Source organism: Gossypium arboreum, chromosome 13 (genome assembly GCF_025698485.1).
Source record: "Gossypium arboreum isolate Shixiya-1 chromosome 13, ASM2569848v2, whole genome shotgun sequence".
In the NCBI taxonomy this organism is placed as follows: Eukaryota; Viridiplantae; Streptophyta; class Magnoliopsida; order Malvales; family Malvaceae; genus Gossypium; species Gossypium arboreum.
The window spans coordinates 64,831,046-64,903,134 of NC_069082.1; the positions used below are offsets into that span (position 1 = coordinate 64,831,046).

The 72,089-nt window shown below is 34.7% G+C and overlaps 2 protein-coding genes across 3 annotated transcripts; one reads left to right on the forward strand and one right to left on the reverse strand.

The window, feature by feature from the left end:
- Positions 1–47,268: 47,268 nt before the first annotated feature.
- Positions 47,269–51,352, forward strand: LOC108463990 (syntaxin-132-like). Of its 2 annotated transcripts, none has more exons than XM_017764034.2 (13): positions 47,269–47,461; positions 48,044–48,165; positions 48,460–48,516; positions 48,792–48,840; positions 49,136–49,224; positions 49,326–49,399; positions 49,484–49,526; positions 50,022–50,082; positions 50,169–50,194; positions 50,279–50,356; positions 50,584–50,664; positions 50,743–50,808; positions 50,911–51,352. In XM_017764034.2, the coding sequence occupies exons 2-13, from the start codon at positions 48,106–48,108 to the stop codon at positions 51,073–51,075; spliced, it is 849 nt and encodes a 282-aa protein (XP_017619523.1). In that variant the 5' UTR covers positions 47,269–47,461; positions 48,044–48,105; the 3' UTR covers positions 51,076–51,352. The 2 variants fall into 2 exon arrangements, with proteins under 2 accessions (XP_017619523.1, XP_017619522.1); XM_017764033.2 differs by having other exon boundaries at positions 47,289–47,461; positions 48,064–48,165.
- Positions 51,353–51,681: 329 nt separating this feature from the next.
- On the reverse strand, positions 51,682–54,449 carry LOC108463989 (isocitrate lyase). Its single transcript, XM_017764031.2, has 3 exons — positions 54,258–54,449; positions 52,144–53,746; positions 51,682–52,036 (listed from the first exon to the last, which is right to left on the reverse strand). Exons 1-3 carry the CDS (start codon positions 54,285–54,287, stop codon positions 51,939–51,941), a joined length of 1,731 nt encoding a protein of 576 aa, XP_017619520.1. The 5' UTR covers positions 54,288–54,449; the 3' UTR covers positions 51,682–51,938.
- Between the last annotated feature and the right edge of the window lie 17,640 nt (positions 54,450–72,089).

Consider the following 72,089-nt stretch of genomic DNA (forward strand, 5'->3'; position numbering starts at 1 on the left):
CCTTGTACCTTTCGTATTAAAAGACCTCTTTGTAACAACCCGATTTAGACCCTAATCGTAACGGTGGTTTCGGGACCACGAATCTAAGTCAGAAAAATATTTTAAATTTATTTTCTGTGTTTATTATGTGTGAATTTATATCTATGAAATTTGTGTTTCAATTTTATCGTTTGAGTGTCCGATTAAATAAAATGACTTAATCGCGTAAAATGAAAATTTGATGGTTAATTATAAAAGAGCCAAGATGAATGTGTCATTATAAGAGGCAGTTCTTATGTCGCAATTAAGCAATTTACTTTATGTTGGGACGGCATTAGACATATAATATATGGTTTTATCATAAAACCATTAAGGTTAAATAAGTAAATTAAACATTAAGTTAATATATGTTATAATTTAGCATAAAACATAAAAAAAAATTAAAGCCATTTTGTTGTTCATATTGTTCTTGTTGAATGCAAAAGAAAAGAAAAATAAAATAAAAGGGTTTTAGGGTTCGGCTATTCTCCAACTTGATTCAAGGTGAGTTTTAGCTAGGTTTTTGATAATTTTTACATTTTTGAAATCGTTGCTAAGTTATCTACAAGACCCATGCTTGAATTTTTTATTTTGATGAATATTTTGAGTTGTGCCATTTTTGAAAGCTTGTGATTTTTGTTGTTTGATGATGAACTATGAAAGATATGTTTTGGGTTAACATGTTTTGGATGATTTTGAGTAATTAGGACTAAATTGTAAAAATAATAAATTGAGGGACTAAAATATGAAATAAATGAAATATATGGACTTGTATGGACACTAGGAACATTCGGCCTAACATAGGTGTGTTGAAATTTTGCATATTTTTTATTTTGTGCAATAGGGACTAAATTGTGAAAAATGTGAAATGTCAGGGGAAAAAGTGTAATTTGCTCATTTATGTGTTTTTGGATGAATTTGATTGAATATTTGATTAAATAAGTTTAATTTATATTAATTTAGATCAAGAAAGGAGAAAATCAGATTTGGATCGGGGGAAAACTAAAGTTGTCGACAAGCCGTCCCGTTCCGTTTTTCATCGTCCAAGGTAAGTTTATGAGCAAATAGGCGTTGTTTATTTTAGTTATATGTGAACTATATATGCTGAAATGAAATATGTGAATATATATTTGTAATAGCCGAATGTATACAAGCTTGGCAACTATGTTTGTGAATTCATTACGACCAAGTTACGACGTCCGAAAGTCCCATATGAACCTTAGGAATAGCTAGGATACATATGCCATGACATAGGATTCCGTTATGTGATGTGCGAGTAAGACCACGTTTTCTATGTTGGCATCGATATGTGACTCCGATATATGTGTGTGAGTAAGACCCTGTCTGGGACAGTGGCATCGATATGTGATTACATGTAAGACCACGTCTGGGACGTTGGCATTGTACGATATATGTGATTATCTGAGTGTCCTATCCAATTCCGAATGGTTCATCGGGCAACGATAGGTTGTGATCGAATGTGCAAACTAAGCTAAAATGAACAGGTATGAATTGGTTTATTACCTACTTGAGATAAGGTAAGTGAGTTACTAATGTGAACATGTGTGCTATGTGAAGTATATTCGGCCATTGCTATGTATATGTATATGTATATGATATCATATTTTGACTCAAGAGTATATGTATATGTGTTAACATAATGATAATTAGCTTTGAAATCGAAAGATATTTTGTTAACATTTATATATGTGTATTCGGCCTTTAGTAAACTTATTTGTAAAAGTATATGTTATAAATGAAACCAAAAGATTCTAGGTTTAATATGATTATGTTAGTATAATTAGATTTATTTTAAATGAATTGTTCATATCATTGAATAGTTTATTTGCTTATGACTTACTAAGCTATAAAAGCTTACTCTATGTGTGTATGTTTGTATTTGTTTTATAGATTTTGGATCAAGTGACGAGCTCGGGGATCGTTAGCAAAGTCTACCACACTATCGACTGTCTTCAGTATCTTTATATGTGAAGTTTCAAATCTATGGCATGTATAGGCTGGATTATGTTTTGAAATGTCAGATTTTGGTTATGTATAATCTAAGCCATACGAAAATGGCTTAACTTTTATGTTTGAATTCGGTTATGTTGAGTATGGTTTATGTTCATCTTGTTTATGAAGTTACATGTTATGAATGTTTAGTATGTGTGGTAAGTATTATATGCCTTGAAAATGGTTGATAGTTTAGGATGCACATGTGGTTGGTTTCGTTAAGGTTGTGAATGGATAAAAGCATATGTGAATTTGGTTGTTATGTTTGATCTAGGTGTTAAAATGTGTGAATTGGCATTGAAGGATACATTGTTATGTTCGAACATGGTAGGAGTTTATTATAATATGTTTTGTTTTATGGATGGTTTAGTAATTAGGCTTAGTAATGGAATAAAATATTGATGATATATATATGTGTGTGTGTATTCAAATGAGTATTGGTCAATTTGTTTGGTTTGTAATGGAAATGTATATGCATATATTATGTTTGAATGGTTGATAAAATAGGTATGATTGATGAAGATAAATAGATAGTTAATAAGTGACAAGTATATATTTGTATTCAAAATGCAAATGGTAAATTTCTAACTTAATATTGAATGGTGGAATTAGTATGACTTTAATGATTAACTTTGATAGCCGAATAGGTAAGTAAATGAATTGAATGTGTATTTGTAATTTTGTTATGAAGTTAGCTTATTGATTTTGATATGTTTGATTTGATTACATGATAGTTAAACATATTATTTAGTTTGTATATTAAGTGATGTTATCATGTTTAAATTTGGTCTTGACACTTTATAGCATTAGACAAGAGTATGTTATGTGAACTAGGCGGATATGTTTCATTATTAATTTATGAAAATGGTACAAATTTAATGTGGTTAAATACATAAAGATTTTAATGTTTAACGAAATTTATTTGATCATTTTGTGAAATTGATAATGTCACATATGCTAATGGACAAAATGCCATGTGATATGTTTTATTTAGTTAAACATGCGCATGTATAGTATTAAGAAGTAAAATGTTTGATTTTTATTTAGGTATTTGATTATCATTAAAATGATGAACATATGATTCGTATATGCAATATAATTTATAATGTATGTTAAATATTTAATTAGTTATATGCTTTATATATATGAATATGACTTGTGTTAATATGAGAATGTTCGGAACTATGCTTTTGTTCAATAATGCCTCGTAACCCCATTCCAGTGACGCATACGGGTTAGGGGTGTTACACTCTTAGTCATTTCCCTTCCAAGCAAGATTCACATTGTGGAAGACTTAACTTCCTTAAGCATACTTAAGGGACCATCTTTCACGAGTCTAGTGATTTTTACTTGGTTAATATGACTAAGTTTTAAGTGCCATAGGTACCCCTCATTAGAGTGAGAAATTTTAAGCTTTTTATTCACTATTTCAGTTTGAAGCACTGAGTAGTTATTTGGTTTGATAAAGTAAAGATTGTTTTCCATCCATCTATTACAAGTTAAAGAACAATTTCTTGAATAGTAATCCTTTTATTGAATGTCACGGTATAACCATCATAAAATAAACATGCTACATGAATTAAATTCCTCTTAAAATGAGGTACATAAAACACATTCTTTAAAACAAATCTTCCCAAAATTATCAAAGTGTAAAATAACTTCTCGCACTACTTCAGTTGAAACATAGCTCCCATATTCGATCCGCAATGAGAGGCTTCTATCACTCAGACTTCTTGTTTTGTTGAACCCCTATAAAGAAACACACATATGGTTAGTGGCTTCAAAACCAACAACCCAGTTATCAATTGATTCTTCCACTAAGGAAGCTTTTACCATAAAGAGTTCCTCACCTTCACCCTTTTTGGCTAGGTAATCCAAATACTCCTTACAATTTGATTTGAAATGCCCTTTCCTGTTGTAGAAGAAACATTGATCTCTTTAGGATATTTTGACTTCTTAGCTTTCTTCCTATCCACACGAGGTGGAACTAAAGACTTATTCAGTTTCTTCTTTCGCTTAGCTTTTTACTTCCATTAGAAGACGAGGTGTTAGGAAATGTGCTCATACTATAGTAAACATGCAATTATTTTCTATATATTTGAACGATGAATAAATCAATTTCACATTTCATTTTTATGTCTTTTGTATTTCTATCTTTCATATTTTGCATGCATAGCAAAATTGTGACAAGCAAATATTAGCTTATTGATTGTTTAAATTCAAATTGATGATAATGGCACTGTAAGAACGCTTACATTGCAAGAAAGATAACTTACTTCAATAATAATCTAAACAAGCCCGTAATCCCATAAAAGAATCAAATTGAGCATTTGATTAAAATACTGAAAAGGATTATTATGTCGTCTACAATTCCAATTGAGTAGATGACTAGTCTTGGCTATCGAAGTAGATGACTCCATGGGTAGAGACATAGATGTATTCATTGGCAGAATGATATATTGGACTGGACCCAAAATGAATTAATTCTAAATCCATTTGTGAATTAATTCACTAATGACATTCATGATGTGATTTACCTAAATCCTAAGTTAGGCATTGACCATGTGTATGTAACTCATGTGCTTTGATATAAGTGGAGGTTTATGCGCTATAGATATTTCAGCCGATAGCCGTCATGTTGGATACATGACTTGTGTATGGCATGACTTTACTAGTACTAGTGGAATTCATAACTTAATTAAAGAGTTAACTATATTTCTTGTAACAGTCCATTTTTGGAGTCAAATCAAAACAGTGGTTTCGGGACAACAAATCCGAGGTCAAAATATTTATTTTATTATTTTATTAAACTTTACTGTTTGAACGCTTAATTCGGTAAAAAGGACTAAATCGCGTAAAGTGTAAAATTTGAGTTCTAATAGTTAAAAGTATTAGATAGATATGAAATTGAATTGTGAGAGCCCTTATGTTGAAATTAGACCATGATTAAGGTTAGTGGACATTTATGTCCATGATTTATGTGTTATATTAAGGTTTTATTGAAGGTTAATTTAGTAATATGTTTAATAAGGTTATATTAAATAAAACCAAAATCATTTTTATTCATCTTCTTTCATCCTTGTTGCCAAAATTGAGAAAGAAAATAAAACTATTCTTTAGGTTTTCATTCGGTCACTTTGGAAGCAAGATTAAGGTATGGTTTTAGTTCTGTTTTTAATGATTTCTACGTTTTTGATATCATTGCTAAGTATTCTAGCTAGCCCGTAGCTTAGATTTTGAAATTGCTAAAGATTTAACATGTTTCCATTGTTGAATGCTTGAGTAATTTGATGGTTAATGATAGATTATGAAGGTTTTAATACTTAAACTAGTTTTGTAAAGTGATTTTTGACAAAAATGTCAAAAAGGGATGAAATTGAGAAATTGTAAAATTAGGTGGGTAAAAGTGTGAATAATAAAAGATATGGGCTGCTAGGGACTCCATTAAAATTTGGCTAAGCATGGGTTGTACTAAATTGCATAAATTTGCAATTTTATGTGATAAGGACTAAATTGTAAATATGTAAAAGTTTAGGGGTAAATGTGTAAATTTTCCAAAATATGAATTATGGGCTAAATTGAATAGATTGAATACTGAATGTTCTGAATTTGATAATATATAGATCAAGATAAGTTGAGATCGAAATTAGATCGGGGAAAAAGAAAAGTGGACGAATAGTCGATATTTACTATTCGAGCTATACGAGGTAAGTTCGTATAATTAGAATCAAACTTTTAAATACTTGTAATTATTTGAAATGTATGTATATAGTTGATTAATTGATATACTTGGAATATGAATTCCTTATTGATATAGACTGTTAGTTACCGAGCCCTATTTGAACCGTGTGAATTTGTAGGATACGAGTGACATGTCACTAGGGTTACCATTTTGGTCGAGATCTTGCATGTGTTGCAGAATCACCACAGCTCGAATGAGCTTACCAATATATTAGCTCGTAAGAGCTTACTGTTTTCAGCTTATTGGAGCTTACTGTTTCATCTCATAAGAGCTTACTGTTTTCATCTCGTCAGAGCTTATCGATTCAGCTCAACTGTCCATCAGCTCAGAAGAAGCTTACTATTCATAGCTCGAAAGAGCGAAAAATAATAATGAATTGACGGATTATTGATTTATACCTAATGTATATCACCCAAGTATCCCTCGATATTTTGATAGGTTCAACGGGCATAAATATTGTTTATATGGATGAGTTACTGTTTGCAAATGGATTATTGTTTACATGATTGAGAATGAAATTTTAATAATGTTGTACATGATTTATGAATTTGGAATAATGCAATGTATTGAGTATTGAATTGAAATAATGGATGGTTACATGTACTTATATGGCTAACTTGTTGATGAATGTTTGTGTTTAGGCATTTGGTAATTGAGTTGAGTATACTTTATTTATTGCCTTAATTGTATAAATGGTAAGTTTAATTTTGAATTATATGGGCTTACTAAGCTATAAAACTTACTTTATTTCTTTTTCCATGTTTTATAGAGGTTCAATAGCTCACTCGTTTCGGACAAGTCGGAGTTACGCATCACACTATCCTGTTGCTGATTGGTACTGTTGAACTTGTGGATATATGTAAATATGGCATGTATAGGCTAGATATAAAGATAATAGTTATGTTCACTTGAGATGGTGATTTTGGTTCATGTTGTGATAAGTCTAAGCCATGTGATTTGGCTAAACTTGATATTATGTTTTGGTATGTTTTGGTAAGTATTATAAGGAATGGAATTTTGCAAATGTGTCTAATTATGTGGTAAGGTTATAAATGGAAAGTGTATGGTATTAGTTGATTATAAGAATACTATGATGAATTGGTATAATTTGTGTATGTAATGTTGTGGGATGGCTGCCTATTGGGTTATAAAATGTTGCAATATATGCTTGAGTGTACAGGTGAAAATAGGGTGGCAAAAATGGCTTTGGAAATAGCCAATTTTTGTCCACACAAGCTGTAACACCCCAAACCCGGCCCAGACGTTATGGCAGAACTCGGCGTGTCACATTGAAGTATTTTAGTGAAAACTGTGATTTCATTGAAACCCCTTCTTAAAATAAAAGAACATCTTAGAAATAAACACCTTTCAATCACTTGTTTGAAACATAAGATTTGATGAAAACATGTCACTTAAAAATTTACTTGCGGAAACGTAGAAAATATACTATAATTTAAGAAATCCATGTTCAAATTCTCGTAATTACAATAAAAATAATAATAATAATTCGAGTAATAATAACATAATGAAAACCTTATTACAATCTGATCTAAACACACTTAAAAAGAAATAAAAACTTAAATGCTTAAAAAAACCAAATTCGAATTATCTTGCTAGCCGGCCACCCAGAGTCCCTCCAAACATTGAACCTTATACTAAGCATCACTTGAAAATAAAATAAAAGAGGGGGTGAGTTTTCGCAAACTCAGTGTGTACAACCCTCGATGAAAAACAAGCATTCAAAGAGAAATCATCAAACAGGCAATGCAATTTGCTACACACCAGCTCCGTCCCTCGTCACACCATGTGGGGATATAAATATCGACCCACCTAGCCCACACACCAATGGTAGCTCGGTTGTGGAACTACCTTCATTTACATATTGGGCTTTAAAAGCCGTTGGTGGATCCACGATTGTCAGGCAACGATCCGATCCTCATATACTTCATCCGTTCCAAAGTTCCCACCCCATATGCAACCTAAGAAGAACATCATATGTATGCATGTCACATCCATAAAACTTACATTCAACACCTAGGGGTATTTTGGTCATTTTTACCCTTAGGGGTATTTCGGTAATTTTCCATTAATTATGGTTTTCACTTACCTTGACCCGCTAACAAGTCCTGCGAGCTAAGATGAACGAATACTATGCACCAGGTAGGATTCCAGAGAAGAGGAGGTGGGTCATTAAGACCACTTAAGTACCAAGCTCTCCCTAGACCCGTCCTAGACATGCATATACCCGTTGCCACACCTTAACATTTTGACTTGTCCACGATCGTAATATATTAATTAAGTCTTATGTAGTTATCATATACTAGGCCTAAAACCCCTTACAACGCCCAAACAAATTCACATACCTGTATCTGGCCCATTTAGCCCAATCATATTCATATGGCCCATTAGGCCCAAATCACCTGTTATGGCCCATTAGGCCCAAATCACATTTATATGGCCCGTTAGGCCCAGTCACATTCATATTCATGCTCACATACAAATTCCTATCACATAGCATCAATATTCAGTTTTTGCCTATTATAGGCCCAACAGCCCATCGGGCCCATTTAGCCTATTCTAGCCCGTATGGCCAAATCACAACCCAAGTCCATGGAATCACCCGTGGGTCTCAGGCAACCCATTGGTCTCTCCTGTACGAGATTTCGCACACTCACAAGACTACCGAAGCCAAACTTTCGGCTTTTTAGTATTTCGGCTTTTCGGCATTTCGGCATTTCGGCATTTGCCGATTCATAGTGTGTGTGCAGTGTATGTACACACCTGGTAAGTAAGGGTGTCGCGATTCCCTTAGTCACCAACCTACAATGATATCACCCTTCCATTAATCGTATGTTTAATCCATATTCTACCCAAAAAAAAAAACAAAACCTCACCTTAACCTTACCTTGAACACCAATCCTTAATAGCTTTCCTTGATCACGTACTCCCTAGATCTGCATTAATCTTACTCATTAAAACCAGAATAATAGATGACTCGTATCCAATACAAGTCCCCTTACCTTAACTATGAACATTCGGCCACCTTAGCCAATGGGAGAGGAATACTTACCAATACCGCAACACCTAAGGAGCAATTTGGCAATGAGCTAAGATCCAAGATCCGATACTAATTCCCTACCACAGTTGATTAGAAAGAGTGAGGGAAAATATTCGATACTTAGCAAAGAAAACTGATTAGAAAAGTAACTCTTACACTAGATTCAGTCAAAGAGTATTCGGCTCTAGAGATTTGAATGGCAACAATTGCTTATTCGGCACCAAGGGAGAGAGGAAGAAGAATCGGCTAAACCTAAAAGTGAAACAAAGAAATCGGCACCAGGAAAATAAAAAGGAGAATAAGGGTTTTTGACTTTTGGAGAAATCGGTAGAAAGAAAAGGAAGAAAACAAAAAGGTTTTCGGCTTTTAGGGATGAGGGTTTCTGGCAACAATGTGAGAAAAAGATTTCGGCATTAGCCTCATACCCTTGCATTTGGCACCTATTTATAACACTTATGGCCGAACTCCTCAAGTCCAAGTTCCCGTTTCTGCTCCACTTGCTTCTCACTTATTATCTCCTCATTTTTTCTCCCTGATAACCCCTTGATCTTTTCCTCATATTTTTCTCCTGAACACTTCCCTTGGAGTTCATTTCCACTCCACTTCCACCCTCCTAGAAGGCCAAAATTAAACTTCTAAAAACACTAAGCTAGGATTCGAACCTTGGACCTCCTAGCTAGCTATTAACGCCACCTCCCTACACTCTAAGTGGCGTCACTTAGCCACTCCTCTACAAGGCTTTTTGATGTTATTTTCCCCTATCTTTATTTAAAAGCCCAACTAATTGCCAACCGTGATTCTTTTAATAACTAAATTATAATTTCTTCTACCCCTTAATTCGAACTCAAACCTTGACCAAGACCTACCCTTGCGTAATTAACACTTAACCAGAATTGCTAAGTACAAAAAAAAAAGAAAATTCAAGATTTCGAGATTTTTGGATTTTGGGATTTTTGGGCCGTTACAACTCTACCCCCTAAAAGAAATTTCGTCCTCGAAATTTTACCTGATTCAAACAGTTGGGGATATTGATGTCGCATCACTTCCTCAGGTTCCCAAGTAGCCTCCTTAGCCTTGTGATTCCGCCAAAGCACTTTGACTAATGGAACGAACTTCCTTCTTAGCTCTTTGACATCTCGACCAATTATTTGTATGGGCTCTTCCTCGAAAGTTAGGTCTGGCCTAACCTCAATTTTTTCAACGCCACGACATGTGAAGGATCTGAGCAATACTGCCTTAGCATGGAAACATGAAACACGTCGTGGATCTGGCTTAGTTTAGGAGGTAACTCTAGCTAGTAAGTGACTGGCCCAATTCGCCTTACAACCCGATATGGCCCAATGAACCTTGGGCGTAGCTTCCTCTTCTGTCCAAACCTTAATACCTTTTTCCAAGGAGAGACATTAAGGAAAACTAAGTCCCCCACTGCAAAATCTATTTCTTGATGCTTAAGGTTAGCATAGGACTTCTGCCTATCCGAGGCCTTCTTCAATCGATCTCGGATCAATTTCACCTTATCCTCAGTATCGGCTACTAACTCAGGGCCCAAAACCCTTCGTTCGCCCAACTACGTCCAACACGTTTGAGTTCGACACTTCGCCCATATAATGCTTCGTATGGAGCCGTCCCAATGCTTGCTTGATAGTTATTATTGTACGCGAATTCGGCTAACGGTAGATAGTCTCCCAGCTACCTCAGAACTCAATCACGCATCCCCTCAACATATCTTCCAATACTTGGATCTCCCTTTTCGACTGTCCATTAGTTTGAGGGTGGAAAGCCGTACTGAAGTTCAACCTAGTACCCAACACCTCATGCAGCTTCTTCCGAAATCGCAAAGTGAAACATGGGTCCCTATCAGATATTATGGATACTGGCACTCCATGCAATCTTACAATCTCTGCCACATACAGCCTAGCTAGCTTTTGTAATGAGTAGTCGGTACGAACTGGTACGAAATGGCCAGACTTGGTTAACCGATCCACTATGACCCATATCAAGTCTTTCTTAGTAGATGTTAAGGGTAGCCTACTAACAAAGTCCATAGTGATCCTCTCCCACTTCCAGAGTGGAATCTTTACTGGCTGAAGCAATCCTGAAGGCAGCTGATGCTCCGCCTTCACCTTTTGACAAACCAAGCACTTACTTACGAATTCCATAACTTCGCACTTAAGTCCAGGCCACCAATAAAGCTCCCGTAAATTTCGATACATATCGTTTCCGCCAGGATGCATAGCATAGAGGTTGCTATGTGCTTCTCGCAGAATAGACTGTCTTAGATCACTGTCCTTAGGTATACACATTCTCCCACGGAAACACAACACTTCTTCACTATTTATCCCAAAGTTAGATGTCTCCCCATTCTCTACTTATCTAAGACGAGCACCCAAGGTCTCATCCATCAACTGCTTACTCCTTATCTACTCGACCCACATTAGCTATACTTGAAGCTCAGCTAACAAGCTACCATCATCCAACAAACTTAATTGGGCGAGCATAGCCCTCAAGTCTGACTTAGCCCTACGACTCAATGCGTTGGCTACCACATTCGCTTTGCCAGGATGGTATTCAATCGTACAATCATAATCCTTCAATAATTCCACCCACCTACGCTGCTTAAGGTTTAGCTCCTTTTAGGTAAGGAGGTACTTCAAACTCTTGTGGTCTGAATAAATTATACACTTCTCCCATAATGCTGCCATATCTTTAGTGCAAAAACCACCGCAGCTAGCTCCAAATCATGGGTTGGGTAGTTCATCTCGTGAGTCTTAAGTTGCCGTGATGCATACGCAACCACCTTTCCTTCTTGCATCAATACACATCCTAAGCCCACCTGCAAGCGTCACTATAAACTGTAAACTTTTTCCCAAGCACTTGCTGAATCAACACAGGGGCCTCAGTTAAAACCTTCTTAAGTTTTCCAAAACTCTCTTGCTGCTTGTCCGTCCAAAAAAACGATACCCCTTTCCTCAACAACTTTGTTAAGGGTGCAGCAATTACTGAAAAGCCCTCAACAAACCGCCTATAGTATCTACCAAGCCCAGAAAACTTCAAATTTCCAATACCGACTTAGGTGTTTTCCAGTCTAACATTGATTCAATTTTTCGAGGATCCACCTTAATCCCCTCGGCTGACACCACATGTCCTAGAAAAATAACCTCTCTTAGCCAAAATTCACACTTATTGAATTTGGCATACAGCTGCTTCTCCCTCAAAGTCTGCAATACAATCCTTAAGTGTGCACCATGCTCCTCCTCATCTTTTGAGTACACCAAAATGTCGTCTATAAAGACTACCACGAGCTGATCTAAGTAAGGTTGGAAAACCCGATTCATGAGATCCATGAAAGCGGCAGGTGCGTTCGTCAGCCCGAATGGCATCACCAAGAACTCATAGTGCCCAAAACGAGTTCTGAAAGCTGTCTTATGAACATCTGCCTCCTTAACCGTCAATTGGTGATATCCTAAACGTAGATCAATATTTGAGAAAATAGAAGCTCCCCTAAACTGATCAAAAAGATAATCAATTTTTAGTAAAGGGTACTTGTTTTTAACAGTTAACTTGTTTAACTGTCGATAATCGATGCACATTCGCAAGGTTCCATCCTTCTTCTTCACAAATAACACCGGTGCTCCTCATGAGGCACACTTGGTCAGATGAATCCTCGATCCAACAATTCCTGAATCTGTGCCTTAAGTTCTACCAACTCCTTTGGTGCCGTCCGGTAAGGAGCGATAGACACCGGAGCCGTCCCAGGTAACAACTCAATTCCAAATTCCACTTCTCTGCTAGGTGGCAACCCAAGCAGCTCCTTGGGAAAGACAATAAGAAATTGCTTAACTATTCTCAACTCCTCAACAGTAGGGCTTTTAACCTCCGTATCGCTAATGTGAGCCAAAAAGGCTTTGCATCCCTTTCGTACTAACTTTTCATCCTTCAATGCTGAAATCACATTCGACTGGTAATTCCGGCATTCACCAATTACCACCACCTCCTTATCCTCCGCCGTTCTTAACACCATTCGCTTTGTAGCGCAATCCAAGGTGGCTCAGTGCTTCCCCAGCCAATCCATACCTAAGATTAAGTCAAATTCGCTAAACGGCAACTCCATCAAATCTGCTAAAAAGGTAACCCCTTAGACTACTAAAGGTACCTCCCTAAACAACTTATTCACTCCTACAGACTGCCCTAACAGACTTATCACAGTCATCTCATTCACAATAATCGCAAACATATCACCCAAAAACTCAGTCTTATAGCATGCAACATATAAATGCGTCGATCCAATATCAATCAAGGCTGTGTAAGGTAACTCGTATATAAGGAACATACCCGTTATCACATCTGAGGCATCCCTGCCCTCTCCGCGACGAGCAGTATAAACAAAATCTGGTTGTCTCACCTCAGCATGGCCTACATTTTTGCCTGGTGCTCCACGTCCTAGTCCATTGCCATTACTGCCCCTAGCCTGTCCACGACCCATTGGCAGCAGCTGTCCACCCCTTGGTGGCTGAGCACCACCTTAACCCACTACTGGCTCTCGGCCTAGCGTTCGAGGGCAATTATTGATCTTATGCTCTATAGACCCACAAGCGAAACAAGCTCCCATCCTCTTCCAACACTCGCCTCTGTAGCTTCTCCCATAATCAGCACAAGGTGGCATCCTTGGATTAGCAGCAGGGGGCCCTGCTCTAACTGGCCCATTAACTCTAGCCCTAGCCCTAGGCTGTCTAACACCAGAAGTCTCAGCTTCCCTTTTATTCCTACCCCTTTCTTTTTCCTGATTTAAGCACTCAGTGCGCTTAACCTCCTCCGCTATCTTTGCCTTCTCCACTAACTTCGAGAAAACTCACTCCCTTTGTTGAGCTATCAACACCCTGAGGCTATCTCTATGTCCATCCTTAAACCTAACGCAACGCTCATAGTCTGTTGCCACCATTACTCTTGCATACCTACTAAGGCGTAGAAACTCTGCCTCATACTCAGCCACCGATTTGTTTCCTTAGGTCAAGTTCAGGAACTCCTTCCTTCTAGCATCCACATAGCTTGCACCCACATACTTCCCTTGGGATGCAGCTTTGAAAAACTCCCAAGTGACCTGCTCCAATTGGGTACCCTCTTTCACAGTCAACCGCTACTGGTAGGCTTCTTCCCTAAGCAGTGACACTGCCCCTTTCAGCTTTTGTTCCGGTGAGTAGTCCAAGTCCTCCATTATCCTTTCAGTGGCCTCCAACCAATATTCTGCCACGTTAGGAGCCACGCCAACCACGCCCTTAAAGATCTCAGCCCCGTTCGATCTAAGTCGCTCTAGAATGGACCTTCGATTTCCAATGCCATTATTGGGCCCAGCGACCCTTTCCAAAATTCTCAGTGTTGCCTGCGACAATGCATCTTCTCTCGTAGCCTGATCATACGATCCATTTCCAGCCACAGGTGAGGCCGAAGCCTCTTCTACTCCAACATCGGGCATATGGCCCGATGCCGATGATTCAACCCTAATGTTTCCGCGGCTTCAGCCACGGCCCGTTGCACCTCTTCTAGCACTCATCATCGATTCACGTATTATCTGGATTAAAATTTTATGAAATTTGGGTTAATTAAGTAATTACACCGATGTTTTATGAAAATATTTAAAGAGAAGATCGTTTTCGAAAATCCTCTATAGTTTGCAGATCCTACGGGCTTTAGTTTCATTCTAACAATCATCTAAAGTAGCCCTCTAACTATCTACTGTATAACAATTTAAACAAACTTAAATAAAAGTACTTACTTGGTTCGACGTCAGAGACTCGGTGTGCTGCTCAGCAAGATTTCCCTTTTTCCAAAACAGTGTGATCCAAAATATTTTTAAAACAGAAAAAGAAACCTAATAGTAATAAGGCCTCACTTCATGTAACAGCCCGATTTAGGGCCAAAACGGAATAGTGGTTTTGAAACCACGAATTTGAGAATTTATTATTTTGATTAAGTTTTAGTGTTTGTATTATGATTGCATAATCGTGTGAAAATTTCATGGCGAAATTTTATCGATTGGGTGTTTAATTTGACGTTTAGGACTAAATTGAAATAGGTGAAAAATGTGTGTGTTCTAGTTCATAAAGTACTTGATTGAAATGGGGGTTTTAATTAGAGGTCCTTAAATGGAAATTAGACCATTATACTTTATATGGACAAAAATTTGGACATGGATGGAATTTTTAGAACGTTTAGTAGTAAGGGCATTTTGGTCATTTGCATAATAAATGAAATAAAATGGGAAAAATAACACAAAAATGTGTTCATCCTCATTTAACTTGGTCGAAACTTGCATGTTGTCCATAGCTAGGGTTTGTTTCAAGCTTTCAAGCTCAATAGTAAGTGCATTCAAGCCCCGTTTTTAATGTTCTTTACATTTTTTAAATCCTCGTAGCTCGATTTACCTATTTCTACCATTATTTCGAGTTAGGGTTTATGTTTAAAAATTTACCCATGAATGATATGCATGTATTTTGATGTTTGATGGTAGAATATGAATGTTTGAGGTTAGGAGAACGATCTTTTCTAAGCGATTTTTAGCGAAAACGAGCAAAACGGTATAATCGGTAAAAATACCTAATGCTCATAAGTACATGTTAGAGTAAGAATTTGATGTTGTTATAGAAGAGAAAAATTTTCAGCATGTCATAAAACATAAGAATAAGGGCTGAAATTAAATTTCTGAGCCTAGGGGCAAAATCATAATTTTGTAAAGTTAGGGGTAAAATGTAATTTTTACATAATGTGATTTTGGATTGAAATAAATAGTATGAGTGTTAAATGAGCTAAATGTGTTGTTATAGATCAAGAAAGGCGTGGAATCAACCTCGAACGGGGGAAGGAAAAGGTTTTGGACTAAATTGCAAAATTTCTATATTTTGCACTGAGGTAAGTTTGTATGTAAATAATACATTAACTTCATTTACATTTTTGTATTTCAGCCTATTTTATATATTTTAGTTAATTTTGAATCATAAATCGACTATTGGAAGAATGGAAATAAGTAATAGTGAGAGAAATCCCGGTTGAACTTTCGGAAAGATTGAATAATATAGATGAAATGTAGCTAGGTCACATGTATGGTGCTAAGTGCACATCATGTGTACAAGAGAGCTACGAGATACTATGTAGTAGCTAGGTCACATGTGTGATACGGGATGTATCTCATGTAGACAAGAGAGCTACGGGAGAGGATAAATGTAGCTAGGTCGCATGTGTGATTCCAAGTGAAGGACACCATGTAGACAAGAGAGCTACGAGATAAATTAGCTAGGTCACATGGGTGGTACTAAGTGTTCACCATGTGTACAAGAGAGCCGAATTATATGAAATATGATGGTGGAGCTGTGTGCTAAAACCACTAAGTATTGAAGATCGATCCGAATTGTTCAACGGGATGATTTTATAGTGACATTGTAATAATGAACCTACACTTGTGATGTATGAAATGTGGTGAAAGTGAGTTGTGATATGTAGGCTAAATGAGGTAAATACAAAGAAAGTGTGAAAGAGTGAATTAGCAATAATACTGTTTTGGACAGTTGCAATGACGTGAATTTGAAAAATCACCAAAAATAGTATGAATTTAATTAGAGGCTGAATGAGATATGCATTTAAAGCTTAATGAGTCTATTTTCATGTAAAAGAAACAGAGCAAGTAAAGGAACTCTATAATTTGAGATATTTATAATTGTGTGTGACTTGCTCAGAATGACTATGTGATCCCCTGTTCTAACTTTGAAAAATCATTAAAAATTGTACAAAACTAATTAAGAAATATAGTTTATATGTATAGATATTGAGTCTAGTTTTAAATGAAACAGATTTCATGGCTATTTGAATTGTGTACTGGGATAAATTCAATTCGTAGTGAACAGAGGTCAGATCAGTCGAGCTATATAACAGGGGAAACTTTAACTAATAAAATGTACTAATTGGCTGGACCAAAAATTCTAGAAAAAAATTAGTAAAAAGTAATATGAGTCTAGTTTCATGAAAATTTTACGGATTTGAATTTCGAGTTTTGTAACTCGAGTTATGATTTATTTAGTGAGTATGATGCAGTAGAGACAACTTGACCAAAGTGGAGTAAATGGTGAAATTAAAAGTAGATACACTTGAGTTATTGTGTAAACATATTAGATTCTTTACTCATTATTTACATACTTGCTTACTAAGCTATAAGCTTACCCTCTTTTCTCTCTTTTGTCTTATAGTGTCGTCCAGCTTGCATAGGAGTCAAGGATCGTTGAAGATCTGCCTGCACTATCAATATTTTTGGGTATTTGAACTAAACATTTTGAATTATGGCATGTATAGCAGACTTAGTTATTTTGTTACGTGTCATAATTGTCTAGCTTTTAAAATATTAAGTATAGTATTTGACCGATTATTTTGTACGAAGCCTTTGAAATTGGCTAATATTATTAAAGGCATATGTTATAATGATTCATGATCTAATTGTATGCCATACTTTTGTTTTGGTTTTATTTAATGGTATGTACTATGATTCGGTAATACCTCGTACCCTGTTCCGGCAACGGATACGGGTAAGGGGTGTTACACTTCAAAGCCCGAGTTTTGCAACCGGGGCTCTGATACCACTAAATGTAACACTCTAAATCCGACCCGAACGTTATGGCCAAACTCGGCATGTCACATCGAAGTGTTTTAGCGAAAACCGTATTTTCATTGAAAACCCTTCTTAGAATAAAAGAACATCTTAAAAATAAACACCTTTCAATCACTTGTTTGAAACATAAGATTTGATGAAAACATGTCACTTAAAAATTTAGTTGTAGAAACGTACAAAACATACTATAATTTAAGAAATCCATGTTCAAATTCTCGTAATTACAATAATAATAATAATAATTCGAGTAGTAATAACATAACGAAAACCTTATTACAATCTGATCTGAACACACTTAAAAAGAAATAAAAACTTAAATGCTTAAAAAAAAATAAGTCCGAGTTATCTTGCTAGCCAGCCATCCAGAGTCCTTCCAAACATCAAACCTTCTACTAAGCATCACCTAAAAATAAAATAAAAGAGGGGGTGAGTTTTCGCAAACTCAGTGTGTACAACCCTCGATGAAAAACAAGCATTCAAAGAGAAATCATCAAACATGCAATGCAATCCCATCCAAATTATCCATCCACTACACACCAGCTCCGTCCCCCGTCACACCATGTGGGGATATAAATATCGACCCACCCAGCTCACACACCAATGGTAGCCCGGTTGCGGAACTACCTTCATTTACATATTGGGCTTTAAAAGCCGTCGGTGGATCCACGATTGTTAGGCAACCATGCGATCCTCATATACTTCTTCCGTTCCAAAGTTCCCACCCCATATGCAACCTAAGTAGAACATCATATGTATGCATGTCACATCCATAAAACTTACATCCAACACCTAGGGGTATTTTGGTCATTTTTTCCCTTAGGGGCATTTTGGTAATTTTTCCTTAATTATGGTTTTCACTTACCTTGACCCGTTAACAAGTCCCGTGAGCTAAGATGAACAAATACTATGCACCAGGTAGGATTCCAGAGAAGAGGAGGTAGGTCATTAAGACCGCTTAAATGCCAAGCTCTCCCTAGACCCAGTCCTAGACATGCATATACCCGTTGCCACACCTTAACCCTTTGACTTGTCCACCGTCACAATATATTAATTAATTCTTATGTAGTTATCATATACTAGGCCCAAAACCCTTACAACACCCAAACAAATTCACATACCTGTATCTGGCCCATTAAGCCCAATCATATTCATATGGCCCATTAGGCCCAAATTACCTATATATGGCCCATTAGGCCCAAATCACATTTATTTGGCCTGTTAGGCCCAGTCACATTCATATTCATGCTCACATACAAATTCCTATCACATAGCATCAATATTCAGTTTTTGCCTATTATAGACCTAATAGCCCATCGGGCCCATTTAGCTCATTCTGACCCGTATGGCCAAATCACAACCCAAGTCCACAGAATCGCCCGTGGGTCTCAAGTAACCCATTGGTCTCCCCCTTACGAGTGTTAGCGCACTCGCAAGACTACCGAAGCCAAATTTTTGACTTTTTTCCATTTCGGCTTTTCAGCATTTCGGCATTTGCCTATTCATAGTGTGTGTGCAATGTATGTACACACCTATTAAGCAAGCATGCCACGATTCCCTTAGTCACCAACTTACAATGATATCACACTTCCATTAATCGTATGTTTAATCCATATTCTACCAAAAAAAAATTGAAACCTCACCTTAACCTTACCTTGAACACCAATCCTTAATAGCTTTCCTTGATCACGTAACCCCTTGATCTGCATTAATCTTACTTATTAAAACCAGAATAATAGATGACTCGTATCCAACAGAAGTCCCCTTAACTAAACTATTAACATTCGGCCACCTTAGCCAATGGGAGAGGAATACTTACCAATACCGCAACACCTAAGGAGCAATTCAACAATGAACTAAAATTCGAGATCCGATACTGATTCCGTACCACAGTTGATTAGAAAGAGTGAGGGACAATATTCGATACTTAGGAAAGAAAATCGATTGGAAGAGTAACACTTACACTAGATTCGGTCAAAGAGTATTCGGCTCTAGAGATTTGAATGGCAACAATTGCTTATTCGGCACCAAGGGAGAGAGGAAGAAGAATCGGCTAAACCCAAAAGTGAAACAAAGAAATCAGTACAAGGAAAATAAAAAGGAGAACAACAATTTTCGGCTTTTGGAGAAATAGGTAGAAAGAAAAGGAAGAAAACAAAAGGGTTTTCGACTTTTAGGGAAGAGGGTTTCTGGCAACAATGTGAGAAAAAAATTTCGGCATTAGCCTCATACCCTTGTACTCGGCACCTATTTATAACACTTATGGCCGAACTCCTCAAGCCCAAGTTCCCATTTCAACTCCACTTGCTCCTCACTTCTTATCTCCTCGTTTTTCTCCCTGATAACCCCTTGATCTTTTCCTTAGATTTCACTCCTGAACACTTCCCTTGGAGTCCATTTCCATGCTACTTCCAACCTTCTAGAAGGCCAAAATTAAACTTCTAAAAACACTAAGCTAGGATTCGAACCTTGGACCTCCTAGCTAGCTATTAACGCCACCTCCCTACACTCTAAGTGGTGTCACTTAGCCACTCCTCCACAAGGCTTTTTGATGTTATTTTCCCCTATCTTTATTTAAAAGCCCAACTACTTGCCAACCGTAATTCTTTTAATAATTAAATTATAATTTCTTCTACCCCTTAATTCGAACTCAAACCTTGACCAAGACCTACCCTTGCGTAATTAACACTTAACCGGAATTGCTAAGTACAAAAAAAAAAAAAAAATTCAATATTTCGAGATTTTTGGATTTCAGGATTTTTTGGGCATTACACGGGCAGAGACACAGGCTTGTGTCTCGGCCTTGTGAGACACATGGTCATGTTACACGGCCGTGTGTCCCCTGGTGTTGAATTAAAATGAGGTCAGTATGTGTGACACCCCTAACCCGTATCCGTCGCCGGACTAGGGTTAAGAGGTATTACCAGACATATCAAAATAATTTACAAACATTTCATAATCATCATATCATCATAGTCACATATCATTATAGAGTCCCTTACATAGGTCAACGAGACCTTAATCATGCTTTAGAAAGGGTTCGGGACTAAACCAAGCACATACAAATTTTTTTTGAAACTTAAAACATTTTTCAAAATTATAAAGGTCACACACCCGTGTGAGCAGGCCGTATGCCTCATACGGCATTAGACACGCCCGTGTGTTTAGGTCGTGGAAAAATAACGCATACATACTGACTTGTCCACACGACCACAAGACATGCCCGTGTGCCAGGCCGTGTGAAAATTAGGGAGGCTACTGACTTGGGTCACACGGCCAGTCACACGCCCGTGTGTCTAGCCCGTGTTCGAAACTGACTTTACCACACGGCCTGGCACACTCTTGTGTGTGCAACCGTGTAGTCTGGCCAGGTTCATTTCGAAATGGCCATTGAACAACACGACTGAGACACACGCCCATGTCCCTGCCTGTGTGGGCAAAAATAGGCCATTTACAAGGCCAATTTGCCACCCATTTAGGGTCCTCCCTATAAGTACCATTCAAGCATCATATACATCATATTTTCAACCAATTTCAACCACAAAACATTCATCATTCATATCATATATTCATCAACTAAATTCATGCTCATTATCCAAACTAAAACATACCATATTTACTTACCAAACACATTCATTCTCATATCAAAATCATACCATTTCCATAACCAAACCACATTACTAACTTACCAAATTGACCATTTCTCAATAGGTCATATATATATATATCAAATATACCACTTTTGTATCACATATCAAATACCAAAAATCAAACCATGAATTCAACCATAATCTAGCCATATCACATGGCATGATATACACTTTACAAAACATATTCACATACTTCTAGCCTATACATGCCATATTTCCATATTTAAACTTTCAAAAGGTACCAAAATAGAGTCGATAGTGTGGTGATGATCCTCAATGATCCCCGAGCTTCTAGTAGCCTCGATAATCTATAAAACAATTGAAAACACACACAAAGTAAGCTTTTAAAAGCTTAGTAAGCCATATACAACTAAACTTAGCACATAATTTAATTCATTCATGTAACTTATAGAAAAATAAACACATGTTTAAGTCTCATATAGCTCAAATGTTCATAACCATATGCTAGTAAATACTTTACTTTTCCATAAAGATCATATATCAAAGAATCATATTCATACTCACCTTTCATTGCCAAATTCTATATACAATTCATACGTACCTGAATCAGATACACAATCACATAGTCATTCATTTCACGAAATGTCCGTTGAACCGTTTGGAATTAATAAGGATACTCAGATAGCTCGAAAAGCTCGTACAATGCCAACATCCCAGACATGGTCTTACATGTAATCGAATATCGATGTCACTGTGCCAGACAGGGTCTTACATGAAATCAAATACGATGCCAATGTCCCAGACATGGTCTTACACGTAAATCATAAGTCAATGCCAACGTCCCAGACATGGTCTTACACGAAAACACATATCGAATCCTATGTTGTGACATATGTATCCTAACTATTCCTATAGTTCGTACGAGACTTTTCGGACGTTGAAACTTTGCCAATACTTTCTCGAATATCTCATACTCAACTCATATAATCATTCATCATTGTTCAAAATCATATAAACAATAATAATTCAATTCAAAACACATTTATTTGTATATCGACTTACCTCGTACTAATTCAAACAAACGGAATCGACTACTCGACGATTTTCGACTTCCCCCGATCTAATTCTATTTTCTTTTGTTCTTGATCTAAACATATTCAAATTTAACTCTTTTATTCACCAAATCATTCAATTCAATCCATATACACATAATTAGGGAATTTTACAAATTAACCCTCACATTTTCACATTTTGGCATTTTAGTCCCTAATTCATAAAATCACAAAATACACAAAATTTCCTTTTACACATGCTTATCCAAATTTTCATAGAGTTCATACAAGTGCACACATTTCATTTATTTCACATTTTAGTCCCTCAAAATATCATTTTTACAATTTAGCCGAAATTATTCAAATTCATCAAAAATTAAAAAACAAAGTATGTCAACCCAATACATATCTTTCATTTTCCATCAACTAAAATTTCAAAGCTCACAAAATCAACAATGGCGTAACTTAAAATCATCATCAAAGTCAGAAATTGAGACATGGGCTTGATAGAACACTAAGCAACAATCACAAAAACATAGAAATTATCGAAAACGGATCAAAATACATACCTAAATCAACAATCACAAGTGTCGAACCCTAGCTTGTGTTTTCTTTCTTTTTTTTCTATGATATATTCGGCCAAGATGAACACCAAATGACTAATTTCATGCCTTTATTTTATTTTAATTAACATATTAACCAAATACCAATTTTACCCTTTGTTATTATAAAACCATTTAATCATTAAACATTAGGCCATTTATGTCCACTCAATAATTCAATGGTTTATTAACCACATAAGGACCTCTCAACTAAAGAGACATAGCAATTAAGCACTTTAAAAATAGAAGGCCATTTTTACATTTTACGCGATTAATTCCTTTTATCAAATTAAGCACACAAACGATTAAATTTTCATATAAAATTTTCACAGATATCAATTCACATATAATAAGCACGGAAAATAATACTAAAATATTTTTATAATTTGAATTTGTGGTCCCAAAACCACTATTCCGACTAGGGTCTAAACTGGGCTGTTACAGTATGCTCCACACGATCTCACACACGGACGTGTGACCGGCCGTGTGGTACAAGTTAGTATACCCCCTGTTTGGCACACGGCCTAACATATGAGCGTGTGACTTGGCCGTGTTGTATAAGTCAGTATACTCTCTAGTTTTCACACGGCCTGGCACATGGGCGTGTCTTCGGTCTGTTCACATGGGCGTGTCTACTAGCCGTGTAAGGTACATGGCCTGTTCACACGGGCGTGTGGTCCCTATATGTTTGAAATTTTCCTAAGTTTCCAAAATTTTCATATGTTATCGGCTTAGTCCCGAACCACTTTTAAAGCATGTTTAAGGCTTCGTAGGCTATTATAAGGGAAAAATTGATTGGAATTGAATGTTGATTGTATGATCAAATTAAATATATGAAAATAGTACAGTTATATGTGTTTTTAATTCAGTAATGCTCCGTAACCCTATTCTGGCATTGAATACGGGTGAGGGGTGTTACATTTCTCTCATTAGCATTGTGTGGATTGATAAGTATGGAACGTGGCCACTAGTTGCTTGCTCTCGAACAAGCAATTTATCACAGTCATTTGTTAATAGTGGTAATATTAATCATTACAAAGACACAATGGTGACAATGAGATAAAATAATACTATATTGAGTGAACGAATTTAACTTGAATGAATCAAAGATATCATATGAGGGTAACACACACATGACAAGGTCATTGGACAAAACAGTTGGATGAATTGCTTTTGTAAAGAGTATATAATAAAGAGCTTTCAATTATGGTACTTCTTATGGACTGACTCCATGATTAGGTAATTGCGAATTATCGGAATGATTCGTCTAGATATAATTGCAATTACTAGACCCTAATTGTATATGTTAGATTGATATGTCTGCTAGTTGAACAAAAGCTCGATCAGACTACATTTGAATCAGAAGAAAATTTTACGACTTTGGAAATAATTTAATTGAGTCGGTTATTTGATGTGGAATGAAACTGGGCAGTCTTAAGAATTGTTCAACTAGAGAATTTGATTAAAGAATTTTCTTAAAAAATTAATTTGGAAATTCTAAGTAATTTTTGGGAAAATTAATTTTGATAAAGTAAAATTAAATTAATAAAATTAATTAAAATTAATATGATATTTTGGAAATTAATTTTCAAGTCAGACGATTGACTCAATGGGTAATTAAATTTGAAAATTGAACTTAAGATCGTAAATTTGGCCCGAGAGCCCAAAATTGAGACCAAGATACAAAAATTGGTCGAGCCGGGCTTGAGATTTGAAATTGGGCTGACGGTCCAACTAGTTGTTGAACCGGACCAGTCGGGCCATCACAAGCCTAGACCAAATCGGCAGAAATTGATCCATCTAGGGGTACAAAAGATTGCGATAGTGACATTCTAGTTGCCGAAAAATGGTCGGCGGTGGTGGGTATTTGGTGGTTGATAAGTGGAAGAATTACACTCCTACCAGGACCATCTCACTGAGAGTCATGCATGACTAGTTGTCCTAAAAAGAAAATCTCAATGAGTGAACCTACATGATAAAGTTTACCTTAGGGTGTAGCTAGGGTAGGAACCGGGTTGAAACTTTATCATGCTATCACTTAGGGACCATCAATAGAGGTCGTAGGTCTTGTTCAAGGACCTTCTTCTACTCAATATTTTAAAATGACGTGCAAGGTTTTTATCCCATATTTCAAGAATGACCATACAATAGTCCTAGTGACATTCTTACGTAATATATATGACGTGCTTCCAAAATATGCATGGCATGCTATGACAATTTCATAATATTCACATTCTTTTATTCACAAGAATCAATCAATCATAAAAACAAACAATTTTGATTCTCCACAGTTTTTCTTTTGCTGAAAAAAATGAAGAAGTGAATGTGAACCGTGCACCAGGTAGGGTCCCAGGAAAGCGAGGTGAGTCAAATTTAACCGCTTAAAAATCAAGCCTTTCCTATCCAGAGCTAATCTTATACATGCACTTTCTCATTACCACACTTTTCATGGTAATCGAATAACCTAATAAAGTGAATACAACAATACAACACATGTTTTTTCTCATTACCACACTTCTTATTTTTTAATTGGTTAAGTGTGGATCATCTCAAATATATATATATATATATATATATATATATATATCAAAATTATAACATTATATAATATAAATATTATAAACAATTATAAAACAAATATATAAGGAGATAGTTAATTAAAATAAAACTGCCAATCAAGGTTTCTATGGTTCTATTTCTAGAAAATAAATGAAAAAAATAAAATTACATAGTTTTTTGCCACCAGGCATTCCTTGGGTCTTCAACCACCATCGCTCCATCTCTTTCGTCATGGACTCCTTTTGGAAAATTTACATTTAAGTCTTACATTCGTTTCCTGCTTACAAGAATTCTATGAATTAAAAAAATAGTCCAAGGTTTCCATGTAATCAAATCATTTAAGAAAAAGAGAAATTTATTTTCATTATCTGTTTTTATTTATATGTAAAAATTAAAGAATGTCGATAATGACAATATATCACAAAGAAAAGAGAAATAAAAATAAAGAACACATAGATTTTTACATGGAAAACCTTTCGGAAAAAAACCATGAGCAGAGGAGAAGAAAATTACTATGTCGAATTCGAATAATTACAAGAGGAGTAGACATGTCTATTTATAGGCTTGTAAAATCATATTCTAATAGAAGTGTAGTAACATTGAAACACCTTATTCTAATCAATATCAAATAGATAGAGTTTAATAAGGTTTAAAAAACCTTATTCTAAAATAAAATAAAAGAAGTGTAGTTCTATACGGATTTTACTTTTATTTTATTTTACCACTGTATTTTATTTAAATAAGGATTCAGGCCACTTAATTCTAACAATCTCCACCATAACACGAATTCTCAATGAACAAGATGTTCATCCCAAACTCTTAACGAACAAATTCTCCACCTCTTTCATAAAACCCCTTAAGTGTTTAACTTCAATAATGAACACCAGCCAAGTCTAAGCAATGATCAAACTTGGTTATAGGAAGTGACTTAGCCATCAGAACTTTAGGATTTTCATGAATACTAATTTTGCTCACAATAATATCACCACGATCAATAATATCACGAACAAAATGATACCGAACATCAATATGTTTTGTTCTCTCATGAAACATTTGATCTTTTGTAAGGAAGATGGCACTCTGACTGTCACAAAATACTGTACAGATTTGAAGGTCTTCATTGAGTTCACTAAAGAGTCCCTTCATCCAAATAGCTTCTTTACAAGCTTCAGTAATCGCCATGTACTCAACTTCAGTGTTAGATAAATCGACTGTAGTTTGCAAAGTGGCTTTCCAACTGATTGCACTACCTCTAATTGTAAAGACATAACTTGTGAGAGATCTTCTTCTATCAAGGTCTCCAGCAAAATTAGCATCAACATACCCAATGACTCCATCTCTAGTTCTTCCAAACTGTAAGCAAACATCAGTAGTACCTCGTAAGTATCTTAAAATCCATTGCGCTTCTTTCCAATGTTCTTTACTGGGATTTGTCATGTATCTGCTGACTGCACTGACTACATATGATAAATCTGAACGTGAACAAACCATAGTATACATGAGAGATCCCACTGTACTATAGTATGGAACATGTGACATGTACTCAATCTCATCATCTAATTGTAGAGACAAAGCCGATGAAAGTCTAAAATGGGCTACTAAAGGAGTACTGACAGGCTTAGCACTCTACATATTTAACCTGCAAAGAACTTTCTCAATGTACCCTTTCTGACTTAGGTACAATTTACTTGTTTTTCTATCTCTGAGAATCTCCATACCAAGTGTCTTTTTTGCTGGTCCCAAATCTTTCATCTCAAATTCTTCACTTAGTTGGGCTTTAACCTTTCTTATCTTTCCTTTATCTTTCGCTGCTATCAACATGTCATCAACATAAAGGAGTAGATACACAAAAGAACTATAACTATTTTTCTTAAAGTAAACACAACTATCAAAGCTATTTCTTTTGAAATCATGAGAAGTCATAAAGGAATCAAACCTCTTGTACCACTGTCTTAGTGATAGTTTCAAACCGTAAAGGGAGTTTTTCAGCAAGCAAACATAGCCCTCTTTTTTTAAGACTCTAAAACCCTCTGGCTGTTTCAACCCTAGATCTTTCTTATCATACTGAACCTCTATGGCCTCTAAGTTTAAGAGAATTTCTTTAAACACTGTTAAGTGTTAGTCCACAGACGCACCTTCCTCCGAACGATGAGCATAAAGATGCTGCTTCGTATGCAACTTGCTGGTTAAAATTTTGGACATACATATTTGTTTCAGCCTCTTCCATAATGCAGCGGCGATCTTCTCACTCATCACATCCTGTAAAATTTCCTTAGACAAATGCAGATGTAATTGTGTTAACGCCTTTCGATCCTTATGCTTCTTCTTTTCATCCGTTAATGTAGAAGGCATCTTATCTATCCCTAGCAAGGCATCCTCCCGATCCATCTGTGCAAGAACTGCTTGCATCTTAATCTACTACAACGAAAATTTGGTGTTGCGATCCAACACTGGAATTTCATACTTCAAAGACGCCATTATCGTGATCGAGATGAACAACGTGAAAGCTCAGATACCAATTTGTGAAAATAAAAAAAATGTTGATAATGTATCTCAAAGAAAAGAGAAATAAAATAAAGAATACATAGATTTTTACGTAGAAATACTTTCAGGAAAAAACCAGGGGTAGAGGAGAAGAAAATTCACTATGTCGAATTCGAATAATTACAAGAGGAGTGGACTATGTCTATTTATAGGCTTGTAAAACCATATTCTAATAGAAGTGTAGTAACATTGAAACACCTTATTCTAATCAATATCAAATAGATGGAGATTAATAAGGTTTAAAAAACCTTATTCTAAAATAAAATAAAAGAAGTGTAATTCTATACGGATTTTACTCTTATTTTATTTTACCACTGTATTTTATTTAAATAAGGATTCAGACCACTTAATTCTAATAATCTCCACCAAGATACAAATTCTCAATGAACATGTTCTTCATCCCGAAATCTTAACAAACAAATTCTCCACCTCTTCCATAAAACCCCTTAAGTGTTTAACTTCAATAATGAACACCAGCCATGTCTAAGCAATGATCAAACTTGGTTATAGGAAGTGACTTAGCCATCAGAACTTTAGGATTTTCATGAGTACTAATTTTGCTCACAATAATATCACCACGATCAATAATATCACGAACAAAATGATACCAAACATCAATATGTTTTGTTCTCTCATGAAACATTTGATCTTTTGTAAGGAAGATGGCACTCTGACTGTCACAAAATACTGTACAGATTTGAAGGTCTTCATTGAGTTCACTAAAGAGTCCCTTCATCCAAATAGCTTCTTTACAAGCTTCAGTAATCGCCATGTACTCAACTTCAGTGTTAGATAAATCGACTGTAGTTTGCAAAGTGGCTTTCCAACTGATTGCACTACCTCTGATTGTAAAGACATAACTTGTGAGAGATCTTCTTCTATCAAGGTCTCCAGCAAAATCAACATCAACATACCCAATGACTCCATCTCTAGTTCTTCCAAACTGTAAGCAAACATTAGTAGTACCTCGTAAGTATCTTAAAATCCACTGAACTGCTTTCCAATGTTCTTTAGTAGGATTTGTCATGTATCTGCTAACTGTACTGACTACATATGATAAATTTGAATATGAACAAACCATATAATATACATCAGAGATCCTACTGCACTAGAGCATGGAACATATGACATGTACTAAATCTCATCATCTGATGGTGGAAACAAAGCCGATGAAAGTCTGAAATGGGCTGCTAAAAGAGTACTGACAGGCTTAGCACTCTACATATTGAACCTGCAAAGAACTTTCTCAATGTACCCTTTCTGACTTAGGTACAATTTACTTGTTTTTCTATCTCTAAGAATCTCCCACTACAGGAAAATAGGGCTTTAGCAGCGTTTTTAGCAGCGTTTTATCAAAAAACGCCGTAAAAATTATAAAACATAGAGCAATAGCGGCGTTTTAAACGCCGCTAAAAATAGAGCAATAGCGGCGTTTTTGGTAAAACGCCACTAAAAAATAGAGCATTAGCGGTGCTTTCGGTAAAACGCCGCTAAAAACTAGAGCATTAGCAGCGCTTTCGGTAAAACGTCGCTAAAAACCAGAGCATTAGCGGCGCTTTCGATAAAACGCCGCTAAAAGTCATATAACCCCTAAAACCCTAAACCCCAAAAAAATCATAAACACTAATTTGTAACCCTTAAAATACTAAACCCCTAAATCCTAAAAAATCCTAAACAGTAAACTATAACCCCTAAAACCCTAAACCCCAAAAAACATCATATGGATGTTGATGTGCATATACATAGATATTAATGTAAAGCTTATGTTCATAATAAATTATGGAAGCAATACTTAATATTGATTAAATTTATTTTTGGGTTTAGGGTTTAATATTTAAGATTTAAGGTCTATGGTTTAGGGTTTTATGGTTTAAGTTTAATGGCCATGGGTATATAGTATGTTAATCTCAAGTGAATCATATTCAATAATTAAATCCTAAACCCTATAATTAATTATTGTTATCGATAATAGATATCTTGATTTTGATAAAAAATTATATATTAATAAGGTGTTATACAATGATTTAGTGTGCAATTATTGTTATATTAATAAGGTGTTATACAATGGTGTTATATATTAAAATATTTTTGAAATCCAAAATCCCGGTAAATGTTTCTTTTTGAACAATGGTTTAGTGTGCAATTGGATACATGAACTTTAATTTGATCCAGTTCTTGTAAATTACTAATACAATTATTGATATAACATCATTTTATATTTATATATTGCATACATAAATATTTATATTTATCCAATATAAAAATATATTATTGATGTATTTATTTTTTAAAATGTGCATGATTAAATCAAAATTAAAGTTTCAACTATATATATATTTAAACCACAATTAGAATTTTACGTCTACAATTACACATTAAATTGAAATTCATATATAATTCGAGATGTATCTCTATCAAAACTTAGGTGTATACATATAATTAAATGCCATTTATATAAAAATCTAAACAACTAATGCGGATCATACTTAAAATAATAATGTTTGTTTTCTTGTGTCATTTTGTATTTTTTAATTCATCGATTTCATTTTATTTACATTAAAGTTTCCTCTTGTATTTTATATGATAATTTAAAAATTATAAAATCTTCAAAAATTTTAAAATTAAAAATTAAAAATTAAAAACTTAAATATTTAATATTTAATATTTTAGTCCATATTTCAGTTAAAAGTTAAATATTCAAAATTTAAAAAATTTTAAAAATGATAATCTCAATACAAAAATTTTGAAAAAATAAAAATATATTAAAAATAGGAAAAACTTAAAATTAAGCAAATAGTGGCATTTTTATTAAAAACACCGCAAAAATTTAAACTATAGTGGCGTTTTTATTGAAAACGCCGCAAAAAGGCCATTACTTTATAAATCAAAATCCCGCTCACTCCCCAAAAATAACTTTTGGTTGCCGCTCGTTTACTCCCTCTTCTTCTCAACAGTGAACACACTTCAATTCATTCACCAAAGTATCACCTGGCAGAATCATTTCCAGTTTTCCATTTTTCATTTTCTTCCAAAACAAAAACCCCTTTGTTGCAAACTGGAATTTTGTGGAAACTGAGTCTCTCCCTTTTCTTTTTCTCTTTTTTTGGCTCTGGAATTTGAAAAACGAAAAAGTAAAAAACAAGATAAGTACTGAAGCAGCTAAGAGAAGCACCACCGGAGCTCTGATGATGAAACAACGGAAAACCAATGAATTGAAGCCTTCTCCGACGCTTACTGCGGAACCCAAGAAAGTTATTATCAAAAGCGCCGACATGAAAGACGACATGCAAAAAGAGGCCGTCAATATAGCCATTTCTGTTAGCTCTTTTTCTCTACCTTACAAGATCCTAATTTTTATGGCTTTTTTATTGGAATTATTTTCTGGGTTTTCTTCGTTTGATCTTGATTTGTTAGTAAATACTATAAATTTGCTGACTTGGAGTGGTTTTTCCTTCGGGGGGTTTTGACTAGGCTTTCGAGAAGAAAAATGTAGAGAAAGATGTAGTAGAGTGCATTAAGAAAGAATTCAACAAGAAACATGGACCTACTTGTGTCACGGGCCAGAGTTCAAAGCCCGTGACCATCGAACCAAATGCATCCGATGGAGGTCTATTACTTAGATGGGGATCATTTGGCCCACGAGAGCTGGCCCGATTCAAGGAACTATTGGAGAAGCCTGTCAGATTGAAGCCTGGTTGGCCCGATAGCGAAGATATGGCAACTTAGGCAACTATGGTAACTAATCTTTAAAGATAAAAGGAATCATATCTTGTAAAGATTAGATAGGATTTGATATGGCAATATCTTGTAAAATCCCTTAAATCATGGGATTGGTTAATCTCGTCCGTCGATGTAATTGTATCTTGACCATCGGTTTTGGGGGAGCTCAAGTATAAATAGAGAGCCTCCCCCTCATTTGTACTGACTCCATTCATTATTTCATTATTCTTTGTGAATAAGAGAATAGAGAGCATTTACTCAAACACTTTGCAAGCGTCCCTTTCTGTTGTTCTTATAAGCTTCTTTTGGCACAAGTTTGCTTCCGCTGTACGAGTTGGTGCCTTGGAGGAGTTCTTAAGGAACCCTCATTCGAGTAAAGGCTGACTTGGGCTAGTTTAGATGAGCAAATCGCCTAAGGCCGCACGGATTGCGAGACAAAAGGTCTAGCCACGTGACAAGTGGTGTCAGAGCTGTTGGTTCGAAGGCACTGTTGGGATGTCGAAAGAAGAGTGTGAACAAAGGAGGGCAAGAAAAGGTTTGAGGGAGATGCTGTCGGCAGTAGAGGAACGTGTGGGTAAACTCGAAGGATCCATGGAGGACATAAAGGAGGCACTCGATGGGTTCGAGGGTCACATAGACAACTGGAAGGAACAGTCCAGAGACTATGTAAAGATGTCTCTTGATTCGACCATGGATAAGGTAAACGAGTTATTTGATTCACATAAAGATAAACTGTCAGACAGGAACGATGCTCTTGAGGCCATGTTGATGGCTTTGAAGGAGGAAATAATGGCCATGACGTTGGCTTTAAGCACAAGAATAGAGGAGCTCGAGGGAGAGCTGGCCTTGTGTCGAGCAGCTGTGGGGGAAGGAGTGTCAAGTGTAGCACTCAGTAACGAGTATGTCCCGAAGCTGAAAGAGTTTTTGGGGACAAGGTCTGCATGTGATGTGGACAATTTCTTGTGGAGGATGGAAAACTACTTCTGTGCCAAAGGCATTGTGGATGATGCGGGTAAGGTACAAACTGCTTTATTAATTCTTACTGATATTGCACTTTTATGGTGGCGAGGTAGTACCACAGATAAAAGGCAAGGTGAGATTGGAACATGGGAGAAGTTCCAATGTGAGTTGAAGGGACAGTTTTACCCGGAGTTTGTCGAGGAAGAAGCTCGGACAAAGTTGCAAGGGATAACGCAACGGGGCACAGTGGGGGAGTATGTTCGTGAGTTCAAGGAACTCATGCTCCAAGTTTTGGATGTGACCAAGAGAGAAAGAATGCTTGCTTTTTAAGAGGGATTGCAGCCGTGGGTCAGACAGGAGGTAGAACAAAGAGGTGTCCAAAAGCTGTCGGAAGCCATGAAGGTAGCGGTATCCGTGGTTAAGCTTGGTCTAGGGAAAGACAAGCTTGGATCTTTCAAGTCCGAGGAAAGGGGTGTATATGAAGGGAATCACAAGGAAGATACGGATGAGTATGGCAATGGCAACGACGACAATTGTGGTAATGGGAAACCCCGAGTTGGGAAGAAGAAACCCAAGAAGAAAAGGGACAAGCTGAAATGCTTTCTCTGCGATGGTCCACACATGTTAAAGAAATGTCCGATGAAATCCGCGCTTAGGAAGAAGCCGGTTGGTAAGGCCTTGAGACTTGGTTCGAGCACAAGGGGTGTCGAAGCCAAGGAGGTCGAAAGCGGGAAGAAGCCAGTCGAGTGCTTCTTATGTCATGGTCCGCATAGGGTGCAGAAGTATCCGAGAAAGTCTGTTATCGATGGGAATAATCGAGCAGATACGGAGCCCAAGAAGCTTGGTTCGAGCAAGGGAAAAGCCGAAGCCAAGAGGGCAAAGAGGAACAAGTCTGTCATCAAAAGGAACAATGGAGCAGACAAGGAGCCCAAGAAGCTTGGTTCGAGCAAGGGTAAAGCCGAAGCCAAGAGGGCTAAGAGGAGCAAAAAGAAGCGAGTAAATTGCTTCTTGTGCCGTGGTCTGCATGAGTTGTGGAACTGTCCAAAGCAAGCCGTAGTCAAAGGAAAGGCAACATCCGAGCATGGTGAGTCGTCGGAGGGGCTTCCACCCAAGGAAGAGGTGAGTTTGTCATCAGACTTAAAGGAAGAAGTTGCGATGAAAATAGTGAAGCTGGGACCAATGAGGCTCGAATCGAGTGAAGCGTCGGAGTTGGCTGAGTCATCGACAAGGCTTCCACCTATGGGAGAGGTGGGTGGTGCATCGGACTTCAAGGAAAAAGAAGAGTTGCATGTGGGACAGTTGACCCGAGTAAATGCAAAGGTACATTTGAAACACTCTGGTAGTGTTTTGCATTCTAACTTGTGTACTTGGCGAGAACGTAGGGGCCCTTTTGAAGTTCTTAAGTAAGGAGGCCGAGAGACTGTGGGCAAAGCGAAGCCAAGTGCTGGGAATCACGAGGATTCTGTTCGAGGGAAGTTAGAATGTGGGCAAGGAAGTGACATAACTCCTTGTCGTCGAGATGTACAAACGAGTCGGACGGATCGAGTTAAGAAGCGACGGAAGCCGAGGCAAAAGTCCCGAAGGAAGGGAAGAGCTAAGGCAATGAGTGGGATCCAAGGCGAATCAAGTCAGTGCCATTCGGGAGTCGCAACGAGGACGTTACGAGAATGGGTGGGGGAGAATGTCACGGGCCAGAGTTCAAAGCCCGTGACCATCGAACCAAATGCATCCGATAGAGGTCTATTACTTAGATGGGGATTATTTGGCCCACGAGAGCTGGCCCGATTCAAGGAACTATTGGATAAGCCTGTCAGATTGAAGCCTGGTTGGCCTGATAGTGAAGATATGGCAACTTAGGCAACTATGGTAACTAATATTTAAAGATAAAGGGAATCATATCTTGTAAAAATTAGATAGGATTTGATATGGCAATATCTTGTAAAATCCCTTAAATCATGGGATTGGTTAATCTCGTCCGTCGATGTAATTGTATCTTGACCGTCGGTTTTGGGAGAGCTCAAGTATAAATAGAGAGCCTCCCCCTCATTTGTACTGACTCCATTCATTGTTTCATTATTCTTTGTGAATAAGAGAATAGAGAGCATTTACTCAAACACTTTGCGAGCGTCCCTTTCTGTTGTTCTTATAAGCTTCTTTTGGCACAAGTTTGCTTCTGCTGTACGAGTTGGTGCCTTGGAGGAGTTCTTAAGGAACCCTCATTCGAGTAAAGGCTGACTTGGGCGAGTTTAGACGAGCAAATCGCCTAAGGCCGCACGGAATGCGAGACGAAAGGTGTAGCCACGTGACACTTGGCATTGCATTGTTGGTCGCAATTTTGGTAAACCCAAATTTCCATTAGATTCAATTTTCATGGAAAATAGAGTCCAAGATGTCTGTTATTTTTAAGCGATGTTGTTGTTTTTACTTGAAAGCAAGCATATCATAGCTTAAATGAGCTATCATTTCCATCGTGTGTTAAGCTATCAGAACTGCCATTGATGTTAGATTGGATTGTCTTAAGCTTAGACCTTATGATTTAAAAACACACCCACAAATGACGAGGAACCAATGCCAAGTCTCTATTGATGAGTTGCAGTATGGCTTTTAAAACTTCACAAATTAAAAAGAAAAATGTTAATTTGTAATTCATTTTTCCTTTTTTTCCCAAAAGAAATTATCAAATCTTGCTAGTTATCAATGTAATTTAGAATCCTTTACTGAAGAATCTTGTTCAAGATAAAATAACTAAATGAGCTCCATTGTATGTTTTGAATCTAGTTTATTTGATTTTTAGATGCTAGTAAGTCTACAACTAGAGGCGGATACTCTTCCTCGTTGGTCGGATCAATGACCTTACAATCCGAAGTATGAGAAAGAAGCGAAGGATAAAAGTAGAGAAAGTTGGTGAGCCATAGGTTTGCTTCATAACTTAGATAGTGGAAATCAATGATGTTCCATCTACATTTGTTTTCCAAAAGAGCATGCCAATCTGGGATTTGTTCTTTTATAGAACTTGTTTTGAAGGTATTAGTATACTAGTACAATTCAAATTAGTAATTACATTCTATTGATGTTATAATTATTCACTCATCGAGATGCACACACATGCATGCTAATACACACACCTATATCCAATATTTTCTTAGTTTACTACTTGAAAATAATGACAAACAATAATGCCTTGCATGCAGAGGATTTTCAGCTATTTCATTATCGACTTGACTATATTCCTTGTCTTTGGTATATGGCTTATATTATGGACACTAATGAAGAAGAGAGAGTTAAGGTACCATATAATGGGAAAATGATTTTACCAACTTTGAGAATATGTGTAGTAGCTGTAGTTAATATTTCGGATATAATTTTTATTATCTTGTCTACATTTATTCTTGATTATCTAAACTCACTGTTTATCCGGGCATTAATTAAATTTGAATTATTGATTCTGAGGTAAAACTGTTGAGGTTGGAAGTGCACACTTTGAGACCGAGATTACTAGATTTACTATTTTGGATGCGCCAAGAAGGAGATTGCCTAGGAATTATATTGTTATTCCTTTTCATTTAAATCAATCTGTCTTCTATTCCTATTTAATTGTTTGTAGGATAATTGATAATACTTTTCAAAATTGAGTTATTTTTCGTAACCTTTTTGTGGCTTTGTTGAAATGTTTTCATTTAGCTTTTGTTTTACACTATAAAACACTATTCACATTTTAAAAATTAATTTTTTCTCAAGTGAAATGCATCTACTTGAATTCAGATTTGGATACGTTTTTTTCTTTTTAATTAAGACTAACTACAGTTTTGCATTTGAATCAAAAGTTAGTCTAAAATTTTTAAAGCAGGCTTATGTTTTCTGTCTTTTCAATTCTAATTTGTATACATTGTTTTATGTTTACCGTTCTTGTTATGAAAAAGTGGATGAGATATATCTTACTACACCAAAAAAAATTGCCATCCTGGACCATGAAAGGAAGGGAAATACCATTTTTATTTAAAGCATTTTTGCCAATCTTTTGTACGTAATTAAAGAGTGAGATGTTTGAGGTTTATCATTCACGTTCATGTCTTGATAAAATATAGTTTGGGGTGGAATTGAGCAAAGGCTTTAGAACTGTGATTTTGAGTTGAGTTTATGTTTACTCCTTGATGTACTGATAATAATTTGTCAGGGAATCTTATGCATTGGCTTTCTCAAATGTTCTCGCCAGCAAAAGGAAATTACAAGGGAACAAGCAGTTCAAGCTCAAGAATGGTTCAACTTAAAGATGCTTCCTTGTACTCATTCTCATCCTCTTTATATTTTCCGATGCTTTCTTCAAGTAGGATGCTAAGAAACATCATTTCCTGTACTATTCTTTCTGATTGCTTATAAAATAGTTTGTTCATTGGAACCTTCATTTTCTCTTGACTTTTCTTTATTTTTGTAAATCATGTTTCTTTGTTTAGCGACACAACAAATTTTTGAACATAATTTCATTTAGTTACATATAAATGATTTTTAAAAATTGTGTTTATAACTTTTATAAAGTATTATATATATGTCAAATCCTCATTGTTTGTCATTGCACTATGTGTATATTCTTGATTTAGTATTTATACTCTAATTTGGCTATTTTTAATCATTTTTTCTTTAAAAAATGAAATTTAGTTCGACATTAAATTCCTTAAACAAATTTATATAATTTCAAAAATCTTTTATGATAAATAAATTATCTATAATGTTATGTCAATTTACTAGCACCGCCATATCATTTCAATTGATTTGATTTTCAAAAATTTGAAAACAAGATTACTCAATTTTAACTTCAAGTCACACATTCCATTTGTTAGGAAAAGCTATATCTTTTTTCAGAATTTTATAAAAAAAGATTTTATTTGAATTTTCTACTGTGGTATATTGAAGTTCATATGTAGCTCAATTCCATGTGTTGCTTTATTTATAGGTGCTTCGAGAGTTCAATCATGTTAATCCACAAACGGATGAGAAAGGAAAAGTATTTTAACTGGTTGGGGTGTGTCGTTCATGTTTGTTGTTGGCTCCTTTGTCCATTGGCACACATTGGCTCTGTTAGGTGACTAGAACTTCCTGAATTGCATTGGAAATTGGTTAGGCAATCAGATAGTTTTGTAACAGTTATTGAATGATTTTACAAACAGCCACGATTCCCACTCTAGTTCAACTCCTACTTCTCTTCTTCATACCAGAATCTCCTCAATGGCTGGTGAGTACAATTCAAGTTTCTCTTAAATTTTACAGCTACAGTTCGGTGCCTATCTTAAAGGCTCAAGTAAAAAGAAAACAAAAAATCTCATTACTAACCTGCAAGATATTGTCCGTTTTGATATGGAAATCTCTAGTTTTGTCCTACAGCTACCAAATGGCTTTGAGTTTCTACAAATATATCATAGTAAATCATCATAAGTTTTCTCTTTCGATTGAAATCTCCTTTTGTGATATATAGCCACTGAGAATATTTCTGTGCGGGCAAAATTTGGTCGTGAGAAAGAGCTTGAAGCCGCTTTGTTGTGCCTCAGGGGAGATAAAGCTGATATTTCTAATGAAGCAACTGAAACAAAAGTAACCTTTGTTTTTTTTCTTAGGAAAAAAGTATAAACTTTTATAATGGTTCAATTTCTGCTTGTCTGAGCTTATCTTTTTACAAGATTATGAGTGAAGGAATTTTAGACATATTTCAAAAGAAGCATGTTCAGCCATTACTTGTAAGACACGTAACTTCGTTGAAATTGATCAATTGCTCTATATTTGCTATATAATCCATTGATATATCTCTTGTTTTCCTTATAGACTGTTGCTGGAGTGTTGGTCCTGATGAATTTGGGAGGAATCAATGCACTTACATATTATTCTGGTGCTATTTTTGTCTCAGCTAGTAATATTACTGGTCTTAACAATCTCCATAGAACTTTAAGAAAATTTATGAATAGTTCAACTACACTAAGTTCTATTTTATGACAATTGAAAAGTGTATCTAGCATGGTTGCGCTCATCACACTAGCTGCTACTCAGGTTTGCTTCATTATCATTTTGGATAGCAAAATTCTCTATTGATGGGATGATGTCTCGGTAACTAAAGAAATGTTCTGTTTTGCAGACAGTAATTGGTATTTTGGGTGCAACCTTAATTGATAAACTCTTAAACTGGAATAACAACCATCAGTATGAGTTTCTATTAATGTCCTCTAGATATGAAATCAAATTGTGTTGAATTATATTGTAAAACCATCAGAAAATGTTTGTGTCCTCTTAATATCAAACTCTAGAGTCTAGAATCCAGGCACCTCGGTGTGGATAATAGATTGTAACTAAATTTATCTCCCAAAGTGACGATGAATCTGATCATTTGGTTTTGCATCCTTTAGATATTGAAGGTGCGGCAGAGGATTCAATCTCTTCAAGCTGGAAAATCCAAGGCTTAGCACTTCTTCAAGTGGAACGTTATTTAATGTTGCATTCCATGGTCATTCATCTTAGTCGGAACTTGAATTTTGTGTTATGGAAACAGGGTTTTGTAGCTACCTTGTGTACCAGCTTCTTTAACCATGATTGTTAATTATTACGAGTTTTGTAGCTTCTTTTATAATTGGCTGAGTTAATATAGATCAGATGAGTTGTGAGGTGATTGCCCATTTATTTAAACATAATATTTAAATTCTAAATTTAAATTCATTAATTTAGTTTTAAAGTTAAAATTTTAATAGAAAATTTAATTTAATTAATATTTTTTATTTATTCTTAAAAGTATATAGTTTAAAGTTCAAATTTCAAAAATAAAACATAGTATAATATTTATCATAGAAAATAAATATTATTTAATTAAAATATATTTTTTAAAGTTTATATTCTTTAGCGGCGTTTGTGAAAAAAGCGCCGCTAAAGGTCTGATATATAGCGGCATTTTTAGAAAAAGCGACGCTAAAGGTGATGGTCTTTAGCGGCGTTTGTGGGAAAAGAGCCGCTAAAGGTCATGGTCTTTAGCGGCGTTTGGGGGAAAAGCGCCGCTAAAGGTCATGGTCTTTAGTGGCGTTTGCGGGAAAAGGGCCGCTAAAGGTCACGACTTTTAGCGGCGTTTTTTTTTAAATAAACGCCGCAAAATTTTACGACGTTTACTATAGTGGCGTTTTTTCACAAGCGTCGCTAAAGGCCAAAAAGAATGCCACTTAAAGTCAATTCTCCTGTAATGTCCATACCAATTATCTTTTTTTTTTGGTCCCAAATCTTTCATCTCAAATTATTCACTTAGTTGGGTTTTAACGTTTCTTATCTCACATTTATCTTTCGCTACTATCAACATGTCATTAACATAAAGGAGTAAATACACAAAAGAACCATAACTATTTTTCTTAAAGTAAACACAACTGTCATAGCTACTTCTCTTGAAATCATGAGAAGTCATAAAGGAATCAAACCTCTTGTACCACTGTCTTGGTGACTGTTTCAAACCATAAAAGGAGTTTTTCAGCAAGCAAACATAGTCCTCTTTTTCTAAGACTGTAAAACCCTCTGGTTGTTGCACGTAAATATCCTCATCATGTTCTCCATGCAAAAATGCAGCTTTTACATCTAACTGCTCAAGCTCTAAATTATGCATAGCCACAATACCAAGTAAAGCTCGAATCGAACTATGCTTCACAACTGGGGAGAATACATCTGTGAAGTCCACTTTTGGAATTTGATTGTAACCCTTTGCAACAAGCCTTGCTTTATATTTGGGTTCTTCAACTCTTGGAGTCCATTCTTTCTTCTTAAACATCTATTTACAACGAACAACCTTTTTACCTTTAAGAAGTTTCACAAGATCACATGTTCTATTTTTATGGAGTGATTTCATCTCTTCTTGCATAGCAAACATCCAATTTTCTAAGTCTTCACAGCTAACCGCCTCAGAATAATTAAATGGCTCTTGGTTTGCATCTATATCTTCAGCCACATTTAAAGCATAAACAACTAGATCAGCCTTGGCATACTTCTTTAAAGGTTTAATTTCTCTTCTAGTTCTGTTTTTGGCGATAGAGTATTATGGTGAAGAAGTAACTCTATTCTAAATTTCTATACTGGCTTGAGGAGTTGACTCTGTTGTAAATTCTGGATTAATCTGATGCTCCACCTACTTTTGATTTTCTTTATTGGAAGATTATTTAAGAGATAAGTTAGGTAGTATAGCAGTTTCATCAAAAACAACATCTTTGCTAATCACAACTTTTCTATTTTCAGGACACCATAACTTATGCCCTTTTACACCAACTTTATAACCAAGAAATACACATTTAATGGATCTCAGTTCCAATTTTCCATTATCAACATGAGCAACGCAGGATACCCAAAGATCTTTAAATCAGTAAAGGTTGCTTCGGCCCAAAACGACTTTGGTAAGTTGGCATTTGACAACATACACCGAACCTTCTCCATGATCGTTCTATTTATTCATTCTGCATCGTCGTTTTGCTATGGAGTATGACAAACTATCAAGTGTCTCACGATTCCTTTTGACTTGCACAGTTTATTAAACTCATCAGAACAAAACTCTAAGCCATTGTCTGTACGGAGGTTTTTTATTTGTTTTCCCGTCTATTTTTCAATCATAGTTTTCCTAGACTTAAATGTGGAAAACACATTGCTTTTCTGCTTCAGGAAGAACGCCCAAACTTTTCTGGAAAAATCATCAATAAAAGTTAGCATATAATTAGCTCCACCTCTCGAAGGCAGTCTTGATGGCCCCCATAGATCAGAATGAATATACTCCAATATTCCCTTCGTGTTATGGATTCCTCTAGGAGAAGAAAATTCAATATGTCGAATTCAAAGAAAATTCACTATGTCGAATTTGAATAATTAGAAGAGGAGTAGACTATGTCTATTTATAGGCTTGTAAAACTATATTCTAATAGAAGTGTAGTAAGATTGAAACGGCTTATTCTATTCAATATAAAATAGATGGAGTTTAATAAGGTTTAAAAATCTTATTCTAAAATAAAATAAAAGAAGTGTAGTTCTATACGGATTTTACTTTTATTTTATTTTACCACTATATTTTATTTAAATAAAGATTCGGGTTACTTAATTATAACATTATATATAAAGAAAAATTGGCTCGATACCAATTGATGGAAAATTGGGTTTAGAAAACGTAACAAAAAGTAAATTTAGGAATAAATCATAGTTTTAAAAAAATTCCAAAACAAGAACTTGGTTATAATATCTAAAGTAATAAACACTTAATCAAAATTGTACATTTTTTATTCATCTAGGATGAATGCTTCGATTAAGTAGTTTTTTTCGCTATCCTCAAGCTCACGTCTAATGAGTATACGGGCTTGCTTTGAATTAAAAAAAAAATTTACAAAAATTATCACTAGGGTAATCTCACAATTTCTCTAAACTTTTGGGGTAAGTTTTAAATAAGAAAAATATCTTTAGAAATTTTCTAAAATAATTTCTTTAGAGAATTTTCTCTACAACTTTTATTGAATTTAAGTATGTAAAAATTACCAAATGCCCTCTTTATATAGAGAGAGTTTAGAGAGTTCAACTATGATTAAATTTAATCATTTTAATATTAAATTTAATCTAATATTTATCTTGGTAAATATTATATTAAATTTAATATTAAATATTATTAAATTAATACAATATTTATCTACAATATAAACATTAAATTTAATTTAATATTAAGATAATAACTTTAATATTAAATTAATAAAATATTATTAAGATAAGTATTAAATTTAGTTTAATATTAAATCTATTAAAATAATATTATTTTTGGAATAGTTAATCTAAAATCAAATTCTCTGGTAGAATTCAAGTAGGAATGTAATTCTTTCACTACTTAATCACCGAAGACCTACCACCGTCGACCATTTTTTGGCCACTAGAATGTCGCTATTGCAATCGTTGACACCCCGAGCCAGTTCGATTTTTGTTGGTTTCAATCTGGGCCAGTAACAACCCTACTGGTCCGGTCCAGCCACTAGTTGGATATTGAAAAAGTAATAAGCATGAGAGGTGTTAAGCTTTTTATCATCCTAGTGTCGAGCTATTTTGCCGCAGGACCTCGTCAACTAGGTTTCAGATATCAGGCTCGATTCGACCAATTTTTGGGTCTTAGTCTCGATTTTGGGCTCTTAGGCCAATTTACGATATCAGGTCTAATTTTGAAGTCCAAATACCCCTTAGGCTAATTGTCTGACTTAAAATTTAATTTTAAAAAATATCATATTAATTTTAATTAATTTGGTTAATTTACTTTTACTTGATCAAAATTAATTTTTTCCAAAAATCACTTAGAATTTCCAAGTTCATTTTTCAAGAAAATGCTTTAATCAAATTCTCAAGTTGAATAATTCTTACAATCGCCCAATTAATTCCACATTGAATAAATCGACTCAATTAAATTATTTCCAAAGTCGTAGAATTTGCTTCTAATTCAAATGCTGTCTGATCGAGCTTTTGTTCAGCTTGCAGAGGGACTAATCAAAAATATACAATTAGGCTTTAGTAATTGCAATTATGTCCAGAAGCATCATTTCAATAATTCACAATTACTTAATCATGGAGTTAGTCCATAAGAAGTACCATTATTGAAAACTTCTTATTGTATACTTTTTACAAAAGCAATTCATCCAACTACTTTGTCTAATGACCTCGTTATGTGTATGTTACCCTCATATGATATTGTTGATTCATTCGAGTTAAATCCATTCACTCAATACAATCCTATTTTATCTCATTGCCACAATTGTGCTTCTTAATGATTAATATGATTACTGTCAACAAATAATTGTGATAAATTGCTCGTTCAAGAACGAGCAACCTGTGGTCAGGTTCCATATTTATCAATCCATACAATGCCAATGAGAGGATACCGTTAACTCTTTAATTGAGTGATGAATTCCACTGTTTCCAGTAAAGTCATGCCATACACAAGTCATGTACCCAAATGCCAGCTATCGACTTGATGATCTTTAGAGAATAAGCCTCCATTTATATCAAAGAGCATGATTTACATGTGCATAGTCAGTGACAAACTCAGGATTTAGGTAAATCACACCATGAATGTCACAAGTGAATTAATTCATGAACGGATTCAGAATTAATTGATTTTAGGTCTAGTCCAATATATTATTCTGCCAATGAATACATCTATGTCTCTACTTGTAGAGTCAATTGCTCAAATAGCCAAGACTAATTATCTATTCAATTGGAATTGTAGACGACATAATAATCCTTCTTAGTATTTGAATCAAATGCTCTATTTGATTCTATTACGGGATTACGAACTCATTTAGATTATTTTTGAAGTTATCTTTCTCGCAATGTAAACGTTCTTACAGTGCCATTTATCATTAGTTTGAACTTAAACAATCAATGAGCTAATATTTGCTTGTCACAATTTCGCTATGCATGGAAACTATGAAAGACAAAAATACAAAAGACATAACAATGAAATGTGAAATTTATTTATTCATCGTTCAAATATATAGAAAACAATTACATGTTTACTACAAGTTGAGCACATTTCCTAACACATTTCTTGGCAACAGCAGTTGTTGTTGTTAAACAACCTATTAATAACTACAACTGCTACTGCTTCGAACCGAGTTTGACATCTACTTCCACTGAAACATCCGCTCTCTGCTTAAGAGCCCTCTTGTGTCTACCTCGGTTTCAACCTTCCAATAAGAATGAAAGGTTAAAGATACCGGCTACCTAGAAATAGAGAAAATAATTATGTTGATTACACTGGAAAGCCCTATGTTTTTCCCTATGATTATGGCATCAATCTTATGTATGATATATATAAGGCATCGTTTGTGGGTATCCAAAAAGCTTAAACTTGTAACCATATAACTATTGGAAAAACAGGTTTGGAAAACGTAGCAAAAAATAAATTTAGGGAAAATTAGAGTTTAAATTTTTTTTTCCAAAACAATATCTTGGTTGTGATATCTAAAGTAATAAAAACTTAATCAAAATTGTACATTTTTTATTCATCTAGGATGAGCGCTTCGACCAAGTAGTCTTATTCACTATCCTCAAGCTCACATCTGTTGAATGTGGACTCGCTTCGAATCAAAAAAAAATTCATAAAAATTACCAGTGGGCTAATTTCGCGATTTCTCAAAACTTTTGGGTCAAGTTGTAAATCAGAAAAATATTTCTAGAAATTTTCTGGAATAATATCTTAAGAGAATTTTCTTTCTAGAACTCTCTCTTGAATTCAAGTGTGTGTAAATAATGACTCAAGTCTCACTTTATATGGGGAAAGTTTAGAGTTCAACTATGGTTAAACTTAATCACTTTAATATTAAGTTAATATAATATTTATCAAGGTAAATGTTAGATTAAATTTAATATTAAATTTTATTAAAATAATAGAATGTTTATCTACAAGATAAATATTAAATTAAATTTAATATTAAGATAATCGCTTTAATATTAATTAATAAAATACTATTAAGATAAGTATTATATTAAATTTACTATTAAACTATTAAAATAATATTATTTTTGGAATAATTAATCTGAAATCAAATTCTCTAGTGGAATTCTAGTAGGAATGTAACTCTTCCATTGCTCAACCACTGATGACCAACTGTCGCCAGCCACCGAGACGCTGTGTCTAGTGATATAGGTGCGACACACTTACGGTACCCTAAGTCGATTCGGCTGCTGCCGGTTCGATCTGGGTCAATGACGACCTGACCGGTCTGGTCTAGCCACTTATACCATCGACTCGATTTCACATACCGAGCCTGATTCAACCAATTTTTGGGTCTTGGTCTCGATTTTGGGCTCCCTATCCAATTTATGATCTCAGGTCCAATTTTTAAGTTCAATTACCCATTAGGACAATTGTTTGACTTGAAAATTAACTTTCAAAAATATCATATTAATTTTAATTGATTTGATTAATTTAATTTTACTTGATCAAAATTAATTTTTCTAAAAATCACTTGGATTTTCCAAATTAATTTTTGAAGAAAATTCTTTAATTGAACAATTCTCACAACAGCCTAATTTAATTCTACATTGAATAAATCGACTCAATTAAATTATTTCCAAAGTCATAAATTTTTTTCTAATTCAAATGCAGTTCGATCGAGCTTTTGTTGAGCTAGTAGAGAGACCAATCAGACATATATAATTAAGCTCTAATGATTACAATTATATTCAGAAGCATCGTGTCGATAATTCGCAATTACTTAATCATGGAGTTAGTCCACAAGAAGTATCATGATTGAAAACTCCTTATTGTATACTCTTCACGAAAACAATTCATCCAACTGCTTTGTCTAATGACCTCGTCATGTGTGTGTTACCCTCATATGATATCTTTAATTTCTTTGAGTTAAATTCGTTCACTCAATACAATCTTATTTTATCTCATTGTCACCATTATGTTTTCTTAATGATTAATATGATCACTGTCAACAAATGACTGTGATAAATTGCTCGTACGAGAATTAGCAACCCGTGGTCACGTTCCATATTTATCAATTCACACAATGTCAATGAGAGGATATCGTTAACTTTTTAATTGAGTTATGAATTCCACTGTTGCTAGTAAAGCCTTGCCATACACAAGTCATGTACCCAACATACCAATTATGGGCTCAATCATTTTTAAAGCATAAGCCTCCACTTATATCAAAGCACATGAGTTGCATATACATGGTCAGTGGCTAACTTAGGATTTAGGTAAATCACCCCATAAACATCACAAGTGAATTAATTCACAAACGAATTCAAAATTATTTCATCTTGGGTCCAATGCAATGTGTCATTCTACCAATGAATACATCTATGTCTCTACTCGTGGAGTCAACTACTTCGATAGCCAAAACTAGCTATCTCCCCAATTAAAATTATAGATGACATAATAATCATTCTCAGTATTTGAATCAAATGCTCACTTTGATTCTTTTACGGGATTACGAACTCATTTAGATTATCTATTGAAGTAAGTTGTCTTTCTTGGAATATAAACGTTCTTTACAATGCCACCTATCTTCAGTTTGAACTTTAGACAATCAATAAACTAATATTTGCTTGTCACAATTTCGCTATACATGCAAAATATAAGAGACATAATAGTGAAATGTCAAATTAACTTTATTTATTTATTCATCGTTCAAATAAATAAAAAATAGTTACATGTTTACGACAATATAGACACATTTCCTAACAATAACAATCGTCAACCGGCCCCCGACTATGAAATGTATGTGTTTTGAGACGCATTATCGCATCCCCAGCCCCTCAATTCTACCTATAAACTTTAACAGTTTCACCCCTAACATCATAACCCTAATTCCAAAAATTTCCTAGCCCTAACAAAATTAAAAAATCCTAACCCTATCAAAATTAAAAAAAATCGAGAGAGAATGTGAAATCGCGCCCAGCTAGAAGTATTTTCACACACTCTCTTTAAAGTTCGTTTATTTTCCTAATTTAAAAAAATACCTAAAAAAGTAATTAAAAAAGAATCAACATATACATCTAAATTAGCGAAATTAGTTATACAATTTAACTTAAAATTTCATTAAAAAATGACAGATTAACTTATTATATTCATAATAAAAATGAAAGATGAAATGATTATAATGTATAAATTGATAATGTTTATTATAAAATAAATTTTAATATTTAATAACCAAAACGTGATTTTAAATAAAAATAACTAAATAATTGATTATGCTTATAGTTTATCCAAAGGTAAATTAAAATAGTTGCATTTATCTTCGAAATTCTTAAATTAATTTTCTTTAAAACCCCAAAACAATATATGTAAATAAAAGTGCTTGTTTTTTTATTTTCATAACGAAGTATTCTTTTAGTTTGCTTTCCTTTTCCCCTTCCTCTGAACTCTGAGTTTTCAACCGATCATACCATCATGAACAACTTACTCACGGTATTTATCAACACTTTGCTTATTTTCATCGGTAGTAGCTTTGATTTCTTAATTATTTCTTAATTAAATTAAGATTATGAAATTATTGGGTTCTATTTCTTTTTATCGATCAATTAACTTTTTTTTTCTAATATCTTTCTGGAATTTAATACTGAAATGATGCTTATTTTTTTATTATTTCTGGGTTTACTTGGAGCTGGGTTAGTGTTTCTTAGTTTTAAGGACTATCGTTCGTCTTCTATTTCTATTTTAAGTATGGAACTTTTCGGTATTTTCTTTTTACATTATGTTTCTTTACTTCAATTTAGTGCTTTAGCATCACGCTTATTCTTTTAAGTGATTTTCCTGTTTGTCTTTGTTTGATTACTGAGAGTTTACTGGGGAATGTCTTTTTTTTTTTTTTTTTGTTTAGTTCTTCTATTGTTCTAAGTTGGAACCAATATTTGCACCATGCGTAGGCTCGAATGTTCTTTCCACTATATATAACTTATAATTTGACATGGGCTTTATATCTTAGTCTAGTTAGCTTTCTTCTGGCTTCTGTCAGTTCTTTTTCCCACTTTGACAATTTAATTCTGTCAGTTTATTATGCTCTTAATCAGGATTCATTCGTTGATGATGCCCAAGGCCATGGTGATATCGAAATGGGAAGGAGGGTTCCCGGAAGCACCTCAGACATGGGAATGGAAGCTTTTAATAAGCAGGTCAGTAATACACTTGCTAAAACAGAACATATAAACTGCATTTTAGTTGATTGTAATGGCCTAAATGACTATTTGCAGTCTGATGTGTAAAGCTCAAAATTTATCATAAAAAAAATTTATTGAAATTTCAGAATTCCTTTTCCTTTTTTGTTTATTTCAATTAGTCTAATTGAAGAACATAAATCTGCCCATATATCAGGACTCCCAAAGCTCCTTCTCTTGATTTGGCTTTTTTTTTTTCTGTTGGCACTTCTTTTATCTTTATGTTCTTTTTACTTATTATCTGCATTACAGATGCAAGAGGTCGAGAAGCAAGTGGAGAAGCTCTCTGGATTACTAAGAAAACTCAAGGTATGCAGGATGTTCGCCTAAGATTATCTTAGAATTGAAGGTTGTTCCGAGATATGTTTGTGCTAGGTTTTTGTATATTGAAACCTCTGGCTGACATTTTTCTCTTGCTATCTTATCAATGACCCTTTGAAATTTTATGTCATCTCATTTCTAGATTCTATCAGTTGTTCCTACCAGGAATATATAATCAAATCTGAATGCCTTTTGAGTGTAATGCTTAGCTGGTTCATTTGCTGCTATAAAAATTTATGTTATCTAATTAAAAATCTTTGCAGGATGCTAATGAAGAGTCCAAGTCTGTTACAAAGGCCTCTGCTATGAAAGGTAGAAAGTTTTATTCTTCCATTACAATCCTTTGTGGATATAATATGAGCATTGCATGGTAATATTGTATAGTTTGTAACTCTGTTTCATAACTAGCTATTAACCAGTCATTCAACTCAGTGTTAAACTATTAATGGCTGAGTTACCTGAGAAAATTGGATATAAAGTATTGGCACAAACAAAATGGTCATCAAGTTGGTTATTCATTAAGTCATTATCAGTTCTTAATGAGGCTCTTTACTTATCTTGTTTATTCAAGTTCCATATTGTCTAAATGTAAAGTAATTTGTTGAAGCTATGAAGAAGCGAATGGAGAAAGATATCGACGAGGTTGGAAAGATAGCCCGTAATGTCAAAGCAAGATTAGAAGCAATAAACAAAGAAGTAATACTTTGTTCATCTTTTCTCTTTAAATGTCTTAATTTTGAGGCTTTAGAGCTCTGCATTTGAAGCCTATTTGCTGATTTTTATCGCTTTATCTCCAGAACTTAACCAATCGGCAAAAGCCTGGATGTGAGAAGGGAACAAGCATCGACAGATCCAGGATGAATGTTACAAAGTGTGTTGCAAATGCTTAGTTTAGTTCCTTTCATTATCTAGAAAAAAAGAAGTTGATCTTTATCACCATGATTGGTTTTTGCAGTTCTGTGGCAACAAGATTCAAGGATTTGATGATGGAATTTCAGGTAGATATTTGGCATCTTTCTAGATTGGTTTTTCTTTTATTGGTTTAATACCCAAATATATCTTTGATTTTTTAGTAAAAAATAGCATTAAGCCCCCGACCATTTTATTGCATTTAAACAAAGGTACAAATTTTATTTTCGGTAATTATAACTTAAACTTTTAAAATCAATGGAAAAAGTCCAAATGAAATAATTTGAAGACTAACATTTGTTGTTTGGAATAGCTAGCGAATGCGTAGCAAGTGCTGCAAGTCTTAACTAGTTATCCGTAATTCCGTTAGATATTTTTATAGAACAAATTAAGTTATAGAATGACTTAAACTTGTTCCGACTAAAGATTATGGTTATAATTATAGGAAAATAAAAGATTACTGCCTTATTTACATGAAATGAAAGGTCAAGGGCTTAATTCATTTTCATTGAAGTTTGAGATTATATTTGGGTTTTAAGCTTTTTCTATACTATCTGTTTCCTTACCTCTATTTTCTGTTTCAGACTCTTAGGCAAAAGATTCAGGATGAATATCGGGAGGTTATAGAAAGAAGGGTTATTACAGGTTTAACTTGCCAGAACTCCAAAAGTAATCTGATATTTATTTTTCCTGAATCAGTAATTATTCTTCTTTTATGATTGTTTTAACAGTTACCGGGACTAGACCAGATGAACAGGTGAGCTGAAGCTTGATGTTGGAACTTCTGGCTCTAACTTATATCAATGTTATTTTAATTTGCCAAAACGTGTTCTTGTCTTAGACAATTGACCAGCTCATTGAAACTGGAAAAAGTGAACAAATTTTCCAGAAGGCAATTCAAGAACAGGGACGAGGACAGGTAGGACCTTACATTTGAAACTAATTCACTTTGAAAAACAACTGTTATCATTGTTTGTGCAGTTACCATTTGTTCACAGCGCAGTATGTAGTATAACTTTATTACAAGCTTATAATATGATGTAAAGAACTAAAAAAGGACATGCAAATTTTCAGATGGGAAGATTATTATTTGCTTATATTAGGACACTTTGTTACTGCATCTTTGATATTGGATTATGATTGTAGATACTAAATACAGTGGAGGAAATCCAAGAAAGACATGATGCTGTAGTTGAGATTGAGAAAAAGCTTCTCGATTTGCAACAGGTGAATTTACATTGAGCCCTTAGCATGCATGATGGACTAGCTGAGTTTAACTTTTTCTAACCGAACTACTATTATCAGATTTACCTTGATATTGCAGTACTTGTTGAATCCCAAGGAGAAATTTTAGACAACATAGAAAGTCAGGTTCGTTTGCATTCTTATATCTCTTAGAATGGGCATTTAAGTGCATATTAGGTTGAATGACGTGTTCTGGTCGGTGTTGTGCGTTAATGGAATCTTGTTCAGGTTTCAACTGCAGTCAGTAACGTCCAATCCGGGACGGTTGCCCTTCAAAATGCAAAGAAACGACAGAAGAGTACAAGAAAGTGGACGTGCATTGCCATTATAATCCTCCTAATCATAGTTGCTGTTATAGTTGTTGGAGTCCTTAAACCTTGGAAGAGCAGCTAGGGTGCTTGCCTTATTCACTCTTTCTTGTTTGACCATTTAGTTAGAATGGAACCACTAGTTTTCTTGTGTCAAGAGTGCATGTTCTGTTTTGCATGATCCCATTTTTCTTAGTTTTGAGCACTCGGGTACTTGTTCCTTTCATTTCTCTTCTTTTTTTTCTTTATATATACATTTCTAATTAAGGTGCGAAGTTTGGTCTGTTAATATATATGAGATTAAAGCACACATGTATAGCAGCTCACCTTTATGGAAATTATCCTCTCTTTTTCTCCTCCAATCTCTTTGCACTCTTTTCCGATAATGGGATTTTTCTGTGGAGCCATTTAAGGCTTTTTTTTTTTTAAGCGCATTTTCCATTTTCATAATTAAGATTTGTCATTATTGGCTAAGGGAAATGTTTCAGCTTTCCTAAATCAAAAGCCTATCCAGTCCAGTGTATTTTAAGAATTAAAGATTCAACGAACCTATATAAAATCGGTTCAACAGGTCTGGTATAGTGAATGGTGGTGACTTGAAAATCACTTCGTTTTATTTGTTGGTATGTATATTAGTGCTATAATCTTAAAAAAAAAAAAAAGGGTAATCTAGATTAGAAATGAAACAAAATAAACAGAATATTTTCTATTATAAAAGGAACAAGTTTCATCTCTAACAAAAGCATTAGCAAGCTTTAAAAAAGAGAAGGCACAATATGGCCCAACAGAAAACAAAAAGAAAACGAAATACCCAGACTGATCCATTCTCAAATGATTTTATTATTATTATTATTATTATTTAATTTCCCGTCCCAATTCCAAAACTCAAGAATTGGGTAATTCTCCCAAGTCCAAAATAGACCATCCTTCAGCTCATTTTTGCTTGTCTTACATTCTAGCCTTAGCCACAAACAGATTGCCTTCACTTCCAATGTTCCCTGCTCCTGGTCTAGTCCATGTTTCCTTGAATTGCTCCTCAGTCACCCCTGCACAAATAGCAAAGAAAATGTGGGTAATTATCATACAGTTTTTCCTCCCCATGATTGTAAGTAATCACTAGGAAAGAAGAATGGGGTTAATTTCTTTGACTTGCCTTTGCCCATGGCTGCTGTGGATGATATACCTCCTTGAACTGTCTTGAGATATCTATCATAAAAGTTGGCACCTGACCATTTTTGGTGAGCCAATGTGTCCACTCCATTGTTCCTTTCTTCTCTTTGGATCTTCTCCACATACGCTAGCATCCCCCTCCTTGCGAAATCTCTCGCAAATGTGTCGGTCACCAATGCATCGGCATGGAAACCAGCTAACGTTATGAACTGCCAACAGAAACCAAGCTTGGCTATTCTTGGAATGAAGTCTCTCATCTGTTCATCGGTCATTCCCGATGCATCCCAATTGAAAGATGGGGAGAGATTGTAAGCCAACATGATCTCGGGGTGCATTGATTTCACCCCTTCAGCAAACCTGGTGCACTCGACCATGTCGGGGCTCGATGTCTCCATCCAAACAAGGTCTGCATGAGGTGCGAAAGCCAAACCGCGAACAATGGCAGCCATTACAGACCCTCTAAACCTATAGAACCCTTCTCTGGTTCTAGGCAAATCCCAGTCCCAGAAAAGATTCTTAAGCCCCAATCTTTTAGCAATCTCTCTTGCTTGTTCATTTGATAGGCACTTATCATAACTTGAATGATTCATCCATTCATTCATTCTCCTTCTCTTTTCATCCTCTGTTATGTTCATGTTCTTAATGGCATCCATTACGCATTCGGAGAATGTCTTAAGTTGTGCCATTGCTAGCCAATTATCTTCAATGGCCTGAAGTTGGGGCCCATTTTTACCAGCGGCCATTCCTTCAGCCAACATATTTGCCAGACTTTTCCCCCGAAGATTCGGATTTGTCGCACCAAGAATAAACTGATGATCCCTGGTATCGACATTGGCTTGGATCAAAGTAGCTGCAACAGCATCGGTTCGAGCCACCAACACTGTCTCGACTCCCATAACATCAAACTGCAACCTCGCTGCCACTAGCCTGTTAATGTGTTCACTAACAGCAACAAGCACTTTACCAGCCATGTGACCACATTTTTTGGTTACAGATGACTGGTCCTCGATGTGGACACCGGCAGCACCACGTTCAACGAAAAGTTTACAAAGCTTAACGGTTGCTGTGGTTCCACCAAAGCCAGTATCACCATCAGCTATGATTGGCTTCAGGTAATCGACATAAGGGGTTCGAGCGCGCTCCTCCCGGCTCATACTCATTCGTGCCTCTCTTTGTTTGCGGTCATGGTATTGTTGTGCAAAGAAAAGGTGTTCGACTTTGTTAGGAACGGTGTCGTAAGGGTAGTCAGCAAGGTCAGGACCTGGCTCGTTGGTGGTGGTGTGAGTGGAGGAGCATTGCCAACCAGAGACATAAATGGAGTCCAAATGCTTAGCCATCATGGTTACTTGGACGGGGTCAAGTGCACCGAAAGTCCTAGAGGCAGTGCCATTGGCTTGGTGAGTCTTGAGAGTCGTCCATAACTTCTTTGCCATCTCGTTGGAGCCATAGCTCTGCTTGAGGCTGCCTCGTAAAGCCACAACGTCTCGAGCCTGGTATGGTCGTCGGGTTAGCTTGAACCTCTCCGAGTTCCACCATGCTTGCACCTCAGCAACTTCAGTTTCAAATCTTCCTTCTTCTTCCATTATCTGTTCAAAGGAGTTTCAGTCATTATAAATCTTGTTGGCAGGATATAATTTGCATCTCTATATACTGAGTTTTAGTTACCTAAAAAGGATTTGAAGTAAATTACTAAAAAAATAATGCCATGATGAATACATTAAACAAAGAGATGGAGATTGTAGAGTGAAAGAGAAAAACAGAGAAGGATAGTCCAAAATGGTTTGTTTTACAAAAGAACACTGAGGAAAAAACCAAAATGTTAGAATTCTTTCTTGGTTCTACAAATCATCCTAACCACCATATGCTAAAACTCCATAAAATATTTCACTCCAATGATATCTTTATAACCTTAATAGATGTCCGGTACTCACACAATAAACAACATAGGAAACAAGGGAAAATCTGAACATTTTGCAAATATATAGCTTAGCACTCCTAGAAAGAGAGAGGGGAGACGAAATCTAGCTAATTAAAGATAGTTTGTTGGTAAGATTAAGAGGAAAAGTGAGAGAAAGGGTGGTAGGAAATGAATCTTACCATTGAAGGCACTGAGAAAGATGCAGCCATGGCTAGAACTTGGGTTTTTGTAAATACAAATAAAGAAACCTTTGTGAAAACAACTAAGAGAAGTTCATGGCATGCTCTTACCCTCCCAAGTCCCTCAATTTATAAGCGAGAACGGGGCATAAGATGCCACCCCCCCTTTACAAAATGGTAACAACTAATGCACTTGATGATAAAAAAAAAAAAAAAAAACATGTATCATTTATCTTCAGAAAATGAGTGAAAAGTGTCCCATGGAACATGCATATAGAGGCACGTAAGATAATGCAATTGTCTTGTTTCATTTCACGTTATGCTACTTTTTCCTTTTTCTTTATTTATTTTTTCTCGTTCATGTTTAACTGATTTCTGGTTTAGGGGTCCCCGTTCCTTTTTTACTTAATCTCTGTTTTTCACTTCATTAACATTTTCTTTTACGCATTTTGTTCATTATTGGAATTATCATCGTGTCCTCTACTTAACCATAAGATTCCTTTGGAAGTTTATGAACTACCCTCGTGCTGTTATTTTGGTTGATAAGCTAAGGTTACAGGGAGTTTGAGTAAGTATTGGATATGCCATTTTTTTATACTCATGTCCGAATATATCAAAAATAAAAATCACTATAACTTTCTTTTACCCCCCAAAAAATCACTGTAACTATAGCAAAGGATTATTTCCATTATTAATCACAATTATAATATCCTACTTAAAATCAATCCAACCTTAATCTTTTTAAAGGAAAGATGCATTATCTAAATTCCGATGAGTGTTAAATAAATATATTTATTTGACATAAATATATTGAAAGTTTCAAGTTAATAATTTGTCATTTGGTAAGCTAATTATTTTAGACGTGTTTTATTAACTAAAGTTTAAAAATGATTATATATATCAATAATTTTTGCTATAATTGATTTGGTCATAGATTATGAAAAAAATATAAATATGTACACATGTCAAGGGCCTTGGATCAAAACCCGTGATAAATGTCCACAGAACACCCCATGAAGGTCAACTAATCAAATGAGACTCATTTAATCTATTTGAACTGACCCAGTTCATGGAATACATGGAAAAACGCATCTACTTGAAGCCTTAGTGGCCCACTGAAACACTTTAGTAAAACTAGAGTTACCAAGATAATTATTGTAAATTCTAAAGGATAAAGATGTATAGAGTTTAAATCTCTTAGGACTCTCATCTTGTAGATAGTAACTAATCTCAGACATTTATGTAATTCAATCTATACCGTTAGATCTGAGAGAGTTAAACTATAAATAGATGCATTCCCCCTAATTTTTTATCATCCCATTGTATTCCATTCTTGAGTTAAAGAATATATTTGAGAGCATTTACTCAAACACTTGGTGTGCATTTCTTTCTTGTGGCTTTCCAAGTTTTTTCGTTGCTCCTTTGCTTTTGAGTTACTTTCGCTTGGTGCCTTAAAGAATTTTCGAGAGAATTATCACTTTTTGAGAGTTAGGTTGACTTAGACAGATTTGAAGCAAAGAAATCACCTAAGGCCGCACGATTTGTCAAACTTAAGTTCTAGCCCCGTGACAGTTGGTATTCGAGTCAATATTCGAAGGTGTTAGTTGAGATGTCAAAAATAAGAGACGAGCAGGCTGAGCTTATAGAGATTCATGGGAGGCCCAAGAAAGCAAGCAACTCGAGGGATATGTTGTCAGCTTTGGAAGGCAGGGTTGCCAAACTTAAGAGTTTCATGAGTGATGTGATGAAGACCTTTGAGGAAGTTGATGGGCATACCACAAAACTGGAATCAAAGCAAGCTCAGCTCAAGGAAAAAATGGCAGAGGCCCTCAGTCCTAATATGAATTCGATGCAACGAGACTTCAATATTGTTTTCAGATAAGCTAACTAAGAAAAATGATACTCTCGAGGCCATGGTCTCGACTTTGAAGGAACAGATTGAGAGCCCAAGGGGGAGCTTAATATTTACAAAACTTCTTTGGATAATAGGGTGTTGGCTACGACACCCAAGCCTACGGTAGATATCCCGAAGCCAAAAAATTTTAATGGGATGAGATCCATAAATGATGTGGACAACTTCTTGTGGGGAATGGTGCAATACTTTTATGCCAAATGCATCATAGATGGTGTTACCAAGGTAAATATTGCTATCATATATTTTACTGATGTCACTTTGTTATGATGGGGCCGCAAGTCCACAGATGAGAGACAATATGGTAACACTATTGGGACTTAGGAGGAATTCTAGAGTGAATTGAAGAGGCAGTTTTACTCGGAGTATGCTGAGGATAAGGCTTGAGCTAAGTTGATGCAACAAGGCACAATTAGGGAGTATGTGTGTCAGTTCAGTGAACTCATGCTTCAAAGTTCTGGTTTGGCTGAAAAGGAGGCATTTTTCTCTTTTATGGATGGGCTAAATCCTTGGGCAAAGCTAGAGTTGCATTGCTAAGGGGTTAAAAACTTACCAAAGCCATGACCGTAGTGGAGTCTTTAATCGCGTTTATTCTGAAAAAAGAAAAATTTGAGTCTTCAAAGCCCAAAGAGAAGGCCAATTGTGGGGGAGATAAAGAAGGATAGATTCGGAATACCAATAACAATTATGGTAATGGGAAACCACAAAATTAGAAGTAGAAGCCCAACAACACTAAAGGGGTTAGTGAGATGCTTCATTTACGAAGGTTCGTATATTGTGAGGGATTGTCTGAAATGGTACGTGTTAGGGGATGATGAACTAGAAAAAACATTGTTGAAGTTTGGTTCAATATTGAGTTTCGTCAAAGCCAATAGGGTCAGAGGGAATGAAAAGAAGCTAGTGAATTACTTCTTATGTTGTTATCTGTATAGGATACGAGACTGTCTAGAGCGATTAAAGATATATGCGATCAGTAAAGAAAATGAAGTGGAACTAGAGAGTGAGGCTTTAAAGATTGTGTCAATGATACTCAATTTTGCAAAAGCAAAGGGTTCACAAGCAAAAAGGGTTGATGTTTGTGGACATTGACATTACAGGCTAAAGGGAAGTGCTCTTATGATACAGAGGCATCAAACTTATTTATATCGAAGAAAGCCATGTGTAAACTTGGTCTCTCAGTTAGCAAATCGACAAGTGGAAAGACAAGGAAGATTTTGAGGTAATTCATTTAGATGATTACGTCTTTGTACTTGGCTTGAATTTCTTTGACCGGATTAATGCTTTTCTTGTTCCTTTTGTAGATTGCATATGCACATTAGATACTCATAGACGACAATGCGTGGCGTCGATGAGTCATGATGAGAAAGGTTGGACCAAGGTATTTTCATCAATAAAGCTAGCTGACGATTTTTATTGTGAAAAGAATATTGACTCAGTAGATTGGAGTGCTACGAAGATCCATTTGGAAATGCTAGAGGTGGGACAAATGGATGTGAAGCCTGTTGAGTTATCAATGGGGCTACAACCTATGAGAGAGATGGGTTGTGCATCGTATTTTGTGGGAAAAGTGGTGATGCAAACTGGATAGCCAAAACGAGTACATGCGAAAAGCGAGGTACATCTGAAACACCTATCTAGTGTTTTACATTGTGACTTACTGTTGGCTTGGCAAAGATATAAGGACCTTTTTAGAGTTCTGAAGCGGGTAAGCCGAGGAGTTTGCAAGCAGCAATACTCAAGGTTAAGCCTATGTTCAATATGGGTATGTCGAAGTTTATTTGTGAAGATCAAAAGGATGCTGATCGAGGCAAGTCACAATGGGGGCAAGTAATAATAATGGCCTCTTACTATCAAGATGTACAAAAGAGAAATACAGTTCAAGTTAGGCAACGACATATACATAAGCCAAGGAAAATGTTCCATGAGACAAAAATACCTAATGAAAAGACTACTTAGGAATCAGTCGAAGCGTTGAGGTAATTCTGAGATAAGTCAAATCATTGTTATTTTAAGGACGCGATAAAGGCGTCGTGAGAATGGGTGGGGAGAATGTTACTGGCTGTGGATCAAATCCTAATGACGAATGCACACGGAACGCCCCATGAATGTTAACAGATCAAATAAGACTCATTTGTTCTACTTGAATTGGCCTAATTCGTGGAACACATAGAGAAACTCATCTACTTGAAGCTTTGGTGACCTAGTGAATCACTCTAGTAAAACTAGAGTTACTAGGGTAATTGTTGTTAATTCTAAGGGATAAAGATGTATAGAGTTTAAATCCCTTAGAACTCTCACCTTGTAGATATCTACCAATCTTAACCATGGATGTAATTTAATCTGTAACGTTGGATTTGAGAGAGCTAAACTATAAATAGAGGCCTTCCCCTTAATTTGTGATCATCCCATTATATTCAATTCTCGAGTTAAAGAATCTATTTGAAAGCATTTACTCAAACACTGGGTGTACATTGCTTTCTTGTGGCTTTCCAAGTTTTTTTGTTGCTCATTCGCTTTTGAGTTGCTTTCGCTTTATTTTTGGTGTCTTAGAGAATTTCTAGAAGAATTCTTATTTTTTGAAAGTTAGGCTAACTTAGGCAAATTTAAAGTAAAGAAATCGTCTAAGACCGTTCAGTTTTCTAAACTTAAGTTCTAGCCCGTGACACGCACATTTAGTTCAATTTTAATTTATTCTTAATATTAAGTCCTTATATATTATTTTTAATATTCATTCTAGGAAAATATAAATATATACCTTCAAGTCTCTAAATTTTAAAATTTATTCATTCATGCACTCGTTTTTTTAATTATTAAAAATTGAATTTCGTATATAATATATATCAAATATTTATTTCTTCAATAGATAAATGAGAAAGATATTAAAATATTATTAAAGTCACACAGATTAATTTAGTTATCAATTGTGCATTTTTTTGAACGAGTGTATTTTTTTTCTTTTCTACACATCTTTTCATTTTGTAATTCTTGTTTAATAACTTAATTTACGTATTTTTTTCCTCTTTTAATTTTTTATTCTGATTTTTTAAGAGTAAAGTTGAAATCAGTAATTAGGAATAATATCAAATCATTAAATTTATTTTAAATATTAAAATTTTTGTGTTTATTTAGATGGATTATAATTTAAACTATCATTGCAAGAAGTTAATATTTATAGTATTTTTATTTTTCAATAATAATATTTATGAAATGTTATAAAATTTGTACTATTATTTCATTGATAAAAAACTATTTTTTATAACAAAATTTAAGTGTAATTTCGAGCGGTAAAATTTACAATATGTTTCGAATTATTTATCACCTATATGTAATATTTTAAATATCATGTAAGCGAAACCGTTACAAAAAAAAATGGAAATTTGGGCATTGAATTAGGGATATTGTTCATGGCGGATTGCTGACGATAGGAAAAAGGTTACATGATTTGGAAAATTGGGACTCCCGAGGAGGACAATCATGATAGCCCTATCTCCTTTTCTCCATTCCCCATTTTTAGTATTTATCACTTTACTCACTTGCCAATTCAATCCAGCTACTAAATAAATAAATAGGATATAAATTATCTATTTATATTATATTGGCTTAAGATATCAAAAACCCTATAAAATAATTGATTTTAATAATCAAGTGAGTCCTCAATTAAAATAGCATTCAATTGAGTTCTTAATTAAATATACGAAATCAATTAATCCTTCAAAAAATCAATTTTGTAAAATTCTTTAAGAAAAGCACAAAATTATAATTTTTTAAATAAATCTAACATTATAAAAATAAAATTTTCAAAAATTATAAAATTAAAAAAAATTAAAATAATATATGAAAGTTATGAAAATATAACAAATTGTATTTTTATAGACCCATCTTTGAGATTGATCAACTTGTTGACATCATCAATATAACTATCAACGTTGTGTAGGAACATGATGTTGTCACTAAGGAACCTGAACCTCTCCTCTTCGACCTTAACCCAATTTTGGTTCTTTTTTTTGATGGTCAACTCTTTATATGGCACATTAACAGACCATGCAAAAATATTGTTCATAATTTTATATAATTTGTAATAATTTTTGCAATTTCTATAATATTTAATAATTTTTTCAATTTTATATTATTTTTAGTAAATTATAATATTTTCCTTTTATAATTTTTAAAAATTCAAAATTTTTATTTTTGTAATTTTTAAAAATTATGTTCTTTATTTTTTAGAAAATTATAATTTTATATTTTTATTCGCCACGTAGCACGAAGTTAATAGATGTCAAGAGTTTACACAAAATTGGTTTTTGAGGGTTCAATTGATTGCTTATATTTGATTAAGGCTTAATTGAGTGCTATTTTAGATTGATGGCTCAATTGATTGTTGAATTCTTTTACAATGTTTTTTTATTTTTTATTTTTATAGTAAACCTATTATATTAAAGGGTTAATTGAGTTAATGGCACTCGTCAATATCAATCGGATCTTAACTTAGTTGAGTAAAATAATAAACAATATTATGAGGGTATTTTTGTCATTTTAAATTATGTAAATTCTAAAAAATGTACTCAATAATATTTAAACTCAAGACACTATAACATTAACTCTTTCAACTTAACTATTTCAGTTAAAATCATATTTGATTTTTAAATTAATTTTATAAATTTATTACTTCAATTTTAATAAATAAATTTATTAAATATGTGGGTGTGCCTCGTATTCTTCGGTCAATTAAACTTTGTTATCTTTTCCTAGTTAAACTCTGATTATTTCAGGGATATTTTATTATGATTAGAACTCTAATATTAGCCTATTTAAAGTGGCACTATATCCTTGTTTTGAGATGACAATTAGAAAAAAAGGACTTTTCTTTTGGGAGTGACAAGATGTAGTCACATATGAGTATTAGTAAGAATTTCATGATAATTATGGACAATATTTTGTATCATTTTTGTGAGTGCCTTACGAGATTTAGAGTTTTGTTTATCGATTTGCTTTTTGAGATTTTGAGCTTTGTATTCAGGATTTTGGGTAATGTACGTGTAATACATTTAGGTTAATTTTCTCCATATTGTACTTTCGTTTGTTTACTTATTCAGTAAAAAGTTGAAGCCTCATTTACTCGTGGTTTTTACCTCATTGAGGGTTTTTCACGTAAAATATTTGTGTTCGTTCTTATCCACTTTTATTATCTCGCTATTTATAGAGGTCAATCCCCCCAAAAAATAAGATATAATTTATTTTATATTTATATATTTTCATTATATCCATGCCAATTGTGAATTAAACTTGTTCAAGAGCTGCCATATATTAAACTTGTTCAAGAGCTAGCCACTTGTCCAAGTTTGAAGATTGCTCGATATTGGGTAAGTTTAATATATATATATATATAAATATTACATCTAAAAATGTGTTTGAGAAAAAAATGTTATGCACAATTAAAATATGAGTAAAGCTTAGGCTCTAACATTCAAAGGTGAAATTTGGCTTGATTCTTTTTTATTTTATAATATGCTATATATATATTTTTTCTTTTGTGTATATTATAATTTATATCATATGAAAATTGTTGCGAATGAAATCAACCCAAGCCCGTCAAATATGATCACAAATAAATTGATTATGAATAAATAACAAAAAAAAAAAAAGAACTAAAAGGACTCAAGGATTTATGTGGTTTAGTTGAAAGTAAAATGCCTAAAGGCCACATATATTATTAAATAATAGCAACATCATTAATCACAAAAGTATGAATCGAATCAGGGTAATCCAGTCCAAACGGGATCTCATTTGAAGAGTTCAAACCAATCTTACTTAAACAATCAACTAACCTATTGCTCGAATGGGCTACATAACAAAAATTCAAAGTATCAAATAAAGTTTTTAAACTACCTAGCCTAATCTAGCAAATGGCCCAAAATCGAGAGGTCTAATAAGGATGAAAGAAGTTTAGACACAAGTATTTCACAGTCGGACTCCACAAAATGCCGCGAGCCCTTTGAGTGCACCAGTTGAAGCCCGATTGTGATCTAGCAAGCTCCCACCTAGGCCTATTCATACACTCCTTGCACGTTCGACGCTATCCCACATCGAACAAGCCTGTTGGAATCATGCACCATAACCTCCATGCCCATCCATTGTCCGTCTCGGTCTACTACGAGATCCACATTAACCTTCAAAGCCTGTCCATGTGATGGCTCCTAATGGGCCTCTCGAACACGTACCGGAAGCCTGAGCACATGAATTAAATTATGGACTCAAAATCCTCATTCAGTCCCTTTGCTCGATCCAAAATAAGACGAGGAGCAGTATGCTTGCCTTTGATCACCAACTGTTTCTTTCATTCCATAGGTTCCAAAGTAAAACCAATAGGCCCGTAGAAGCCCCATTGTCCAATGATCGCATAGCATGCTCAAGCCAATCAATAGTAGTAGCATTAGCAGTAAGAAGAGCATTACCAATATCATCCTTTGTTAACGTGTAGAAATACATACAACCAATAAAAATCAGAAAACATAAAAATGTTGAACAATTAATAAGTAGCATCAATCTTGGATACAAGTTGAATCTGTTTAGCTTGATTGTGTTCTTAAGAAATGATTTTTTAGGCCCAGCCTTATGCTCTCTAACTGCATCAAGTTATTGCTACTGCAATTGCCTTATACTAACAACCTAGTTACATTTCCATTTCATTCCAGGCCCTTGCTATGTATATTGATATTGTCAAGTATTAGCTCCAATTTTCCTTCTAATTACTCTTTCATTGGAGAATCTAGTTGTAACACGCCTTACTCGAGAAACTCGAGTAATGAATATTACATTTAGCACCGATCATTCTTTTTTATATCAAATACTTATGATTTGGGCCCTTATCAAGGTCACATTGCTCTTTTTAGAACTAAATTAGACTAACGATAAAGTTTAATTCCATTCCAAACTCGTTTTAGGTCTTTTTCGGCCTATGTAAAAAATTTTAGTTCTAGGTCTAAATGTCTCGAGACGAGAGCTTGAATGTCTCAAGATAGTGTCATGTTACTATAGAACTTTAGCTTTGAAGTTGTCCTGTCTCAAGACAAACAAGTGTATGTCTCGAGACAAGGGGATTATGTCTCAAGACATGACCCTAATATTGTAGCTTTTTAGTTTCGAAGTTCTTATGTCTCGAGACATATTCCGTATGTCTTAGACTTGAAAATTTTGTTTTCAAACACCTCTAAATCATACAAAAACTGCCCACGATCATTCCAAACAATAATCAAAGCTGATAAAATATGTAATACCTCATATTTATTGTTCAAAACACATTAAACTCAAATATCAGAACAACTAAACCCTTTTTTTCTTACTTCATTAATTCACCTATATACATGTCATACTCTATACCATGAAATTTATTTTATACCCCTTTTCTTTCAAGCCTTGATGATGTGATGAGATGTGTCAATGTAAAACCCCTTACCCGTACTCGACACCGAAACAGGGTAGGAGGCATTACTAGACTTACATCATAAACAATCATACAATTCCGAGTCATAAATTTGCGTCCAAATTAAGAACCATTTGAAATTAATCATAAAGTCCCTATTACGAGACTACGAGACCCAAAACATGCTTTGGAAGCGGTTTGGGACTAAACCGAAAACTCAAGGAATTTTTACAAAACTTAGAAAAATTTTCCACTAAACAGGGGTTACACGCCCGTGTGGGCAGGCCATGTGGCTACACACGCCTGTGTTTTGACCCCGTGTAACTCTCTGACTTGTAACCCATGAACAAATTGAGGTCACACGCCCCTATGTTAGGCCGTGCGAAAAATTAATTTTCATAAAATAGATGCAGAATTCGCACGCCCAGGACTCACGCTCGTGTCTGAGGTCGTGTCATCCACATGGCTGAGACACACGCCCGTGTCTCTGCCCGTGTGCTCAATTCTAAGCATTCTGTTTCTCAAAATTAAGGTGTAGGGGACACAAGGCCGGACACACGACCATGTGGCAGATTGTGTGTCACACACAGCCTAGACACACGCCCGTGTGTCTACCCGTATGGACAAAATAAAGTCTATTTTCCAAGCCATTTGCCACCCTTATTCACACATACACCTACACCAATTCAAAGGCACAAAACATAATATACTTAGGCAACCAAAACAAACATAATCATGGCTAGATCATATCAATACAATACCATCCACTATCATACTCACAACATTTATCATGTTCCAAATTAACCATGCTAATTTCACATATACAAAGTATCATTAAACTACCTTCATGACACCTATTTGTGCATAAGATTATCATCTCACCAATAAAGCATATTTCCAAACATTTCACATTCATGCTAAAAATCACACACCATCCTACACTAAGCATACCATGACCATAACACCAAAGACATTGGCACATATATGAATATACTTAGGCTTACAACCATGTTAGCCAAAATAAGCCAATTTACATGGCCAAATATCAAAACAAGCCTTTTCCAATTACAAGCCAATACATTAGCTAAAAATCACAATAACACATATAACAAAATGACCAAGTCCCTATACATGCCATACTTTCCAAATGCTAAGATCATCAATACCCAAAACGAAAGTTTGATAGTGTGATTCGAGTCTTTGACGATCTTCGATCCGAGCTATCTTGGCAACACTATAAAAATATAGAAAATAAACGGAGTAAGCTATATATCTTAGTAAGTTCGTATGCAAGAAATAAACAACCTACCTTACATGTAACATTCAAATAATATAACATAATTAAATGTACATTTACCATGGTCTCATAATCATAGCTCATCCCATCACAAAACTTACCTCATATTCATCATTTCAAACATTTATTAGATATGAGCTTCAAGTACATACCTGTACCATCTCGAAAGGGATTTACACATAGTTGCTTGCTCTTGAGCTATCGACAGGCCTGCTCATACAAGCTGTCAGTCAAGACGTATCTACACGGTGTTGTTCACACAAGCTGTCAAGTATCCGTAACATATGCCGGTATACTCAGACACCGGTAGGATGTACAAGACCAGCACCCGGAACACATAATCACATAACACATACTAACCCTAGTGACATGTTACTTTTATCCTACCCTATTCCTAAGGTTCAAACGTGATTTCTTGCTTATTGAATCGTCTTCAGACTCGTTCATAGGATTAAGCTCATCCACATTTATCAAACATACAATTCATGCAATATTAAAGAAATAAAATACAATCATATTAAAGCTTATGTTTAACATACGAACTTACCTCGGTACAAAATGGCTAATTGTTCAATTTAGTCCACAACTTTTTTTTCCCTAGTCTAGGTCAACACCTCGCCTTTCTTAATAATCGAGCTTGAAAGTGGCCAAACCATAGCTATGTCTTCTCTTGAGAAATTCGACCACGGGGGACTAAATTGGGGAAGATGACATCTTTTTATTAGTTATTTTTGTCTTTATTTACCAAATGACCAAAATGCCCTTAATGCCAAACTTTGAAATTTCACCTAACCATGTCCATTTTTGTCAACTTAAAGTATAATGGTCTAATTACCATTTAAAGACCTCCAATTAAAATTTCATAGCAATTAGACACCTCTAGCTTCTAGAACACATATTTTGCACCTATTGCAATTTAGTCCTATTAGTCAAATTGGACACTCTATCGATAAAATTGCTTAACGAAATTTTCACATAATCATTCAATCATATTGTAAACCTTAAAGAAATAATAAAATAAATATTTCTACTTCAAATTTGTGGTCCCGAAACCAATGTTCTGATTTGACCCTAAAATAGGCTGTTACAGTCAAGGTTGCAACTTTAAACGAGAACTTCAATTCGATTTTTCACCTATACATTGAAAAAAATGCGTTAAGCTCATGAAAGCTTAGTAAGTATCCATGAATTTGGATCTTACCACTTCTCTTATTTTTATTTACCATAAACATTATTACTATTAAAATTCATGAATATATCTTAATAATCAATAGGTGATCTGCCAAAATTCGTTGTGGCAAATTAGAGTTTTTTCAGCATTTAACAAACTTGTTTTCTAGCTCTTTTACATGTTTTTATTATGTTTTTAGTTTTTAGTAATTTAAATTTAATTTACGCAAAATAAGCATTTTTACGCAATTTTTTTAGCCATGTGATGACCTAATGGGACAATACGAGTCTAGGGATGAACTAACGAGCTACTCGAGTGTGCAGAACATCGATTTTGGGCTGAGGACACGAAGGGCAATGGTAGCATCGAAACATTGGGATGTGGTGTCGCAAAACTGGACTTAAAAGCCAAGGAATTTAGCCCCGAAAGGAAATGTTGTGACACCATTCTTGTAGTGTCGCGACACCAAACGTCGAATCAGAATTAATTAGTTAGAGGTGTTTTAGTCCGCACAATGAATATTTATCAGCTTTTAGTAATAAAGCTAATTAGGTCAGAAAATTTTGTCTATAAATAGGTGTGTTTAGCCTCACTTTAAGAGGCTTGGCCAAGTGAGCCACTTAGTCTAGTTTAGGATTTTTATTTTATTTCAATTTAGTCATTTTTATGTTATAAGCAAATTTTTTTCTTTCTATAACTGGGGTTCGATTTCAATCCAAGTCTTTAATAATTTTTTTATATCTTTTTTGGTTTGAATTGCAATCAGAATTGTTTTTGAAATTGTAAAAGGAAATCTAACTTTCGCGTGCAAATCTAAATCGAAATGGATTCATTCTCTTATTCCTTTTTCTATTTAATTTTCTACTTTGCATGTTAAAAATGAAATTAAGTATAATTGCATCTAGATCCATGAGTGGCTAGTTTCTTTAAGGAGATTAATGAGCAACTGTAGAATAATTAACGAAAGAATTAGGGTTTGGGTCTGAGTTAGTTGGCTTAAATTATGTGAAATTAATACTTAGGATTGATGATCCTAGGAAGTAATTTAGGATAAATGAGATCGAGAGATAAGTTTACCGAGTAAATCATAACTTATCTTGGTCAAGAAAGTGAGGTCAATAGATAAGCATGTATTGGTCGATTAGTTAATTAATTAGAGGTTGAGAGGTAATAACTTGTTAACTAATAGCTAACTTGATAAAACCCGAGTTTTGAAGTTAATTAGGAACACTAAAGTGAGTTAATCTTCTGCTTAATTTATTGGATTAATTTCAATTGTTAATTGGTTGTCTTTAATTTTAGTTAATTTATGTTATTTCGATTAATTAGTTTTATTTTGGTTTTTCGTAATATAATTTTGCATTATTACTATTTAGCCCTGTTAGTGTAGATAATTAATTTTAGTTTAATTCAACCTCCCTTGGGTACGATCATTGGAATACTTCCCGGTGTGTGTCGTTGTAACACTTTACTATATTACAATTTCACCTGTATACTTACGGACACCACTGCTTTATTATTTGTCTTTTTCTTGCAGTATTTCCAATCCAAACATTCGCATGTCTGGCGGTGGTCAAGTTGTTGGCGTTGTTGTTGGGGAGGTTTCGAAATTACATTAAATTTTATTTTTTACAATTTAATATGATAAATAGGAAAATTTAGAATTATACGTATGAATTTTAATTTTATTTAAATTTTATTTAATTTAATTTAAGTTACTAATTTTATTTTAATTTATCTGATTTCAGTGTATGACTTGAAGGGAAACTCTCACAATCGAGCCAAATCCTGAACTGGAAAGAATTGTGAGATGAACCCTTCAGCAAATGCAAAATAACCCACCCATGGTAGCTAACTTGCCTCGGGAAAACCCTCTATTTGAAGAATAACCAGAACCACAAGCACGATTTTGAAGAGAGCCACTAGTGGCTCGAAAAGAGTGAATATTGCACAAATACGCATTACCTACTTTAGATGCGGTTTGAGGTAGTATCGAGAGGCCAACGATCAATGCCAATAATGTCCAAATGAAATGACCATCGTCCAAACGATTCAAAATAATTTTCAATTCTAGGGCAATATGATGGAAGACTCGAATCAACACTTAAAATAATTTTTGCAGCTTTGTGATACTTTCAAGTATATCAGGTTACAAATGATGCCATCCGTATTTAGTTGTTCCCCTTTTCAATGTGCGACAACACATCTGAATGGTTGGATTCACAAGAGCTTGGTTCTATCACAACATGGATGAATTAGTGGGGAGAATTTTACATAAATTTCTTCCATTAGTTGAACCATCCAATTAAGGCACGACATTGCCAACTTCAAGCAATTCGAAGGCGAAACCTTATACGATGCATGAGAACATTTTAAGTCACTATCAAGAAAGTGTCTACATCATGGAATGTAAGAGTTGTTGCAACTACAAATCTTTTACAATGGATTGAGTGGTAGCTTAAGAGTCGGATTAGATGGTGTATCCGACGGGGCTTTCATGAACAACAATTATGAGTGAGCCTGTCAGGTAATTGATGACATGTATATGAACTTGTACATGTGGCACAATGAGTGCTTCTCGTATAATCTGAAGCCGTTGAAGGCTAAAGCTGTAACATCCCGAATTAAGGTCTAGTCAAAACAGTGGTTTCGATACCACAAATCCAAAATAGAAATAATTATTTGATGATCCATGATATAATTGCATGTTTGTGTAAAATTTTCATGAAGAAATTCTATACCTAAGGTGTCCAATTTGACTTTAGGGACTAAATTGAATAAGTCACAAAACTTGTGTTCTAGAAGCTTCAAGCATGAAATTGCATTGGATTATTAATTAGAGGTCCTTAAATAGCAATTTGACCAAGTTCTAAAATTTTGGACAAAAATGGGCATGAATAGGAAAAATTGGAAAGGAAAGCCTTAAGAGCATTTTTGTCATTTGGTGAATAAAAGAATAAAAAGGAAAAAATCAAGTCAAAATTGTGTCCATCTTCCTCCTTGTGTGCTGAAATTTGCAAGGGTTCCATTGTAACATCCCAAATTTGGGCCTAGTAGGAACAGTGGTTTCGAGACCACAAATTTGATGTAAGAAAATTCATTTTTATTCTATTTTTATGGTCTACAATTTCACGGGATGATTTCGTGAAAATTTCGTTCTAAAATTTCGACGTTTGGGCACTCAATTTGGTTAAAAGGACCAAATTATAAAAAATGCAAAAGTTGAGTTCTACATGTTAAAGGTGTCTAATTGTTATGAGTTTTTAAATTGGAGATCCTTAAATGGTAATTATACCATTGGTTAATTTTTGGACAAAAATAGACATGAAATGGGTGAAATAAAATATTTTTAAGTTAGGGGCATTTTGATCTTTTGATAATTAAAATAATAAAAAGGGAAAATGAGCCAAATTCATGCCCATCTTCTTCATCCAGTCGAAAATACCATGGAAGAAATGGATAGGGTTTGGTTCAAGCTTCCAAGCTTATTTGTAAGTGATCCCGAGCCCCGTTTTTAATGTTCTTTACGCTTTTGAAGTCCCGGTAACTTGATTTACCTATTTCTACCATTTTTTTGAGCTAGGGTTTATGTTTAAAAATTTACCCATGAGTGACATGCTGGCATTTTGAGGTTTAATGGTAGATTATGCATGTTTATGGTTAGAGGAACAACTTTTACTAAGTGATTTTCGATGAAAACGTCTGAAAGGACCTTTTTGAAAAAGTTGTAAAATTGGTCATAAAAAGGTGATTTAGTGGAACTTAGAGGCTGCTATAGCTATGAAAATTGTTAGGATAGGCTTAAAATGCAAGGAAATTGAATAAAAATCATTTTACAAGCCTATGGGCAAAAGTGTAAATATGATAAAGTTTAAGGGCAAAAGTGTAATTTTGCCATAATATGATTTTTTAGGTCACAATGAATAATGTGACTAATAATTAAGCTAAATGTGATATTTTAGATCAAGGAAAATGAGATTCGGGCTTAAAACGGTAAGGTACGAGATTATGGACTAAAATGGAATAATTAGTCGTACTTGGATTCGAGGTAAGTTTGTATGGTAATAATAATGCAATATCATGCTTGAATTGTAATTATCTATTATTATGGAATAAAATGTATGATTTAATATATTAGAAGAATTTATGGATGATGAATATGATGTGGAAAATGTGATAAATGTTAAATTACTATTTCATGAGTTGTGTGAATTGCTACATAGTTGTACCCGACGAGATTTCGACAAGTAAGTTGTGTGTAAGTAATTCAATAATGCTGTGATCATTATGTGTTTAATGTTTGACATTGTATGATACATGTATGTATAACCTAATGAAATTGGCTTGTGTTGATTCAATGAAAGTTTGGCGATAGCCTTGTATCTCAGAAGCCCCGGGTGACCGAAGGAATACTTAGGACTTGTGTAATATCCTGATTTTGGGCCTAGTCAGAATAGTGGTTTCGTGACCACAAAATTCGAGATAGAAATAATTATTTTATGATTATTTTGAGGTCTATGATATGATTGCATGATTGTGTAAAAATTTCGTGAAGAAATTTTATGCATAAAGTGCTTAAATTGAAATTAGGGACTAAATCGAATAATTTGTAAAACTTGCATTCTAGAAGTTTCTAGTATGAAATTGTTTTGAAATATTAATTAGGAGGTCTTAAATAGAAATTTTACCAATTTCTAAGTCTATGGACAAAATTGGACATGGATGGAATTTTGGAAAGTTTAGTAGTAAGGGCATTTTGGTCATTTAGGGTAAAATGAATTAAAATACAAAATTAAAAGCCAATTTTGCTCATCTTCAACCCCATGGCCGAATATAGCAAGGAGAAACCATGGCTGGGGTTTTCAAGCTTCCAAGCTCGATTGTAAGTCCGTTCTAGCCTCGTTTTAATGATTTTTACGTTTTGGAGTCCGTAGCTCGATTAAGCTTATGCTAGCAATAATTCAACCTAGGGTTCATATTTGGAAAAATACCCATAGGTGAAATTTGTGTATTTTGGTGTTTTGTGATAGAATATTAGGTTTTAAATTATGTTAGACAACTTGTACTACTCGGTTTTAAGTGAAAACGAGCAAAAGGGCTTAATCGGTAAAAATACCTAATAGTCATAAGTACATGTTAGAGTGAGAATTTTATGTTACCATAGAAGGTAAAAATGATCAGCATGTCATAAAACATAAGAAAATAGGCTGAAGTTTAATTTACGAGCTTTGGGGCAAAAGTGTAAATATGCGAAAGTTTAGGGGCAAAATTGTAATTTTGCCAAAATATGATTTTGGGTCAATTTGTATAATGTGAGTCCTAATTAGACTATATTTTAAATGATAGAGCAAGGAAAACTAAAATTCGGGCTAAAATAGGGAAAATACCAAGTTGTGGACGAAATGGTAAAAGTAACCATTTTCGCATACGAGGTAAGTTCATATGTAAATGTTGGTAACATAGTTATTATTTTAAATGTTTTAATGTTATTTAAATGATATGATAATTATTATGAAATATTATACTGTGATAATTGTTTGTTAATATGTCAAATTATGTGATATACTTGGAAAATGTGAAATACTACCGAGTATCGGAAACGGCATTCCGTAGAACATGGTTGAGACACATGATTGGGAAAAAGGTCCCGTTGAACCTTAGGAATGGATTACGATACAAGTGACATATCACTAGGATATTTGGGCATCCGAACTCGTTGAGTTGAGTCCGAGTTCACTTATGGATGCGAATGTCCGAACTCGTTGAGTTGAGTCCGAGTTCGAGAGATGTAACTAGGCATCCGAGCTCGTTGAGTTGAGTCCGAGTTCACTTATGGATGCGAACGCCTGAGCTCATTGAGTTGAGTCCGAGTTCACTTATGGGTGGGTTACATGGTAGCTTGGCTACATTTGTGGCACTTATGTGCAAACTTTCCATGTATCCGAATTATATTCCGATGTGTTCAACGGGTAAAATTCTACTCAAATGGAGGAATACTCGAGATGAAAGGGACGTATTGGTAAGTGTTGTGA

What these genes read in the sequence shown, in the direction of transcription:
- LOC108463989 (XM_017764031.2), bottom strand. Translation starts at nt 54,287, where the DNA reads ATGGCTGCATCTTTCTCAGTGCCTTCAATG. An exon ending in CTTTCTCAGTGCCTTCAATG is followed by an intron (nt 53,747 to 54,257) that starts GTAAGATTCATT and finishes TCCTTTGAACAG; the next exon opens with ATAATGGAAGAAGAAGGAAG. An exon ending in CACAGCAGCCATGGGCAAAG is followed by an intron (nt 52,037 to 52,143) that starts GCAAGTCAAAGA and finishes CTATTTGTGCAG; the next exon opens with GGGTGACTGAGGAGCAATTC.
- LOC108463990 (XM_017764033.2), top strand. An exon ending in GGACTAGACCAGATGAACAG is followed by an intron (nt 50,195 to 50,278) that starts GTGAGCTGAAGC and finishes TTCTTGTCTTAG; the next exon opens with ACAATTGACCAGCTCATTGA. An exon ending in TAGACAACATAGAAAGTCAG is followed by an intron (nt 50,809 to 50,910) that starts GTTCGTTTGCAT and finishes AATCTTGTTCAG; the next exon opens with GTTTCAACTGCAGTCAGTAA.